The sequence below is a fragment of the Ranitomeya variabilis genome, chromosome 2 (genome assembly GCF_051348905.1).
Source record: "Ranitomeya variabilis isolate aRanVar5 chromosome 2, aRanVar5.hap1, whole genome shotgun sequence".
NCBI lineage: Eukaryota > Metazoa > Chordata > Amphibia > Anura > Dendrobatidae > Ranitomeya > Ranitomeya variabilis.
The window spans coordinates 491541915-491614003 of NC_135233.1; the positions used below are offsets into that span (position 1 = coordinate 491541915).

General features: G+C 46.0%; 1 protein-coding gene across 1 annotated transcript; it reads left to right on the forward strand.

Moving 5' to 3' along the window:
- Positions 1–388: 388 nt before the first annotated feature.
- Positions 389–31113, forward strand: LOC143809651 (microtubule-associated serine/threonine-protein kinase 2-like). The gene is made up of 20 exons (XM_077292704.1): positions 389–640; positions 859–960; positions 3239–3341; positions 3860–3927; positions 5906–5991; positions 7224–7432; positions 8745–8883; positions 8966–9098; positions 9289–9454; positions 9571–9669; positions 9860–9982; positions 10133–10206; positions 10297–10388; positions 10766–10839; positions 11228–11320; positions 28554–28646; positions 28912–29004; positions 29269–29361; positions 30561–30653; positions 30883–31113. Exons 1-20 carry the CDS (start codon positions 416–418, stop codon positions 30978–30980), a joined length of 2256 nt encoding a protein of 751 aa, XP_077148819.1. The 5' UTR covers positions 389–415; the 3' UTR covers positions 30981–31113.
- The last annotated feature ends 40976 nt before the right edge of the window (positions 31114–72089 follow it).

The window sequence follows — 72089 nt, forward strand, 5'->3', positions numbered from 1 at the left end:
GCCTAAAATAAAATCCTGCAAAAATGCAACATGTGAACATACCCTTACATGGGGTGTGTACTAGTTAGAAATAAAATAGAACGGCCATAATAACACAGAGACATAATTCATTCTATGGTTTTCCACTTTCAGAATTACTAGGCAGCATCTATTTGTACAGAGCCGCCCATGTAAGATTCTATCCCAAGATTCCATGATGACATCACTCATGATGGTCGGCCATTATGACATCACCTCATGATGGTCGGCCATTATGACATCACTCATGATGGTCGGCTATTATGACATCACTCATGATGGTCGGCTATTATGACATCACGGAACACTGTGTCTACTTATAGAATCTGCACAGTGTCACGGGTGTCATTGTTTGACTCTATAGCTGGTGGACTGTGCGCACTTGCACTTACTCGCTATGGCTGACTATCTTCTGGATAATCTTCAGGTAGACGCACTATGGGAGATTATTTCCAACAATAACCCCGACATTGCGCTTCTACCACCCGATGGCGTCCTCAGCTTCACTCGCCGGCTGGTGATGGGGCTGGTAACTGACTGCCTGACCAAATACTACCAAGGTCATCTAACCTCAGAGTATCTGAGCGATTTACCTCAGAACATCAAGACATTACTACAGCAGGTAAGTGGCAGATGCTCCACACAAATCTTCTCCATAATAATAGACCATAATAGCGGGATAGACGTTTCTTCTTTCCTCCAATATAAAACACAACGAATCCCCAGATATGGCGTTATTGTATCTGCAGACAGAGGAGCAAATGTCGCATAAAATGGCTGCCTCCTTTGTGCCTTTCTCACCTCAGGATTCTCATTTTTATTTCCTTTCTTTTTTTATAGGCTGAAACAACATTTCAAAATGGCGATTTTTCTTCTATTAAGGAACTCGCCCAAAAAGTCCTGTCTGCACTGGAACGTCCGGCCCGCTCATCGGAACGCCTGGTAAGGACCCGTCTTCTTCTCTATCACACGTCCTTGTTTCTGATCTTCTCCAGATAACCAGTCAGATATTAGAAGATCTGGTGTTAGATCTTACAGGCCTCCCTGTCAGCTCCCTTCAGCACAGCATATTTATGGTCGCTAGTCTCTGCTGCTCTGATGGCAGTCTGTATTCTGCTGTTGTAGTCACAGCTCAGTGTATTTCTGTATTTCTGTATTTCCGCCTCTGTCTAGCGCTATTATCTTCCTGATTGTAAATGCTGCAGCTGAGATAATGGGCGATATTACCGAAATGTTGTGCATACAAGACTCTTATACCGTATATACTTGAGTATAAGCCGAGATTTTCAGCCCATTTTTTTTAGGCTGAAAGTGCCCCTCTCCGCTTATACTCGAGTCATTGTCCCAGGGGGTCGGCGGGGGAGGGGGAGTGGCTGTCACATCATACTCACCCCCACCTGATGCGTCTCTGCATGTCCCTGCTTCTCAGATGGTCTCGGCGCCGGCAGCTTTTCCTGTGTTCAGCAGTCACGTGGTACCGTTCATTAAAGTAATGAATATGGACACGACTCCACTCCCATAGGGCTGGAGCGCATATTCATTACTTTAATGAGCGGTACCATGTGACCGCTGAACACAAGAACAAGCGGCTAGTGCGAGCCAGAGACCACCAGAGAAGCAGGGACTTGCAGAGACTGCGCCAGGAGGGGGTGAGTATGACGGGGGAGGGTGAGCCATGCGATATTCACCTGTCCCCGTTCCACCACCACGCTGTGTCTTCTGCGTCTTCTGGTTGTGACGTTCAGGTCAGAGGGTGCGATGCGATGGTGTTTAGTGCACGCCCTCTGCCTGAACAGTCACTGCAGAGAGCCAGAAGACACAGCGGCACGCGGCAGTGGAACGGGGACGGGTGAATATCGCAAGTGCCGGGGGCCTGAGCCAGCAGCGACTATGGCACCTGGTCCTCAAAGCACGCTGGTGTCCCCGCCTGCTCAGGACCCCGGCACTCGGCGCCCAGCAATGAGAGCAGAGTATGTCATTTTTTAAATTTATTTTTAATCACAGCAACAGCAGCATACGGGGCATATTATTCTATGGAGCATCTTATGGGGCCATCAACCTTTATGGAGCAGCATATGGGGCATATTATGCTATGGAGCATCTTATAGGGCCATCAACCTTTATGGAACAGCATATGGGGCATATTATTCTATGGAGCATCTTATGGGGCCATCAACCTTAATGGGGCAGCATATGGGGCATATTATTCTACGGAGAATCTCATGGGGCCATCAACCTTTATGGAGCAGCATATGGGGCATATTATTCTATGGAGCATATTATGGGTCCATCAACCTTTATGGAGCAGCATATGGGGCATGTGATTATATGGAGCATCTTATAGGGCCATCAACCTTTATGGAGCAGCATATGGGGCATATTATTCTGTGGAGCATCTTATGGGGCCATCAACTTTTATGGAGCATTATATGGGGCATATTATTCTATGGAGCATCTTATGGGGCAATCAACCCTTATGGAGCATTATATGGGGCATATTATTCTATGGAGCATCTTATGGGGCCATCATTAACCTTTGTGCAGCATTATATGGGACATATTTTAATATGAAGCATCTTATGGGGCCATTATTAACCTATATGGGGCGTATTTTGTATGGAGCATCTTATGGGGCCATCATGAACTGTATGGAGCATTATATGCGGCTCCTGATTCAATATGAATATTCAAAAACAATTAACCTACTAATGTCCCAATCAATTTTACTTTTATTGGTATCTATTTTTATTTTTTTTGAATTTACCAGTACCTGCTGCATTTCCAACCCTAGGCTTATACTTGAGTCAATAAGTTTTCCCAGTTTTTTGTGGCAAAATTAGGGGTCTCGGTTTATACTCGGGTCGGCTTATACTCGAGTATATGCGGTAATCTGGATTTGTGGAGAGGAGCTGCAGTGTAAAGCCATTCCCTTTAATACTGTAATGAATGAAGTACCCATGATATAACGAGCGCAGGTAACACGGCTCTGGGATCACGGTGCAGAGGAGTCGAAGTTTACACTGAACATTTGATTTTTCAATCTTAATTTATCTTAATCCACTTAAATGAGAGAATGAGAAAAGTGATCAACATGGCGCATTATCTGTATAGTTACAATTGCTGGATCTGTAAATGCAGGTTTATTGCTTCCTGATTTATGTATTTGGTGATTTAGTGAAATCTTCCACATATTAAATCTATATATTATTATTATTATTAGGAAACAGCAGAAGGCGACATCAAAGATGGGCAAAATCTACACCCGGAAATAATCCCTGACCCTAATACGAGTCAGCGGGAACTGACCAGCGATCTGATCACAGGTAAGCCGATCACCCGACCTTCTAGAAGGAATCTCCAGATATAATAGAGCACAGGGGACAATGGCGGATTTACTCTACACTGTGTGCAGGGAACCTGTCAGCACATGTTACATGTGAAGTGCTGCTCTGACTGTACAGGACATTACCCTCTAATGAAAGGTATCCTTTTGTTTTTAGAAATCCAATATCTCAGTCGTGAGAAATCTAACGTAGAAGCCATACACCAACCTGGATGGAAGTGCACTGGGGGCGTAGAAGAAAACGTCTGAGTGCAGTGACACGCCCCTAGTGCACTTACAGGCTAATTTGCATATGGCTTCTCTGCTTGAGCTCTCCCTTCCCATCCCTCACATGTACAGCGAGGGCGATGACTTCCTCATATTTAGGATCCTCATATAATTAGTAATAATCCCATTTACAGATGTCCCGCCATTTCTCCGTTATATTGCTGTATTGTGTATGTAGGATTGATGTCGTCTAATACATTTTATTTCTTCATCTCTTCATCACTATTTTAGATCCAACTGTGCTAGCGATTCCTGACAGTGGAATCTATGAGATCCCGGAGATCCAAAAACCTGCCGCTGTGAGTATCATAGAGGGAGATATCTGTATATCACCAGATCATGGGGAGTGAATGACACATCCAGTATTATCCCTCATATAACCAAGGGACATCTCTGTTCTAAATGTAGCTGACACTGTTGTGTTAGATAATAGCACTTATACTAAACGGAATCTGGCACCAGGTTTCTGAGAACAGCATGATGTAGGGGCAGAGACCCTGATTCCAGAGAGGTCACCTACTTTACTGGCTGCAGCAGTTGTGATAAAATCACACTTTTCTCTGTTGCAGATCTAGCAGAGCTCTGAATACTGAGCCATGTATAACCCCGCCCACACCACTGATTGGCCGCTTTCTGTGTACAGTACACTCTGAATAGGCAGAAATCTGCTAATCAGTGGTGGGAGCAGGGCTACATAGAGCAATAGGACTACGCGGCACAACACTAGTCCTATAGTGATAATCTCTTGCTGATTAAACTCTGATTTTAATAAGACGACATGCAGCCTAGTAAGTGACATGTTGCTGGAATCAGAATTTCAGCCCCTACGTCATGCTGTTTTTAGATTACATATAAAAAACCTGCTGACAGATTCCCTTTAAGTTTTCATCTTTGATCTCCCATATTATTCAGCACTGTACAATGAATCCGGTGTATGGCGGATCCCCCTTAACCCTTTAAAAACCCTTTAATGCTTTGTCCGTGGCCTCCCCTATCTTTTCCGGCACATATCAGCTCATCTGATCAGCTGTCATGTGATCCTAACAGCCACGGGTGGAATTGTGATCCACCCACGGCTGTTAACATGTTAAATGCTGCTGTCGAACTCCGACAGCGGGATATAACATGGCCGCTTCGTAAGCGCGTCTTAGCTCCGCCCATTGGTGTCTGTGTCACATGACCGCGTGTCGCTGATGGGTTGGCATGACAACCCGAGGTCTGCAGGAGACCCTTTGGTTGTCATTGCTGAAATGCTATTGGCGCCGCCCGGTGGTCGACCCTCATAGCAGATGAGCCTTTTTGCTATGTGTGACACAAGCGATCGGATGATCACAGATTCTCATCTCCCATGGAGACTAGTGAAGCAAGTAAAAAGTACAAAAAAAGTTTCTAAAAATATAAAAGTTCAAATTACCCCCCTTTTGCCCCATTGAAAACAATTTAAAAAAAAAACATATTTGATATTGTAGCATTCGGAATCACCCGATCTGTCAAAGTATAAGAAGAATTATTCCAATCAGTAAATGACGTAACGAGAAAAAAAATCAAAATGCCAGAATTACTCTTTTTTAGTCGCTGCAACATTGCAATAAAATGCAATAATGGACGATCAAAACATCATATCTATCCAAAAATGGTATCAATAAAAATATCAGTTCCGCACTCACAAAATAAGCCCTCACCTAGCCGTAGATCACGAAAAATGAATATGCTACGGGTGTCGTAAAACAGAGTCTTTTTTTTTTTTTTTTTTTGACAAAACTTTGAATGTTTTTTTTTCACCACTTAAATAAAAAAGAACCTAGACATGTTTGGTGTCTGTGAACTCGTAATGATCTGGAGAATCATAATGGCAGGTCAGTTCTAGCATTTAGTGAACCTACCAAAAAAGCCAAACAAAGAACAAGTGTGGGATTGCACTTATCTGCAATTTCACTGCACTTAGAGTTTTTATCCGTTTTTCAGTACAGGTTAAGGTAAAACCAATAGTGTTGTTCAAAAGTACAATTTGTCCCACAAAAAACAACCCTCACATGGCCATATTAACCGAAAATAACAAAGTTATGGCTCTGGGGAGAAGGGGAGCGAAAATCGGAAACGCAAGAACAGAAATACCCCTGGTTATTACGGGGTTAGATTACATCCGTGTCTGCGGAGCGCCCTGCTTGTATCCTCCCTACATTCAATCACTGTAAATCAGCTGGGACATAATATTGGAGGAAGACGGTTTTGTATCTGGAGCTTTTTTATCTGAATATCATTTCTTATTTTTTACAGGGAGAGATCGAATCATTGATCCCAGCGAGAAAACCACATATAAGAGACTTTGAAATATCCAAACTGATCGGCAAAGGATCTTTTGGGTGAGATTTCTGTAGCTATAATCCACATTTCTCAGGGTTCCCTATGACAACACTTCTGCCTCTGTGCTCTGCCATTCAGCACTATCATAGGGAAATGATCTGAGTCCACATCACTGTTCACATCTAATTCTCACTATTCAGCTCATTCATATACAGTGGAGCGTACTGACCTATAACAGGTTACACTGGAAGCACCTGTGCACACATCGCAGACTTGTCGCTTTTTTTTCATGTGTTTTTCTGCTCAGATTTTTTACAAATCCTGAAGGATTTCATGATGCCAGAAAGTAAATGAGATTCCTGAAGTCTCATGCACACGATGCTTATCTTTCCATTTAAATCTGCAGCGTGTCATTTCTTTCCGCAGATTTCACACATAATAATGAGTGTGGAAAAATCTGCAACAAAAATGCAGGTAGAAAAAGTATCAAAAACGCAACAAAAATGTGCCTATTTTGGACATCGTTTTTCATGCTTAGAAATAAAGATACGGTGCAAAAATTTCTACTGCAAATGCTTAAGATGGGCACACACCCTTAAGGAAAGGGATTAAAATAATACAATACATTACACTCACTTGTCCTAGACCCCATCTGTTCTTATGTTGCCGCCTCCACCAGAGCTTCCTCCTCAGCAGAGTTTGGTTTTGTGGGGTTCCATTATGGAGTTGATAAGAGTGATCGGCTACACACGGTCACGGGAGGATTGACATGATATTGACGTCAATGACATCTGCACCCACACCCTCCACCATGACCACGTGAGTCCAATCACTGGCCTCAGGTCCAGAAGGGGGCGCCAGAGCAACCGAAGACTGGAACGGAGGATGGAGACCTGCAGGGATGGACAGGTGGGAGCCTCGGACAGGTGGGCAGAATGTGCTCCATTATTATTTATCTATGGGAGGAGCAGAATAAACTTCTTACAGCAACTGGAGGAATTTCAATTTGGACTAAATTTTACTTGGGCAGAATCGGATCTTCTGGTCAATGATAGAGAATCTGCCCAAGAAGATTCTCTCCTCTCTAATGTGACATGTGAGGGCTCCGACGGACATGGCATTACATAGATCTCCATAGTTGATCTATGTAGTGCTATTTTATTAATTTCTAGAAATGTATTTCCAGTGACGGACGGACTTCAAGAATTAGTACAGAAGATCATATAATGACTTCTATAGATGGACTGATAATAAGGATTGGTTATAAACCACGTATTGTTCTTTTCTCCAGGTCTGTCTACTTGGCGCGCCATAAAGACTTACACCAGATCTTTGCGATGAAGAAAATGGACAAGCGGAGCCTGAATACTCCAAAAAGAGTGGATCGAGCCTTTCAGGAGAGGGACATCTTGACATTCGCTGACTGTTCCTTTGTGGTCTCCATGCTCTGTTCCTTTCCAACTAAATCTCACCTCTGCATGGTCATGGAGTATGTAGAAGGTAGGACATGTGCATTATACTGTATGATAGTCATCCATGTCTGCTTACATCTCATCACCGCACATATAATTAGGATTTGTCCAGGTGGTTGGTTACATCACCACAGAGCATTTACTATAGGTCATATATTACCTAGATGCCCAGGAACCCATTGATGTGTGTGCAGGGGTACTATGGGGCTCATGAGTCGGAGGAGGCCTAGCGCCACTTGGCATTATCATCACAAATTCAGAGTAGCCGCATCCTCAGAATGTGAATATGGCTGAACAGAATGGCCCATGAGGAAGCCGAAAGCTCCCTGATCCACCATTCAGCCTGTGGTTGTGAGACTGTGGTCTGAGGCTCCGTACGCTGCTGGTGCAGAGCAGTCACAGCCTGTAGCGAGGAGTCTCAGTACTCCCACTGTACTGACCAGAGCAGCATGCCGTGGGAATGGGGCGAGGTGAATAGTGCTTTATTAATGCAGGGGCCATAATACTGAATGGGTATCTGTGGGGGACAAAGCACTGTGTGATAGGCTATGGGAGCCTGCTAATGTCCCCATATTGATTTGCTGGCTGTGAATGCCCCTATACTGAGTGGGGTCTGCATACTGAGTGGTGTGCTGTGGGGGACCTTATTCTGTGTGGGAGTCCTCATTCTGTGTTAGGGTCCACATTATGTGTGACTGGCTGAGGGGACCATCATACTGAGTGGAGACATGTGGGGGCCATTATATTGTGTGAGGGTCTGTGTGGGACATTATACCAAGTATAGGCACTGTGGGCGCCATTATACTTAGTGTGGGCATCATACTGACACTGTATATGTGGGGTGATACTGTAGGCAGGAGGATTCACTGTGGGGATACCATACTCAGTGTTTGTGGGTGGGGGCAAGCTTGAGGGCATCATACTTTGAAATGGCCATGAAAAAGTATATTGCTGGTGAGAACACTAAGGGGCTTCTATAGATAGATATCAGATAGATACCGTAGATATCATTTTTAGAGGCCTAATTAGAACTTTTTCTCTGGGGCCCTGTGATTTCTATGTACCCCACTGTCTGTGTGATCCCCCCTGTATGTCCACACTGAGCATGCCAGTATCTCCAGTATCTCCAGCATCTTCAGCTGTAGACAAGATGTGATATGACTTTATGCTATTAGTTACATAGACCACATTTCACCACTACTTTAGTCTAATATTATGTGCACTATTCAATATATCTGTACATATTCTCTCCTGACAAATATCTCTGCTCACTTCTCATTATACATCACGGTGATCTGCTTTATAAACCCCTCACCGATCATATTTCCTTTTTTCTACAGGTGGAGACTGTCAGACCCTATTAAACACCAGGGGTCGTTTACGTGTCCCCTTGGCCCGCTTGTACTTTGCAGAAGCCGTTGTTGCTGTAGAATACTTGCACAGCTACGGTGTGGTGCACAGAGACCTAAAGCCAGATAAGTAAGTGCCCCCTGTAGTATAATAAAGGAAGTTATCAATTATCATATATTCTGTAAGGTTAAAACCATCTTTTCTTTCATAGCCTCCTGATAACATCTGCTGGACACATTAAAGTTACAGATTTTGGACTTTCAAACGTTGGTGTCATGATACCAAAAACCAACACCTACAAGCAATCAGCAGAGAACATCAGCAGAGAGTTTCGGGACCATGAGGTTGGCATCACTTACAGAAGCGCAGCTTGTTCTTTACTAATCTCATCACACTGTTGTTTCTTCTCTGCATTCTTCATTTCTATAGATCTTTTCCGCTGATATTTTATCTTGTGTTATTGTGTTTTTATGGTGAAAACTCGTCATAATAATGGTATGATCAATCTCATCTCTTTCTTCTGTTGGTTTCCAGGTCTGTGGCACCCCATATTACATAGCCCCAGAGGTCATCCTGAAAGAAGGCTATGGAAGACCTGTTGACTGGTGGTCAATGGGGGTCATACTACATAAATTTCTTGTGGGATGTGTACCATTTTATGGGATTTCCCAAACTGAGATTTATAAAAATATTGTTGTTGGTAAGTGAAGTAATCCGATCATTGCTTTGATAGGTTACATTTGTTTACTTAGTTCCTTTGCTCTATCTTACAGTCCAATAAAGATGTTTTATTTTTTGTCATTTTCTATATAACAGGAGGCGTACATTGGGATCATAAGCCCTTTCTTCCCGTTGCTGCTCGGAGCCTCATCACTGATCTGCTCAGAAAGAATCCTGCACAAAGACTTGGGACAGGTAAAAATTTGCTTATTACACATAGGACATATTGCTCATGTCCATGAGAATCAGCTCTTCTCTATCAGCTCATCCATTTATAATTCTTCATAATATGACTGAAATTACATTAGTTCAGATTAAGTTAAATAATTCAGATGTAGAACAGTTTCTGACAATATCCACAACACTTTTGTTTTGTCTTTTCCAGCAGGAGCATTTGAGATCAAGAGTCATCCATTCCTGATAGACTTAGACTTTAACAACCTTCTAAGTCAGAAGCCGATGTACGTTCCTCAGCTTGCGTCAAAAGTGTACACAAGCTTCTCTATCAGTAAGTAGAAGGAGACGTCATCTAGACGAAGCAGCTGTTTGTCTTGTCTACCATAGTTTGAGACAATTGCTTGGCATTAATATTATAGATAAATGGTGACTGTGTTTCATTGACAACCTCTAATAATACTTCATTACCTATGTCTTGTAGATCACTCTGATGGGGAGGACAATGAGAGCTTTAACTACCCAAATTTTACATCGTCTTCTTTATGGCTTTCTAAAGTAAGTATGCAAACATTAGATCCAAAAAATGAAAAAATACCTCTAAAAGGAAAAAAAAGTATTTCATATTTTCTTGTTGTCCGCATTTAGCTCTATACCAACGCTACCAGGAGGATGAACAAGGAGGATCCCAAGTCCCCTCCACCGTGTACCCCAGAATCCAGCATGGACGTCTCAGAAATGTGAGTAGATTATAGGGTCATTACTTGGAGCTTCAGGCTGATATATGTGCACAACCCCAAATGCATGACATAAATACCATAATATCAAATACAGCATCCATCGCCCCATGATTAGCAGTCATTGTGCTTTTGGCTTCAGAAACTGCTGATGGCGACATCCCATAATTGCAGCCAGTCATGCTCTTTTAGTGCTGCCCACACTGTGGTAGAGATATACAACTACATGCCAGCCATTCTTTGTAGTTGTTTTTCGCTGTATTTTCCACACTATAACTCTCATATGTCCTAATAGGCCTTTGGCTGGTGTTACTCTAGTGAGACAACCCCTTTTATACTGCATTTACTTGTGATTTACATGTTTTTCTTCTTCCAAACAGGCAGAAAGAATCTTTTCCTGCATCTATTAAAGACGATGCTTTTACCAGTTTGCCATCCTCGTCCCCATGGTCAGGTATGTACGTCTACAGCACAACAAATGAGAATGTTGTCTTCAAGTCTCAAATATTTCACATGAATTTTCTGTTATTTGTCTCCTATGTTATCTATGTTTCACGGATCCCAATTATGTTGCCCATAGGCCCATACATTTCGCTAATTTTGTACAGTTTTCCCAGATTACCAGATCATTTATGTGGAGCAGATGTTATCTGTCAGTGATGGGATATGTATGATGGCTGACAGTGATCCCTGACCTCTGTATAGATTCCTCTGCCATTCGGCCACAGTGACCGCACAGTAGTATCATGTAATAAGTCGTCGCTTTACTTACATTATAGATACAAAGCAGATCCTATAAGAATATAATGTTACTAAGAGGTTTTTTTTTACTTTCTGCTCAGAATTTCCAGCTCACGAGGAAGGGAAATCTTTGATATATTTGAGTATTGAGCAACAAAGCTCAGAAAATGAAGAAAAGGGGGAAAAGAGACAAGGTAAGTGTGAGGATCGGCTCCACGTTGTGTGCTGTCAGTGAGAACAATTCATGTGGAGAAAATGACATCTGTCATTGATTATATTGTTACATGTTTGATGGCTGACAGTGATCCCTGATCTCTGTGTAAGAGGGGGAAACCAGGAGGGTGGTAGTCGTGGCGAGTTACTTAAAGGCACAGTTCACAAGCAGAGTCCACTAAGGATACAGTCAGTGAGCACTTCTGCCCCTGTTCCGTTTTACATACAATATGGATCTTCTGCAGTTCTTTTCCCTGGAGTTACCTTTCTCCTTTGATCCCAGCCGTCCAGTCGACACAGAATCCACAATAGGCAACAAACTACAATGGGGAAAAACGTTTATTAACAGTAGAGGAATGAAGTAAATGCAAGAGTACAATACTGGTTTTCCTATGCTTTCCCTGTTCTGGTCTCCAACTGCACCCACAGCAATTGCAGTAGTCCAAGTGAGGAGGAATTCCACACGCTGGGCATAGCCCTACAGAAGCGGGGGCCTTTTTGGCAATCCTAAGGCCCTTATTGCAAGTCTGCCTCTGAGTGTTCAGTCCTTAATTCAGAGCAGCAGTTCCCTCCCGTTTTGGAGGCCTGGCAATGCCCTGTATCCATATACAACTGTCCTGTCTGAGGTCCTAGGCAGTTCTCTAGAGAAGACAGCAGCTCCCTGTTCCCTCTCTGCTGCTGCTGGCCCAACCCACAATACTAACTGTTTACTGTCCCTAAACTAGCAACAGTACTTAAAGGGGACACTCAAAATACGATATATCACAATAGGAACAGTACAAACGTAACAGTACTAACACAGCATAACAATACAACAACATGTAGGTGCATCATATGGCGGTATACAAAGTGCATCACATACATTGCAATACTAAACGAAGAACCTCTTTGTATAAAGTGCACGGGAGGTCACAAGGAAGGAGGAGTAGGTGCTACTGAGTGGACCGGCCACCTCCTTGCATCTGTATAGATTCCTCTGCCATTCGGCCACAGTGACCGCACAGTAGTATCATGTAATAAGTAGTGTTGAGCGATACTTTCCGATATCGGAAAGTATCGGTATCGGAAAGTATCGGCCGATACCGTCAAAATATCGGATCCAATCCGATACCGATACCCGATCCCAATGCAAGTCAATGGGACGAAAATATCGGAATTAAAATAAACCCTTTATACACTTGTAGGTTCATTCTACATGAAGGAAAACAACTAAGAATAATGTAGGATGTATTGGGGGACGTGGCGGAGACATTAAAGGCACAGAGGTTTAGCCCAATGTAATAGAATAGCAGGATTTTTTTTTTTTTGGATGACGTTCGGCGTTAGAAAGAATTTGACTATGTTAATTTTTTTTTTTTTTTATGCCACATATTGATGTTTCACTACTTCAACGCCCTTCACCTTCTTTTTTACTTCTCCCACGCTTTCCTCTTCATTATCCTCATCATCAGCTTCTTTGACATCAACTTCTTCACCTTATTCATCTTCTTCTTCATCTTCTACCTATTATTTTTTGGGTTACATTGTTCATATTCTTTTTATTTTACTATTATCTTCATCATATTCTACTTCTTCATCATATTCTTATTTGTGACAGGCATTCCTGTAGTTGTTATCTATAAAAGTTTGAAGATTACACCTTCCGTTCTGCCTGTCACAAAACAGTTACATTTGTCCGTGTTCAGTTTGGCCTGCAGCATCAGGCTTTATCCAGGGGCACCACGAGGAGGAACGGACTCACCCCCATACACTGCTTAGTCTTCTTCTGCTTATAATTTAGATAATATTTTTTGCTCTGATATTTAGTGTTATGCTTAATGTTCTTCTGCTCTTTGTTCTGCAGCCTCTTGTTCTTCTGCTTCTCGGTCTTCCAGGTCGTCGTCGTCTCCAGGGTCGTCGTCTCCGGGGTCGTCGTCATCACGGTGGTCTTCAGGGTCATCGTCTCCAGGGTCGTCGTCATCACGGTGGTTGTCGTCTCTGGTGTCGTCGTCATCTTAGGGGTGTTCTTCCGGGTCATCGTGTTTAGTCTCTTGAACTTGGAAATGTAGCAGAAGGTACAAGAAGGCTGAGAAAATGCCGAGAACCAGCTGATGGAACTGGAACTCGGATGGCTACCCGAAGGTCCAAGAGCCAATGGAACTACCGAGGACCAGCTGACGTTACTGGAACCCGGTTACTAAGCAGGAGGTACCCGTGCCTGAAAGCACTACCAAGGACCACCTGACGTTGGTGGAACTCGGATACCCAGAGGGAGGCACCTAAGCCAAAGGCTCTGCCCGGAACCAGCTGACGGTACTGGAACCAGGATGGGGAGCAGAAGGTACAAGAGCAAAAGACAGTGCCGAGAACCAGCTGACGGTGCTGGAACCCGGATGGGTAGCCGAAGGTCCAAGAGCCAATGGAACTACCGAGGACCAGCTGACGTTACTGGAACCCGGTTACTAAGCAGGAGGTACCCGTGCCTGAAAGCACTACCAAGGACCACCTGACGTTGGTGGAACTCGGATACCCAGAGGGAGGCACCTAAGCCAAAGGCTCTGCCCGGAACCAGCTGACGGTACTGGAACCAGGATGGGGAGCAGAAGGTACAAGAGCAAGTGTCTGCGTGGCTTTTGCAGGACACGATGCCGGCTGCACAGCAGGGGAACAGCTGGCGGTGCTGAACCCCACTGACACATTGGCTGGTGTTTTTCTCTGTGCAGCTAGCAGTACCGGGCCCCAACTGGCGGTGTTGGAGCCCGGGGTCAGCAGGAGGAGGAGAGGGAGCAGAGTGTAGGCCGAAGCCTGCACTGGCGGCAGCTTTGGGTGTGTTGTGTCTGCGTGGCTTTTGCAGGACACGTTGCCGGCTGCACAGCAGGGGAACAGCTGGCGGTGCTGAACCCCACTGACACATTGGCTGGTGTTTTTCTCTGTGCAGCTAGCAGTACCGGGCCCCAACTGGCGGTGTTGGAGCCCGGGGTCAGCAGGAGGAGGAGAGGGAGCAGAGTGTAGGCCGAAGCCTGCACTGGCGGCAGCTTTGGGTGTGTTGTGTCTGCGTGGCTTTTGCAGGACACGTTGCCGGCTGCACAGCAGGGGAACAGCTGGCGGTGCTGAACCCCACTGACACATTGGCTGGTGTTTTTCTCTGTGCAGCTAGCAGTACCGGGCCCCAACTGGCGGTGTTGGAGCCCGGGCTCTGCAGGGGGAGCAGAGTGTAGGCCGAAGCCTAATCGAACCAATTTCAAAGGTAACCTTTAACCCCCCCTCAGGGGTTACAAAGTAGAAGAGCCACAGCTTATGCAGCAGTAGTGGTGCACAAGTCAAAGGTTGCTCTTTTAATTTGGCTCCTTGCACACGCTGAATGGAACACGTATAACATTTAGCCCTTTATACAGTCAAACTGTGTTGGAGGCGCGAGTTCCCTTTGTAATGAGACGCAGCACAGATGTCAAGAATCCCACCTTGGTGCTGGGTGCAGCCTCCTGAGCGTTGTTATTTGCTGTACAGGAGTCTGCGCTGTCGTGTTATCCCCTGGCCTAGCGCTGTTAGCGCTGCCCATCTTCTGACCTCATTTAATGTTGGCTGGTGCGGTTCGCGATGCCCATGAATCACAGCCCCGCAGTGTATTGACATAGTTAAAACACTGCGGGGCTGGGATTCATGGCCTGGCGCAGTACATATGTTCGCCTCTCGCTTGGGTTCTTACACCTGCTTCAGACTATGTGGCGTCAGCTGATCCCTTATCGCATGCCACGGCCATGAAGCCGCACAGTCTGAAGAAGGCGGAAGGAGATGAGGGACAGGCGAACTGATGCACTGCTCATGCCCATCAAATACACCCTCGCAGTCCCAAGAAATAAGACACCGAGGGGCGTTGTGTGGGTCAGGGCGGCCGCAGAGGCGCAGGCAGCCAAACAATGATGCCAGAAGACGGGCAGCGCTACCAAGGGGGTTGCAGCGTGTCATTACAAAGGAAAGTCACACCACCGGGACGGTTAAATGGTCACACAGAGGACACATTTTAGACGTGTTTTCCGTTCCCCATGTGCGAGGAGAATACGTTTATGAGCCACCTTGCACACATGCAGCATTACCGCTGTACAAGGTGGCCTTAAAAACGTACAAACGCCTGGGGGAGGGGGGACAGGTTCCCTTCAATTTCAGTTCTGGTGTCTGCGTGGCTTTTGCAGGACACGATGCCGGCTGCACAGCAGGGGAACAGCTGGCGGTGCTGAACCCCACTGACACATTGGCTGGTGTTTTTCTCTGTGCAGCTAGCAGTACCGGGCCCCAACTGGCGGTGTTGGAGCCCGGGCTCTGCAGGGGGAGCAGAGTGTAGGCCTAAGCCTAATCGAACCAATTTCAAAGGTAACCTTTAACCCCCCCTCAGGGGTTACAAAGTAGAAGAGCCACAGCTTATGCAGCAGTAGTGGTGCACAAGTCAAAGGTTGCTCTTTTAATTTGGCTCCTTGCACACGCTGAATGGAACACGTATAACATTTAGCCCTTTATACAGTCAAACTGTGTTGGAGGCGCGAGTTCCCTTTGTAATGAGACGCAGCACAGATGTCAAGAATCCCACCTTGGTGCTGGGTGCAGCCTCCTGAGCGTTGTTATTTGCTGTACAGGAGTCTGCGCTGTCGTGTTATCCCCTGGCCTAGCGCTGTTAGCGCTGCCCATCTTCTGACCTCATTTAATGTTGGCTGGTGCGGTTCGCGATGCCCATGAATCACAGCCCCGCAGTGTATTGACATAGTTAAAACACTGCGGGGCTGGGATTCATGGCCTGGCGCAGTACATATGTTCGCCTCTCGCTTGGGTTCTTACACCTGCTTCAGACTATGTGGCGTCAGCTGATCCCTTATCGCATGCCACGGCCATGAAGCCGCACAGTCTGAAGAAGGCGGAAGGAGATGAGGGACAGGCGAACTGATGCACTGCTCATGCCCATCAAACACACCCTCGCAGTCCCAAGAAATAAGACACCGAGGGGCGTTGTGTGGGTCAGGGCGGCCGCAGAGGCGCAGGCAGCCAAACAATGATGCCAGAAGACGGGCAGCGCTACCAAGGGGGTTGCAGCGTGTCATTACAAAGGAAAGTCACACCACCGGGACGGTTAAATGGTCACACAGAGGACACATTTTAGACGTGTTTTCCGTTCCACATGTGCGAGGAGAATACGTTTATGAGCCACCTTGCACACATGCAGCATTACCGCTGTACAAGGTGGCCTTAAAAACGTACAAACGCCTGGGGGAGGGGGGACAGGTTCCCTTCAATTTCAGTTCTGGTGTCTGCGTGGCTTTTGCAGGACACGATGCCGGCTGCACAGCAGGGGAACAGCTGGCGGTGCTGAACCCCACTGACACATTGGCTGGTGTTTTTCTCTGTGCAGCTAGCAGTACCGGGCCCCAACTGGCGGTGTTGGAGCCCGGGGTCAGCAGGAGGAGGAGAGGGAGCAGAGTGTAGGCCGAAGCCTGCACTGGCGGCAGCTTTGGGTGTGTTGTGTCTGCGTGGCTTTTGCAGGACACGATGCCGGCTGCACAGCAGGGGAACAGCTGGCGGTGCTGAACCCCACTGACACATTGGCTGGTGTTTTTCTCTGTGCAGCTAGCAGTACCGGGCCCCAACTGGCGGTGTTGGAGCCCGGGGTCAGCAGGAGGAGGAGAGGGAGCAGAGTGTAGGCCGAAGCCTGCACTGGCGGCAGCTTTGGGTCTGTTGTGCCTGCGTGGCTGTTGCAGGACACGTTGCCGGCTGCACAGCAGGGGAACAGCTGGCGGTGCTGAACCCCACTGCCACATTGGCTGGTGTTTTTCTCTGTGCAGCTAGCAGTACCGGGCCCCAACTGGCGGTGTTGGAGCCCGGGGTCAGCAGGAGGAGGAGAGGGAGCAGAGTGTAGGCCGAAGCCTGCACTGGCGGCAGCTTTGGGTGTGTTGTGTCTGCGTGGCTTTTGCAGGACACGTTGCCGGCTGCACAGCAGGGGAACAGCTGGCGGTGCTGAACCCCACTGACACATTGGCTGGTGTTTTTCTCTGTGCAGCTAGCAGTACCGGGCCCCAACTGGCGGTGTTGGAGCCCGGGCTCTGCAGGGGGAGCAGAGTGTAGGCCGAAGCCTAATCGAACCAATTTCAAAGGTAACCTTTAACCCCCCCTCAGGGGTTACAAAGTAGAAGAGCCACAGCTTATGCAGCAGTAGTGGTGCACAAGTCAAAGGTTGCTCTTTTAATTTGGCTCCTTGCACACGCTGAATGGAACACGTATAACATTTAGCCCTTTATACAGTCAAACTGTGTTGGAGGCGCGAGTTCCCTTTGTAATGAGACGCAGCACAGATGTCAAGAATCCCACCTTGGTGCTGGGTGCAGCCTCCTGAGCATTGTTATTTGCTGTACAGGAGTCTGCGCTGTCGTGTTATCCCCTGGCCTAGCGCTGTTAGCGCTGCCCATCTTCTGACCTCATTTAATGTTGGCTGGTGCGGTTCGCGATGCCCATGAATCACAGCCCCGCAGTGTATTGACATAGTTAAAACACTGCGGGGCTGGGATTCATGGCCTGGCGCAGTACATATGTTCGCCTCTCGCTTGGGTTCTTACACCTGCTTCAGACTATGTGGCGTCAGCTGATCCCTTATCGCATGCCACGGCCATGAAGCCGCACAGTCTGAAGAAGGCGGAAGGAGATGAGGGACAGGCGAACTGATGCACTGCTCATGCCCATCAAACACACCCTCGCAGTCCCAAGAAATAAGACACCGAGGGGCGTTGTGTGGGTCAGGGCGGCCGCAGAGGCGCAGGCAGCCAAACAATGATGCCAGAAGACGGGCAGCGCTACCAAGGGGGTTGCAGCGTGTCATTACAAAGGAAAGTCACACCACCGGGACGGTTAAATGGTCACACAGAGGACACATTTTAGACGTGTTTTCCGTTCCACATGTGCGAGGAGAATACGTTTATGAGCCACCTTGCACACATGCAGCATTACCGCTGTACAAGGTGGCCTTAAAAACGTACAAACGCCTGGGGGAGGGGGGACAGGTTCCCTTCAATTTCAGTTCTGGTGTCTGCGTGGCTTTTGCAGGACACGATGCCGGCTGCACAGCAGGGGAACAGCTGGCGGTGCTGAACCCCACTGACACATTGGCTGGTGTTTTTCTCTGTGCAGCTAGCACATCTGGGCCCCAACTGGCGGTGTTAGAGCCCAGGGTCAGCAGGAGGAGCAGGGGGAGCGGAGTGTAGGCCGAAGCCTGCACTGGAGCAAGTTGAAAGGAAACCTTTAACCCCCCCCCCAGGCGTTTGTAGCTGGAAGAGCCATCGTGTACAGCACTAATGCTGGAAAAGGTAAACTTAGCTCTTTTAATTATGGTCCTTGCAGATGCTGAACCTAACACTTATGAAATGTGTCCCCTCACAGCGTTCAACCGTCCGGTAGGTGGAACTTTCCTTTGTCATGTGACGCAGCACAGCCGTCATTTTTACCCCCTTGTCGCCGTGCGCCGCCTCCTCAGCGTTGTTTGAATCTGTCCCGGAGCCTGCGCTGTTAGGTTACCCCTTGGCCATGCACACATTTTGCGCTGCCCGTCTTCTGACATCATTTGCTGTCAGGCTGGCTGCGCCTGTGCGGGTGCGCTGTCCGAGATTCAGCCTCGCGGTGTCGTCTAATGTAATCCCACCGCGGGCCTGGGATCCGTGTCCATGCGCAGTGCATATCCTCGCCTCTCACTCCCCTCCCTACGGCTTCTTAAGACTGTGCGGTGTCACGGCCGTGGCATGCTATTAGGGATCAGCTGACACCGAACAGTCTTTAGAAGCCGTAGGGAGGGGAGTGAGAGGCGAGGATATGCACTGCGCATGGACACGGATCCCAGGCCCGCGGTGGGATTACATTAGACGACACCGCGAGGCTGAATCTCGGACAGCGCACCCGCACAGGCGCAGCCAGCCTGACAGCAAATGATGTCAGAAGACGGGCAGCGCAAAATGTGTGCATGGCCAAGGGGTAACCTAACAGCGCAGGCTCCGGGACAGATTCAAACAACGCTGAGGAGGCGGCGCACGGCGACAAGGGGGTAAAAATGACGGCTGTGCTGCGTCACATGACAAAGGAAAGTTCCACCTACCGGACGGTTGAACGCTGTGAGGGGACACATTTCATAAGTGTTAGGTTCAGCATCTGCAAGGAGCACCACGAAAAGAGGCACTTTTTCCCTTTGCATCATTACTGCTGCACAAGGTGGCTCCTTCAGTAACAAACGCCTGGGGGGGGGGGGACAGGTTCCCTTAAATTTAACTTGTTGTGCCTGCGTGGCGGTCGCAGTACACGTTGCCGTATACACAGCAGGGGAACAGCTGGCGGTGCTGAACCCCACTAACACATTGGCGAGGTGTTTGGCTCTGTGCGTACAGCACTTCTGGACGGCAACTGGCGGTGTTGGAGCCCAGGGACAGGTGGAGGAGGAGGAGGTTGGAGGAGGTAGGAGGGATTGCCACACACACAGCAGGGGAACAGCTGACGTTACTGAACCCCAATAACAGAGGAGGGACTGTTGACTGTGCGTACAGCACTTCTGGACGGCAACTGGCGGTGTTGGAGCCCAGGGACAGGTGGAGGAGGAGGAGGTTGGAGGAGGTAGGAGGGATTGCCACACACACAGCAGGGGAACAGCTGACGTTACTGAACCCCAATAACAGAGGAGCGACTGTTGACTGTGCGTACAGCACTTCTGGAAGGCAACTGGCGGTGTTGGAGCCCAGGGACAGGTGGAGGAGGAGGAGGTTGGAGGAGGTAGGAGGGATTGCCACACACACAGCAGGGGAACAGCTGACGTTACTGAACCCCAATAACAGAGAAGGGACTGTTGACTGTGCGTACAGCACTTCTGGACGGCAACTGGCGGTGTTGGAGCCCAGGGACAGGTGGAGGAGGAGGAGGTTGGAGGAGGTAGGAGGGATTGCCACACACACAGCAGGGGAACAGCTGACGTTACTGAACCCCAATAACAGAGGAGCGACTGTTGACTGTGCGTACAGCACTTCTGGACGGCAACTGGCGGTGTTGGAGCCCAGGGACAGGTGGAGGAGGAGGAGGTTGGAGGAGGTAGGAGGGATTGCCACACACACAGCAGGGGAACAGCTGACGTTACTGAACCCCAATAACAGAGGAGCGACTGTTGACTGTGCGTACAGCACTTCTGGACGGCAACTGGCGGTGTTGGAGCCCAGGGACAGGTGGAGGAGGAGGAGGTTGGAGGAGGTAGGAGGGATTGCCACACACACAGCAGGGGAACAGCTGACGTTACTGAACCCCAATAACAGAGGAGCGACTGTTGACTGTGCGTACAGCACTTCTGGACGGCAACTGGCGGTGTTGGAGCCCAGGGACAGGTGGAGGAGGAGGAGGTTGGAGGAGGTAGGAGGGATTGCCACACACACAGCAGGGGAACAGCTGACGTTACTGAACCCCAATAACAGAGGAGCGACTGTTGACTGTGCGTACAGCACTTCTGGACGGCAACTGGCGGTGTTGGAGCCCAGGGACAGGTGGAGGAGGAGGAGGTTGGAGGAGGTAGGAGGGATTGCCACACACACAGCAGGGGAACAGCTGACGTTACTGAACCCCAATAACAGAGGAGCGACTGTTGACTGTGCGTACAGCACTTCTGGACGGCAACTGGCGGTGTTGGAGCCCAGGGACAGGTGGAGGAGGAGGAGGTTGGAGGAGGTAGGAGGGATTGCCACACACACAGCAGGGGAACAGCTGACGTTACTGAACCCCAATAACAGAGGAGGGACTGTTGACTGTGCGTACAGCACTTCTGGACGGCAACTGGCGGTGTTGGAGCCCAGGGACAGGTGGAGGAGGAGGAGGTTGGAGGAGGTAGGAGGGATTGCCACACACACAGCAGGGGAACAGCTGACGTTACTGAACCCCAATAACAGAGGAGCGACTGTTGACTGTGCGTACAGCACTTCTGGACGGCAACTGGCGGTGTTGGAGCCCAGGGACAGGTGGAGGAGGAGGAGGTTGGAGGAGGTAGGAGGGATTGCCACACACACAGCAGGGGAACAGCTGACGTTACTGAACCCCAATAACAGAGGAGCGACTGTTGACTGTGCGTACAGCACTTCTGGACGGCAACTGGCGGTGTTGGAGCCCAGGGACAGGTGGAGGAGGAGGAGGTTGGAGGAGGTAGGAGGGATTGCCACACACACAGCAGGGGAACAGCTGACGTTACTGAACCCCAATAACAGAGGAGCGACTGTTGACTGTGCGTACAGCACTTCTGGACGGCAACTGGCGGTGTTGGAGCCCAGGGACAGGTGGAGGAGGAGGAGGTTGGAGGAGGTAGGAGGGATTGCCACACACACAGCAGGGGAACAGCTGACGTTACTGAACCCCAATAACAGAGGAGGGACTGTTGACTGTGCGTACAGCACTTCTGGACGGCAACTGGCGGTGTTGGAGCCCAGGGACAGGTGGAAAAGCAAAGGAACACAATGTAGGCCGAAGCCTGAGAAAGTCGAAAGGGAACCTTTAACCCCCCCCCCAAGGCGTTTGTAGCTGAAAGAGCCAGCTTGTGCAGCACAAAAGATGCAAAAGGAAAAGGTGGCTCTTTTCATCATGCTCCTTGCAAACACAGAACTAAACACTTATAAAATGTGTCCCCTGCAACCGTAAAACCGTCCCGGAGGTGGGACTTTCCTTCGTAATGTGACGCAGCCCAGCCGTCATTCCTACCCCCCCAGCGCCGCGCACCGGCTCCTCAGCGTTGTTTTATTCCGTCCCGGAGCCTGCGCTGTTATGTTATCCCGTGGCCAGGCACACTTAGCGCTGCCCGTCTTCTGGCATCATTTGGTGTCTGGATGGCTGCGCCTGTGCGGCCGCGCTGGCAGAGAGCCCGCCTCGCAGTGTCTTCTGATTTAATCCCACTGGGGGCCTGGGATCCATGGACATGCGCAGTGCATATCCTCGCCTCTCACTCCCCTCCCTACGGCTTCTTAAGACTGTGCGGTGTCACGGCCGTGGCATGCTGTTAGGGACCAGCTGACACCGAACAGTCTGAAGAAGCCATAGGGAAATGAGTGAGAGGTGGAGGTTCAGATATGCACTGCGCATGTCCATGGATCCCAGGCCCCCAGTGGGATTAAATCAGAAGACACTGCGAGGCGGGCTCTCTGCCAGCGCGGCCGCACAGGCGCAGCCATCCTGACACCAAATGATGCCAGAAGACGGGCAGCGCTAAGTGTGCCTGGCCACGGGATAACATAACAGCGCAGGCTCCGGGACGGAATAAAACAACGCTGAGGAGCCGGTGCGCGGCGCCGTGGGGGTAGGAATGACGGCTGGGCTGCGTCACATTACGAAGGAAAGTCCCACCTCCGGGACGGTTTTACGGTATCAGTGGACACATTTTATAAGTGTTAAGTTCTGCGTGTGCAAGGAGCTAAACAAAAATAGCTACCTTTTCCTTGTGCAGCATTACTGCTGCACAAGGTGGCTCTTTCAGTAACAAACGCCTTGGGGGGGGGGGGGGGACAGATTCCCTTACATTTCAGTTGTTGTGTCAGCGTGGCGGTCGCATGACACATTGCCGGCTACACAGCTGGGGATCAGCTGACGTTACTGAAACCCAATAACACTGGGTCGTATGTTTTGACTGTGCAGACGGCACTTCTGAGCCTCAACTGGCGGTGTTGGAGCACAGGAATTTAAGTTCAGGTGGTAGAAAGATGAACACAACAGGAGACCTGGATAACGTATACAGTGACCTAATTATTTAATCAGGAGAAGGAGTGGCAAATTCCTGCGAGATCCAGGCCTTGTTCATTTTCAGGAAAGCCGGTCAACGTTATCGGAGGATAGTCGCATGCGACGGTCAGTTAGTACACCACCTGCAGCACTAAAGACACGTTCCGATAACACTGGCCGCAGGGCAAGACAGCACCTCCAATGCATACTGGCTTAGCTCTGGCCATGTATCCAGCTTTGAGACCCAAAACTTGAAAGGGGAAGAGCCGTCTGGGAGTACAGCAAGAGGGCAAGACATGTAGTCTGTCACCATCTGACGGAACCGTTGCCTCCTGCTGACTGGAGCCGTCTGTGATGGTGTAGACTTTTGTGGGGGGCACAGAAAACTGTGCCACAGTTGGGCCATACTGGTCTTGCCTTGGGCAGAGGCACTGCTTCTGCTCCCTCTTTGTGCAGAGCCTCCACCACTGCCTGGACGCACTGAGCTGCTTTGGAATGCACTAGCAGCACTTCTCTCAGTTGGAATGGAGAAGATGATGGAATTGACCAGTGTGTCTTGGTACTCCCGCATTTTTCGCTCCCGGTTCAACGGTGTGATGAGGCTTTCTACGTTGTCCCGGTAGCGAGGATCGAGGAGGGTGAACACCCAATAATCAGACATGTTGAGAATGTGGGCGATGCGGCGGTCGTTTCTCAGGCACTGCAGCATGTAATCCACCATGTGCTGCAGACTGCCAACTGCCCAAGAAACGCTGTCCCCTGCTGGAGGCGTGATCTCTGCCTGCTCGTCATCACCCCACCCTCGCTGTACACACTGAGTACTGGACAATTCGGTAACTCCCTCCTCTGGACGGACGTCTTCCTCCTCCATTGACTCCTCCTCATCCTCCTCACAAACTGTCCCCTGCCTACGCGTTTGTGAGGAACCACGTGGCGCTGACTGTCCAGAAGATGATGGAAATGGTGAATCCTCATCCTCCACCTCTTCCACAACATCATCCCTTAGCGCTTGCAGTGATTTTTCAAGCAGGCAGATAAGGGGGACAGTCATGCTGACTAGTGCATCATCTGCACTCGCCATCCGCGTGGAATAATCAAAGGGACGCAAAACCTGGCAGACGTCATTCATAGTGGCCCACTCTGTGGTTGTGAAGTCTGTACGGCGCTGACTGCGACTTTTTTGCGCCTGAAGCAGCTGGTACTCCATTACAGCTTGCTGCTGCTCACACAACCGCTCCAACATATGTAACGTGGAATTCCACCTGGTAGGTAGGTCACATATGATGCGATGTTCCGGCAGGCGGTGTCGGCGCTGCAGAGCCGCAATGCGCGCTTTTGCCGTGCTGGAACGCCGCAAGTGAGCACACTCTAGGCGGACCTTGTGCAGCAGTGCATCAAGATCCGGATAGTCCCTCAAAAAGCTCTGCACGACCAAATTGAGCACATGTGCCAGACATGGGATGTGAGTGAGGTTGCCGAGGCCCAGAGCTGCCACCAGATTTCGGCCATTATCACACACTACCATGCCTGGCTGGAGATTCACTGGCACGAACCACACATCGCTCTCCTGCTTGATGGCATTCCAGAGCTCCTGCGCTGTGTGGCTACGATTCCCCAAAAAAATTAATTTCAAGACGGCCTGTTGACGTTTGGCCACGGCTGTGCTCATGTCGGTCGTAACAGGTACACGTTCATCACGGGTCCATGTGGAGGTGGACTGTGACGGCTCCTGCAGCGATGATTCTGAGGAACTGGTGTAAGAGGAGGAGTCAATGCGTACAGAATGGATTCCTGCAATCCTTGGAGTGGGCAGGACACGTCCTGCGCCACTCGCACGGTCTGTACCTGGCTCAACGACATTAACCCAATGGGCAGTGAGGGAAAGGTATCGCCCCTGTCCATGTTGACTGGTCCACGCATCGGTGGTGAGGTGGACCTTGCTACTGACGGCGTTCAGTAGCGCGTGTTTTATGTGTCCCTCCACATGCTTGTGCAGGGCAGGGACGGCTTGCCTGCTGAAGTAAAAGCGGCTGGGCACATTGTACTGTGGGACTGCCAATGACATCAAGTCACGGAAGCTGTCAGTCTCCACCAGCCTGAATGACAGCATTTCCAGTGACAGCAGTTTGGCAATGCCTGCAGTCAGAGCCTGTGCTCGTGGGTGGTTTGACGAGAAAGGCCGCCTTTTCTCCCATGCCTGTACTACCGATGGCTGTAGACTGGGCTGGGAGTGTGTGGATGACTGGGAAAGTGGTACTGCGGGTGGAATTACAGCGGGTCTCTGGACAACAGGGCCAGAGGTTCTTCCACGGCGATCCTGGGAGGAAGCCGAACCAGCTGCGTGTGAGCTAGAGGAAGAGGCAACACGAGCTGAAGAGGTGGTAGCTGCCGCTGTTGGTTGGCCTACCTCTTCAGTGTGTTTTTCTAACTCCGCCGGGTGCCTGTTGCGCACATGTTTCCACATGTTGGAGGTATTGAGGTTGCTGACATTTCGACCTCTTTTGACTTTTTGATGACACACGTTGCATCTGACATAGCAAATGTCATCTGCAACTGTGTCAAAAAAGGACCAGGCACTGCAAGTCTTGGGAGCGCCCTTTTTGGCTTTTGGAAGAGACATGCTCCTAACGGGTGCCAAAGCGGAGGCTGCAGGATCCGCAGTCTTCCCCCTCCCTCTCCCTCTTTGGGCCGTACGGGGAATCTCTTCCTCAGAGCTGCTCCCACCACCTTCCTGTCCCTCACGCCAAGATGGGTCGAGGACCTCATCATCTACACTACCCTCTGCCCCCAACTGCTCCTCCTGGGTAGTCTCAGCAGCAGAGCACGCACCAGTAAGTGGCACCTGAGTGTCATCATCAGCTGATGCGGCCTGCGATGTGGTGACCGGAGCCACTGGCCCACCCGCCTCTTCAGAGGAAGACAGAAAAAGCTGTTGGGCATCACTGCACCCTGCCTCTTCTTCCATTTCTCCAATGCTGCTTGGCTGGCCCCCTGTTTCCAAGCCAAGAGATTCAGAGAACAGAAGTAGAGACGGCTCCTGTCCTGGGCTCTCTGTCTGCCTGGGCAATTTGGCAGGTGGTGAAGAGACAGATGGCTGCTCTCCAGTGCTCTGTGTCTGAGAGGATGTGGCACTAATGGAAGTTGATGCATTAGCTGCCATCCATCCGACAACAGCTTCAATTTGGTCTTGACGCAGCAGCGGTGTACGGCGCTCTGACACAAAGCTGCGCATGAACGACTGTTGCCTGGTGAAAGTGGGTGCTGATGAGTCACCGGTGCCCGCAGCAGGCACAGAATCCCCACGTCCCCTCCCTGCTCCGCGCCCACGCCCACGCCCACGTGCCTTACTCACTGCCTTCTTCATCTTGGTTGACTGATAAAGATAAGCAGAAAAGTACTAACGGATTTGTGTGCTTATTCCTGAGCAACTCCTCCTAACAGGTATAAGAAACACTAATTTTCTAAAGTGTGGACTAGACTTTAATATGAGCTAATGTGGCCTACACAAATGTAAAGTGGTGTAACTGGTGTGTTTGGTGAACTTTATTATTTATTTCTTTTTTTGGGGCTGAACTGACAACAGATAGAGCTGCAGTCACACAGAGACCGTGCAGACAGACGTAAACGGCGCTGCAAGGCCCAAAAACCCTCCTCTACTTTATCCTATGTAGTGTTTTTCCACAAATTAGCTGGAGACGGGTGGAAAGACACTAATAGGATTTTTTTAAATTAATTAGCAGCAGACTACACTACTTGAAAAAAAAATAAAATTGATTTGGCGGTATGACGCAGTGAACAACCCTGAGCTGGAGACAACCAGGCTACAGCTGCTCACAGACTACAGAGCGAGCTGCAGTCACACGGAGACCGTGCAGACAGCCGTAAACGGCGCTGCAAGGCCCAAAAACCCTCCTCTACTTTATCCTATGTAGTGTTTTTCCACAAATTAGCTGGAGACGGGTGGAAAGACACTAATAGGATTTTTTTAAATTAATTAGCAGCAGACTACACTACTTGAAAAAAAATTAAAATTGATTTGGCGGTATGACGCAGTGAACAACCCTGAGCTGGAGACAACCAGGCTACGGCTGCTCACAGACTACAGGGCGAGCTGCAGTCACACGGAGACCGTGCAGACAGCCGTAAACGGCGCTGCAAGGCCCAAAAACCCTCCTCTACTTTATCCTATGTAGTGTTTTTCCACAAATTAGCTGGAGACGGGTGGAAAGACACTAATAGGATTTTTTTAAATTAATTAGCAGCAGACTACACTACTTGAAAAAAAATTAAAATTGATTTGGCGGTATGACGCAGTGAACAACCCTGAGCTGGAGACAACCAGGCTACGGCTGCTCACAGACTACAGGGCGAGCTGCAGTCACACGGAGACCGTGCAGACAGCCGTAAACGGCGCTGCAAGGCCCAAAAACCCTCCTCTACTTTATCCTATGTAGTGTTTTTCCACAAATTAGCTGGAGACGGGTGGAAAGACACTAATAGGATTTTTTTAAATTAATTAGCAGCAGACTACACTACTTGAAAAAAAATTAAAATTGATTTGGCGGTATGACGCAGTGAACAACCCTGAGCTGGAGACAACCAGGCTACGGCTGCTCACAGACTACAGGGCGAGCTGCAGTCACACGGAGACCGTGCAGACAGCCGTAAACGGCGCTGCAAGGCCCAAAAACCCTCCTCTACTTTATCCTATGTAGTGTTTTTCCACAAATTAGCTGGAGACGGGTGGAAAGACACTAATAGGATTTTTTTGAATAAATTAGCAGCAGACTACACTACTTGAAAAAAAAAAAAAAAAAAAAAAAAAAAAAGAACAGTATGAGGCAATGAACCACCCTCCCTGAACTGAATACAACCAGCTATGGATGGCCTATGTGGCTGCACTCAGACTAGAGAGTGGGCTGCACTCACACACACACACACACACAGACCTTGCAGATCGCTGTGAAAACAGCGCTACAAGGCAAAAGCAAGGTGAATAGTAGGTGAACACAGCGGTTGCTAAATTAGCCTTTGGAAAGCACAAAGAAGCAAATCGCTATCTCTAAACTGTCCCTCAGTCAGCAAACAGCGTCCTGTCACTAACTGAATTCACAGCAGAGTGATCGCAAAATGGCGCCAGCGAATTTTAAACTGCAGCATGACATCATTTCAGCAGCCAATCACAGCCTTGCCAGTAGTTTCATGCCCTCCATGCTAAACAGGATGTGCCCACACTTGGAATCATTCTCATTGGCTGAATTTCGGAATTTTGAATCTGGGAACTTCCGATTCCGGTATCCGATACGCGGCAAGTATCGGAATCCCGGTATCGGAATTCCGATACCGCAAGTATCGGCCGATACCCGATACTTGCGGTATCGGAATGCTCAACACTAGTAATAAGTCATCACTTTACTTACATTAAAGATACAAAGCAGATCCTATAAGAATATAATGTTACTAAGAGGTTTTTTTTTACTTTCTCCTCAGAATTTCCAGCTCACGAGGAAGAGAAATCTTCTATATATTTCAGTATTGAGCAACAAACATCAGAAAGTGAAGAAAAGGGGGAAAAGAGACAAGGTAAGTGTGAGGATCAGCTCCATGTTGTGTGCTGTCAGTCAGTGAGAATAATTCATGTGGAGCAGATGTTATCTGTCAGTGATGGGATATGTATGATGGCTGACAGTGATCCCTGACCGCTGTATACGATTCCTCTGCAATTCGGCCACAGTGACCGCACAGTAGTATCATGTAATAAGTCGTCACTTTACTTACAGTATAGATACAAAGCAGATCCTATAAGAATATAATGTTACTAAGAGGTTTCTTTTTACTTTTTCCTCAGAATTTCCAGCTCACGAGGAAGAGAAATCTTCTATATATTTCAGTATTGAGCAACAAAAATCAGAACGTGAAGAAAAGGGGGAAAAGAGACAAGGTAAGTGTGAGGATCAGCTCCATGTTGTGTGCTGTCAGTCAGTGAGAATAATTCATGTGGAGCAGATGTTATCTGTCAGTGATGGGATATGTATGATGGCTGACAGTGATCCCTGACCTCTGTATAGATTCCTCTGCTATTTGGCCACAGTGACCGCACAGTAGTATCATGTAATAAGTCGTCACTTTACTTACATTATAGATACAAAGCAGATCCTATAAGAATATAATGTTACTAAGAGGTTTCTTTTTACTTTTTCCTCAGAATTTCCAGCTCACGAGGAAGAGAAATCTTCTATATATTTCAGTATTGAGCAACAAACATCAGAAAGTGAAGAAAAGGTTGAAAAGAGACAAGGTAAGTGTAAGGCCATGTGCACACGTTCAGTATTTTTCACGTTTTTTTCGCGTTTTTTTGCTATAAAAACGTGATAAAAACGCGAAAAAAACGCTAACATATGCCTCCCATTATTTTCAGTGTATTCCGCATTTTTTGTGCAAATGTAGCCTTTTTTTCCGCGAAAAAATCGCATCGCGGAAAAAAAAGCAACATGTTCATTAAAATGCGGAATTGCAGGGGATTCCGCACACCTGAGAGTCCATTGATCTGCTTACTTCCCGCACGGGGCTGTGCACACCATGCGGGAAGTAAGCAGATTATGTGCGGTTGGTACCCAGGGTGGAGGAGAGGAGACTCTCCTCCACGCACTGGGCACCTTATAATTGGTCAAAAAAAAAAAGAATTAAAATAAAAAATAGTCCTATACTCACCTTCGATGTCTTCCCGCCTCTCCACTGCACGCTGTCGCTTCGGTTCCTGTAGCTGGTGAGCGGTGAAGGACCTGCCGATGACGTCACTGTCCTGTGATTGGTTGAGACCGGTCATGTGACCGCTCACTTGACCTTGACGTCACGGAAGGTCCTGTGCGCACACACTAGCTATAGGAAGAGGAACGGACGCCGCTGAGGAGATGTCTGGGTGAGTATAAGCATTTTTTTTTTTTTTTATTATTATTTTTAAACATTCATGCAAAAGCAGCATCTATTGTAACAAGTTGGTCACACTTGTCAAACACTATGTTTGACAAGTGTGACCAACCTGTCAGTCAGTTTTCCAAGCGATGCTACAGATCGCTTGGAAAACTTTAGCATTCTGCAAGCTAATTACGCTTGCAGAATGCTAAAAAAAACGCGAAAAAAACGGAAAAAAAACGCAAAAAAAAAAATGCGGATTTCTTGCAGAAAATTTCCGGTTTTCTTCAGGAAATTTCTGCAAGAAATCCGGACGTGTGCACATACCCTCAGGATCAGCTCCATGTTGTGCGCTGTCAGTCAGTGAGAATAGTTCATGTGGAGTATGTTATCTGTCAGAGATGGGATATGTATGATGGCTGACAGTGATCCCTGACCTCTGTTTGATAAGATTCCTCTGCTATTCGGCCACAGTGACCGCACAGTAGTATCACGTTCCCTCGAGTCCCTTTACTTACATTATAGATAGAAAGCAGATACTATAAGAATATATTGTTACTGATTTTTTTTTTACTTTATCATCAGTATTTCCAGCTCAGGAGGAAAAAATATATGAAAAAAGTCTGAGTATAGACCAGCAAAACTCAAAAAATGAAGAAAAGAAGGGAAAGAAGCGACGTAAGTGTGAGGATCAGCTGCATGTTGTGTGATGTCAGTCAGTGAGAATAATTCATGTGGAGCAGATGGCATCTGTCAGTGATGGGATTGTCACATGTATGATGGCTGACAGTGATCCCTGACCTCTGTGTGATAAGATTTATCTGACGTCCGGCCACAGTGACCGCACATTAGTATCATGTAATATGGAGCCAAGTCACTTACATTATATTTACTTCTTTTCTCATAGGTTCCCGCCTCCGCCGGATCTTATCATCCTGCCGGCGAGGATTACCCAGGGCTGCTCGACTATTTTCATCTTGTCACTGTGCCCCTAGAACCCTCTAAAAGACTGGAAACCTCCACATCTAGCGCCCTGAAGTATAGCAGATTCATCATCACTGCTGGACTGTGTAGAAGGACCTTCACCATGTACCTGTGGCCTTCTGACTGTAACATCATTACCCGGACATGTTTTGCCTCTGACACCAGGCTCCATGGTATCCATACTGCTTGCCAGACTTGGCTTTTACTGATTACCTGGTATCTGACCCCGGCTGTCTTTCTGACTATGATTTCGTCTACTGATAATGTTCCTGGTTTTATTCATCCCTTACCTTTCTTTACTATTATTAATAAAAAAAATAACTAAAAGCCGTTACCATTTCTCTGATTCCATTTGGTCTTGAACTCACAACTAATTGTAAGTCACTAATTGCTTTTTTTGTCACTAAATGCATTTGTCATTATCCTGAATGCAGCAGTCAGGCTTATATTTCTGTCCAGCAGCTACACCGATGCCTCCACTCCGAACCAGTCATTGCACTCTCCCACAAAGCTCTCCACAGTGATGCACTCTCTTACGACTCCTCCCATTTGTAAGTCTACTACCATATCTACACTCCAATGAGCTAAGACTAGCATCATCCATAATCAGGACCTCCCATTCCCACGTCCATGACTAGGGTTGAGCGAAACGGGTCGTTCATTTTTAAAAGTCGCCGACTTTTGGCGAAGTCGGGTTTCATGAAACCCGATCCGACCCCTGTGCGGGGTCGGCCATGCGGTACGCGACTTTCGCGCCAAAGTCGCGTTTCAATGACGCGAAAAGCGCCATTTCTCAGCCAATGAAGGTGAACGCAGAGTGTGGGCAGCGTGATGACATAGGTCCTGGTCCCCACCATCTTAGAGAAGGGCATTGCAGTGATTGGCTTGCTGTCTGCGGCGTCACAGGGGCTATAAAGGGGCGTTCCCGCCGACCGCCATCTCACTGCTGCTGATCTGAGCTTAGGGAGAGGTTGCTGCTGCTTCGTCAGAAGCAGGGAGAGCGTTAGGCAGGGTCCATAAACCACCAAACCGCTTGTGCTGTAGCGATTTCCACTGTCCAACACCACCTTCGGTGTGCAGGGACAGTGGAAGCTACATTTTTTTTTTTTCTCTCAGCGCTGTAGCTCATTGGGCTGCCCTAGAAGGCTCCCTGATAGCTGTATTGCTGTGTGTACGCCACTGTGGAAACCAACTGCTTTTTTCAAAGCACATATCCTCTTGTTCCTTCCTTTCTGCACAGCTATCTTTTTTGTTTGTCCACACTTTTTATTTAATTTGTGCATCAGTCCACTCCTTATTGCTGCCTGCCATACCTGGCTCAGATTACTGCAGGGAGATAGTAATTGTAGGACAGTCCCTGTTTTTTTGTTGTTTTTTTTGTGGGAGATTAAGATTGGCATTTCTGCTAGAGTGCCATCCCTGTGTGTGCCATCTCTCACTGAGTGGGCCATAGAAAGCCTATTTATTTTTTTCCTTGATTTGGGTTCTAAAATCTACCTTAAAAAAAAACACTACATCAATCAGTGGGAGAAAAATATTGGCCTCAGTCAGGGCTTGTGTGCCACTCCTGACTCCTGTGTGTGCCATCTCTCATTCAGTGGGCCATAGAAAGCCTTTTTTTTTTTTTTTTTTTTTTTTTATTATTTGGTTTCTAAAGTCTCCCTGAAAAAAAAATAAATACCGGTAAATAAAAAAACAGTGGGAGATTAATATTGCCCTTTCAGCTTGTGTGCCAGTCTTGACTCCTGGGTGTGCCACCTCTCTCTCTCAAATTGTGGGCCATAGAAAGCCTATTTATTTTTTTCCTTGATTTGGGTTCTAAAATCTACCTTAAAAAAAAACACTACATCAATCAGTGGGAGAAAAATATTGGCCTCAGTCAGGGCTTGTGTGCCACTCCTGACTCCTTTTTGTGTGCCATCTCTCATTCAGTGGGCCACAGAAAGCCTTTTTTTTTTTTTTTTTTTATTATTTGGTTTCTAAAGTCTCCCTGAAAAAAAAATAAATAAATAAAAAAACAGTGGGAGATTAATATTGCCCTTTCAGCTTGTGTGCCAGTCTTGACTCCTGGGTGTGCCACCTCTCTCTCTCAAATTGTGGGCCATAGAAAGCCTATTTATTTTTTTCCTTGATTTGGGTTCTAAAATCTACCTTAAAAAAAAACACTACATCAATCAGTGGGAGAAAAATATTGGCCTCAGTCAGGGCTTGTGTGCCACTCCTGACTCCTGTGTGTGCCATCTCTCACTCAGTGGGCCATAGAAAGCCTATTTATTTTTTTCCTTGATTTGGGTTCTAAAATCTACCTGAAAAAAAAACACTACATCAATCAGTGGGAGAAAAATATTGGCCTCAGTCAGGGCTTGTGTGCCACTCCTGACTCCTGTGTGTGCCATCTCTCACTCAGTGGGCCATAGAAAGCCTATTTATTTTTTTCCTTGATTTGGGTTCTAAAATCTACCTGAAAAAAAAACACTACATCAATCAGTGGGAGAAAAATATTGGCCTCAGTCAGGGCTTGTGTGCCACTCCTGACTCCTGTGTGTGCCATCTCTCATTCAGTGGGCCATAGAAAGCCTTTTTTTTTTTATTATTATTATTATTATTATTTGGTTTCTAAAGTCTCCCTGAAAAAAAAATAAATAAACAAAAAAACAGTGGGAGATTAATATTGCCCTTTCAGCCTGTGTGCCAGTCTTGACTCCTGGGTGTGCCACCTCTCTCTCTCAAATTGTGGGCCATAGAAAGCCTATTTATTTTTTTCCTTGATTTGGGTTCTAAAATCTACCTTAAAAAAAAAACACTACATCAATCAGTGGGAGAAAAATATTGGCCTCAGTCAGGGCTTGTGTGCCACTCCTGACTCCTGTGTGTGCCATCTCTCATTCAGTGGGCCATAGAAAGCCTTTTTTTTATTATTATTATTATTATTTGGTTTCTAAAGTCTCCCTGAAAAAAAAAATAAAAAAATAAAAAAACAGTGGGAGATTAATATTGCCCTTTCAGCTTGTGTGCCAGTCTTGACTCCTGGGTGTGCCACCTCTCTCTCTCAAATTGTGGGCCATAGAAAGCCTATTTATTTTTTTCCTTGATTTGGGTTCTAAAATCTACCTTAAAAAAAACACTACATCAATCAGTGGGAGAAAAATATTGGCCTCAGTCAGGGCTTGTGTGCCACTCCTGACTCCTGTGTGTGCCATCTCTCATTCAGTGGGCCATAGAAAGCCTTTTTTTTTATTATTATTATTTGATTTCTAAAGTCTCCCTGAAAAAAAATAAAAAAATAAAAAAACAGTGGGAGATTAATATTGCCCTTTCAGCTTGTGTGCCAGTCTTGACTCCTGGGTGTGCCACCTCTCTCTCTCAAATTGTGGGCCATAGAAAGCCTATTTATTTTTTTCCTTGATTTGGGTTCTAAAATCTACCTTAAAAAAAAACACTACATCAATCAGTGGGAGAAAAATATTGGCCTCAGTCAGGGCTTGTGTGCCACTCCTGACTCCTGTGTGTGCCATCTCTCATTCAGTGGGCCATAGAAAGCCTTTTTTTTATTATTATTATTATTATTTGGTTTCTAAAGTCTCCCTGAAAAAAAAAATAAAAAAATAAAAAAACAGTGGGAGATTAATATTGCCCTTTCAGCTTGTGTGCCAGTCTTGACTCCTGGGTGTGCCACCTCTCTCTCTCAAATTGTGGGCCATAGAAAGCCTATTTATTTTTTTCCTTGATTTGGGTTCTAAAATCTACCTTAAAAAAAACACTACATCAATCAGTGGGAGAAAAATATTGGCCTCAGTCAGGGCTTGTGTGCCACTCCTGACTCCTGTGTGTGCCATCTCTCATTCAGTGGGCCATAGAAAGCCTTTTTTTTTATTATTATTATTTGATTTCTAAAGTCTCCCTGAAAAAAAATAAAAAAATAAAAAAACAGTGGGAGATTAATATTGCCCTTTCAGCTTGTGTGCCAGTCTTGACTCCTGGGTGTGCCACCTCTCTCTCTCAAATTGTGGGCCATAGAAAGCCTATTTATTTTTTTCCTCGATTTGGGTTCTAAAATCTACCTTAAAAAAAAACACTACATCAATCAGTGGGAGAAAAATATTGGCCTCAGTCAGAGCTTGTGTGCCACTCCTGACTCCTGTGTGTGCCATCTCTCACTCAGTGGGCCATAGAAAGCCTATTTATTTTTTTCCTTGATTTGGGTTCTAAAATCTACCTGAAAAAAAAACACTACATCAATCAGTGGGAGAAAAATATTGGCCTCAGTCAGGGCTTGTGTACCACTCCTGACTCCTGTGTGAGCCATCTCTCACTCAGTGGGCCATAGAAAGCCTATTTATTTTTTTCCTTGATTTGGGTTCTAAAATCTACCTGAAAAAAAAACACTACATCAATCAGTGGGAGAAAAATATTGGCCTCAGTCAGGGCTTGTGTGCCACTCCTGACTCCTGTGTGTGCCATCTCTCACTCAGTGGGCCATAGAAAGCCTATTTTGTTGTGAATTTGGATTCTGGGCTCCCCCGGTGGCCGCTTGTGGAATTGGACTTGTCATCCTCTTTCCTGTTTCACCTGATTCCATCAGTAGTGGGTGTCGCTATTTAAGCTCATTTCTCTGGTGGTTTCTTGCCGGTCAACAATGTTATCTGATGCCTCTCAGTGCTTGTTCCTGCTTCTAGACAACTACTAGATAAGTTGGACTTTTGTCCATGTTTTGTTTTGCCTATTTGTTCCAGTTCACAGCTGAAGTTTTGTTACTGTGTCTGGAAAGCTCTCGTTGATCAGGGATTGCTACTCTGGCGTTATGAGTTAATGCCAGAGTTTAAGGTAATCTCTGGATGGTGTTTTGTTAGTGTTTTTCTGCTGACCATGAAAGTATACTATCTGTCTTCTGCTATCTAGTAAGCGGACCTCAAATTTGCTAAGACTATTTTCCTGCTGCGTTTGTTGTTTCATCTGAACTCACCGTCATTATATGTGGGGGGCTACTGTCTTCTTTGGAATATTTCTCTAGAGGTGAGCCAGGTCTTATATTTCCCTCTGCTAGCTATTTAGGTCTTAGGCCAGAGCTGGGCATCTAGCGATAAATAGGAAATGCTACCTGGCTATTTCTAGTTGCGCGGCAGGCTTAGTTCATGGTCAGTATAGTTCCATCTTCCGAGAGCTTGTCCCTCTATAGGCTTGCTATGATCTCTGCTTGCAGAGATCATGACAGTTTGACCGGCCCATAAAGTGTTAAAGACCCAGGTTGAGAAAGGAGAGTTATAAGAAGTCTGCTGGAATTTTTTTTTTTTTTTTTTTTTTTTTCCTCCAGTCTGCCTTGCTGCAGTCTTTTTTCTCTCTCTCCTCCTAATCTCTGTATGCTCTGTGTGCACCTGACAATAATGGATCTCCAGAGTGTAACTGCGGGTTTGAATAATCTCATCACGAAAGTACAAAATTTACAAGATTTTGTGGTACATGCTCCGGTATCTGAGCCGAGAATTCCTTTGCCGGAGTTCTTCACAGGGAATAGAGCTAGCTTCCAGAATTTCCGAAATAATTGTAAGCTTTATTTGTCCCTGAAGTCTCGTTCAGCTGGAGACCCTGCTCAGCAGGTTAGGATTGTGATTTCCTTGCTCAGGGGTGACCCTCAAGATTGGGCCTTCTCATTGCCAGCAGGGGATCCTGCGTTACGCGATGTGGATGCGTTTTTTCTGGCCTTGGGCTTGCTTTATGAGGAACCTCATTTGGAACTTCAGGCAGAAAGAACTTTGATGGCACTATCTCAGGGGCAAGACGAAGCTGAAGTTTTCTGCCAAAAATTCCGTAAATGGTCTGTGCTTACTCAGTGGAATGAGTGCGCCTTGGCGGCAACTTTCAGAGAAGGTCTCTCTGATGCCGTTAAGGATGTTATGGTGGGGTTCCCTTTGCCTGCAGGTCTGAATGAGTCCATGACAATGGCTGTTCAGATTGATAGGCGTCTGCGGGAGCGCAAACCGGTGCACCATCTGGCGGTGTCTATGGAAAAGACGCCAGAAAGTATGCAGTGTGATAGAATTCTGTCCAGGAGCGAGCGACAGAATTTTAGACGGAAGAATGGATTGTGTTTCTATTGTGGGGATTCTACTCATGTTATATCGGCATGCTCTAGGCGTACAAAGAAGCTTGATAAGTCTGTTTCCATTGGCACCATTCAGTCTAAGTTTATTTTGTCTGTAACCCTGATTTGCTCTTTGTCATCCATTGCCACGGACGCCTATGTTGACTCTGGCGCCGCTCTGAGTCTTATGGATTGGTCCTTTGCCAATCGTTGTGGTTTTGATTTAGAGCCTTTGGAGACTCTTATTCCTCTGAAGGGGATTGACTCCACCCCATTGGCTAATAATAAACCACAATACTGGACACAAGTAACCATGCGTATCAATCCGGATCACCAGGAGATTATTCGTTTCCTGGTGCTGTATAATTTACATGACGATTTGGTACTGGGATTGCCATGGTTGCAGTCTCACAACCCAGTCTTGGACTGGAGAGCAATGTCTGTGTTGAGCTGGGGATGTAAGGGTATTCATGGGGACGTACCTTTGGTTTCTATTTCGTCGTCCATTCCCTCTGAAGTCCCTGAGTTCCTCTCTGATTATCAAGACGTCTTTGACGAACCCAAGCTTGGGTCGTTACCTCCGCACCGTGAGTGCGATTGTGCCATAGATTTGATACCGGGTTGTAAATATCCAAAGGGTCGTTTGTTTAATTTGTCTGTGCCGGAACATGCTGCTATGCGGGAATATATAAAGGAGTCTTTGGAAAAGGGACATATTCGTCCATCTTCTTCTCCCTTGGGAGCTGGGTTTTTCTTTGTCTCAAAAAAAGACGGCTCTTTGAGACCATGTATTGATTATCGGCTTCTGAATAAGATCACTGTTAAGTATCAATACCCATTGCCATTGCTTACTGATTTGTTTGCTCGTATAGAGGGTGCTAAGTGGTTCTCTAAAATTGATCTTCGTGGGGCGTATAATTTGGTGCGGATCAGGCAGGGGGATGAGTGGAAGACCGCATTTAATACGCCCGAGGGCCACTTTGAGTATTTGGTCATGCCTTTTGGTCTTTCTAATGCCCCTTCAGTTTTCCAGTCTTTTATGCATGATATTTTCCGCGATTTTCTGGATAAATTTATGATAATATATCTGGATGATATTCTGATTTTTTCTGATGACTGGGACTCTCATGTCCAGCAGGTCAGGAGAGTTTTTCAGGTTCTGCGGTCTAATTCTTTATGTGTGAAGGGGTCTAAGTGCGTTTTTGGGGTCCAGAAAATTTCCTTTTTGGGGTATATTTTTTCTCCCTCTTCCATTGAGATGGATCCCGTCAAGGTGCAAGCTATTTGTGACTGGACTCAGCCCTCCTCTCTTAAGGGTCTTCAGAGATTTTTGGGCTTTGCCAACTTTTACCGCCGATTTATTGCTGGTTTTTCGGATGTCGTTAAACCACTGACTGATTTGACCAGACAAGGCGCTGATGTTGCTAATTGGTCCCCTCATGCTGTAGAGGCCTTTCAGGAGCTTAAGCGCCGTTTTGCCTCTGCCCCTGTGTTGCGTCAGCCTGATGTGAATCTGCCTTTTCAGGTTGAGGTTGACGCTTCGGAGATCGGAGCTGGGGCAGTGTTGTCGCAGAAAGGTTCCGACTGCTCCGTCATTAGGCCTTGTGCCTTCTTTTCTCGCAAATTTTCGCCCGCAGAGCGGAATTATGATGTTGGGAATCGGGAGCTTTTGGCCATGAAGTGGGCATTTGAGGAGTGGCGCCATTGGCTCGAGGGGGCTAGGCATCAGGTGGTGGTATTGACTGACCACAAAAATTTGATTTATCTTGAGACTGCCAGACGCCTGAATCCTAGACAGGCGCGCTGGTCTTTATTTTTTTTCTCGCTTTAATTTTGTGGTGTCATACCTACCGGGTTCTAAGAATGTTAAGGCAGATGCCCTTTCTAGGAGTTTTGACCCGGACTCTCCTGGTAATTCTGAACCCACAGGTATCCTTAGGGAGGGAGTAATTTTGTCGGCCGTTTCTCCTGATCTGCGGCGGTCCTTGCAAGAGTTTCAGGCGGATAGACCGGATCGTTGTCCGCCTGATAGACTGTTTGTTCCGGATGATTGGACCAGCAGAGTCATCTCTGAGGTACATTCTTCTGCATTGGCAGGTCATCCCGGAATTTTTGGTACCAGGGATTTGGTGGCAAGATCCTTCTGGTGGCCTTCTCTGTCACGAGATGTGCGAGTCTTTGTGCAGTCATGTGACGTTTGTGCTCGGGCCAAGTCTTGTAGTTCTCGGGCTAGCGGACTGCTGTTGCCCTTGCCTATTCCTAAGAGGCCTTGGACACACATCTCGATGGATTTTATTTCAGATCTGCCTGTTTCCCAGAAGATGTCTGTCATCTGGGTGGTCTGTGACCGTTTCTCTAAAATGGTCCATTTGGTTCCTCTGCCCAAGTTGCCTTCTTCTTCTGAGTTGGTTCCTCTGTTTTTTCAGAATGTTGTCCGATTGCACGGTATTCCTGAGAATATTGTTTCTGACAGAGGTACCCAATTTGTGTCTAGATTTTGGCGGGCATTCTGTGCTAGGATGGGCATAGATTTGTCTTTTTCATCTGCTTTTCACCCTCAGACTAATGGCCAGACCGAGCGGACTAATCAGACCCTTGAGACATATCTGAGGTGTTTTGTCTCTGCTGACCAGGATGATTGGGTTGCTTTTTTGCCATTGGCAGAGTTCGCCCTCAATAATCGGGCCAGTTCTTCCACCTTGGTGTCCCCGTTTTTCTGTAATTCGGGGTTTCACCCTCGATTTTCCTCCGGTCAGGTGGAATCCTCGGATTGTCCTGGAGTGGATGCGGTGGTGGAGAGATTGCATCACATCTGGGGGCAGGTTATGGACAATTTGAAGTTGTCCCAGGAGAAGACTCAGCGTTTTGCCAACCGTCATCGTCGTGTTGGTTCTCGGCTTTGTGTTGGAGATTTAGTGTGGTTGTCTTCTCGTTTTGTCCCTATGAGGGTCTCTTCTCCTAAGTTTAAACCTCGGTTCATCGGCCCTTATAGAATATTGGAGATTCTTAATCCTGTTTCTTTCCGTTTGGACCTCCCTGCGTCCTTTTCCATTCATAACGTTTTTCATCGGTCGTTATTGCGCAGGTATGAGGTACCTGTTGTACCTTCAGTTGAGCCTCCTGCTCCGGTGTTGGTTGAGGGTGAGTTGGAGTACGTTGTGGAGAAAATTTTGGACTCTCGTGTTTCCAGACGGAAACTCCAGTATCTGGTCAACTGGAAGGGTTACGGCCAGGAGGATAATTCTTGGGTCAATGCATCTGATGTTCATACTTCTGATCTTGTTCGTGCCTTCCATAGGGCTCATCCTGGTCGCCCTGGTGGATCTGGTGAGGGTTCGGTGCCCCCTCCTTGAGGGGGGGGTACTGTTGTGAATTTGGATTCTGGGCTCCCCCGGTGGCCGCTTGTGGAATTGGACTTGTCATCCTCTTTCCTGTTTCACCTGATTCCATCAGTAGTGGGTGTCGCTATTTAAGCTCATTTCTCTGGTGGTTTCTTGCCGGTCAACAATGTTATCTGATGCCTCTCAGTGCTTGTTCCTGCTTCTAGACAACTACTAGATAAGTTGGACTTTTGTCCATGTTTTGTTTTGCCTATTTGTTCCAGTTCACAGCTGAAGTTTTGTTACTGTGTCTGGAAAGCTCTCGTTGATCAGGGATTGCTACTCTGGCGTTATGAGTTAATGCCAGAGTTTAAGGTAATCTCTGGATGGTGTTTTGTTAGTGTTTTTCTGCTGACCATGAAAGTATACTATCTGTCTTCTGCTATCTAGTAAGCGGACCTCAAATTTGCTAAGACTATTTTCCTGCTGCGTTTGTTGTTTCATCTGAACTCACCGTCATTATATGTGGGGGGCTACTGTCTTCTTTGGAATATTTCTCTAGAGGTGAGCCAGGTCTTATATTTCCCTCTGCTAGCTATTTAGGTCTTAGGCCAGAGCTGGGCATCTAGCGATAAATAGGAAATGCTACCTGGCTATTTCTAGTTGCGCGGCAGGCTTAGTTCATGGTCAGTATAGTTCCATCTTCCGAGAGCTTGTCCCTCTATAGGCTTGCTATGATCTCTGCTTGCAGAGATCATGACACTATTTATTTTTTTCCTTGATTTGGGTTCTAAAATCTACCTGAAAAAAAAAACACTACATCAATCAGTGGGAGAAAAATATTGGCCTCAGTCAGGGCTTGTGTACCACTCCTGACTCCTGTGTGTGCCATCTCTCATTCAGTGGGCCATAGAAAGCCTTTTTTCTTTTTTTTTTTAATTATTTGGTTTCTAAAGTCTCCCTGAAAAAAAAAAAAATAAACAAAAAAACAGTGGGAGATTAATATTGCCCTTTCAGCTTGTGTGCCAGTCTTGACTCCTGGGTGTGCCACCTCTCTCTCTCAAATTGTGGGCCATAGAAAGCCTATTTATTTTTTTCCTTGATTTGGGTTCTAAAATCTACCTTAAAAAAAAACACTACATCAATCAGTGGGAGAAAAATATTGGCCTCAGTCAGGGCTTGTGTGCCACTCCTGACTCCTGTGTGTGCCATCTCTCATTCAGTGGGCCATAGAAAGCCTTTTTTATTATTATTATTATTATTTGGTTTCTAAAGTCTCCCTGAAAAAAAAAAAAAAAAAAACAGTGGGAGATTAATATTGCCCTTTCAGCTTGTGTGCCAGTCTTGACTCCTGGGTGTGCCACCTCTCTCTCTCAAATTGTGGGCCATAGAAAGCCTATTTATTTTTTTCCTTGATTTGGGTTCTAAAATCTACCTTAAAAAAAACACTACATCAATCAGTGGGAGAAAAATATTGGCCTCAGTCAGGGCTTGTGTGCCACTCCTGACTCCTGTGTGTGCCATCTCTCATTCAGTGGGCCATAGAATGCCTTTTTTTTTTTTTTATTATTATTATTATTTGGTTTCTAAAGTCTCCCTGAAAAAAAAAAAAAAAACAGTGGGAGATTAATATTGCCCTTTCAGCTTGTGTGCCAGTCTTGACTCCTGGGTGTGCCACCTCTCTCTCTCAAATTGTGGGCCATAGAAAGCCTATTTATTTTTTTCCTTGATTTGGGTTCTAAAATCTACCTGAAAAAAAAACACTACATCAATCAGTGGGAGAAAAATATTGGCCTCAGTCAGGGCTTGTGTACCACTCCTGACTCCTGTGTGTGCCATCTCTCACTCAGTGGGCCATAGAAAGCCTATTTATTTTTTTCCTTGATTTGGGTTCTAAAATCTACCTGAAAAAAAAACACTACATCAATCAGTGGGAGAAAAATATTGGCCTCAGTCAGGGCTTGTGTACCACTCCTGACTCCTGTGTGTGCCATCTCTCACTCAGTGGGCCATAGAAAGCCTATTTATTTTTTTCCTTGATTTGGGTTCTAAAATCTACCTGAAAAAAAAACACTACATCAATCAGTGGGAGAAAAATATTGGCCTCAGTCAGGGCTTGTGTGCCACTCCTGACTCCTGTGTGTGCCATCTCTCACTCAGTGGGCCATAGAAAGCCTATTTATTTTTTTCCTTGATTTGGGTTCTAAAATCTACCTGAAAAAAAAAACACTACATCAATCAGTGGGAGAAAAATATTGGCCTCAGTCAGGGCTTGTGTACCACTCCTGACTCCTGTGTGTGCCATCTCTCATTCAGTGGGCCATAGAAAGCCTTTTTTCTTTTTTTTTTTTAATTATTTGGTTTCTAAAGTCTCCCTGAAAAAAAAAAAAATAAACAAAAAAACAGTGGGAGATTAATATTGCCCTTTCAGCTTGTGTGCCAGTCCTGACTCCTGTGTGTGCCATCTCTCACTCAGTGGGCCATAGAAAGCCTATTTATTTTTTTCCTTGATTTGGGTTCTAAAATCTACCTGAAAAAAAAACACTACATCAATCAGTGGGAGAAAAATATTGGCCTCAGTCAGGGCTTGTGTGCCACTCCTGACTCCTGTGTGTGCCATCTCTCACTCAGTGGGCCATAGAAAGCCTATTTATTTTTTTCCTTGATTTGGGTTCTAAAATCTTCCTGAAAAAAAAAACACTACATCGATCAGTGGGAGAAAAATATTGGCCTCAGTCAGGGCTTGTGTACCACTCCTGACTCCTGTGTGTGCCATCTCTCATTCAGTGGGCCATAGAAAGCCTTTTTTTTTTATTTTTTTTTTATTATTTGGTTTCTAAAGTCTCCCTGAAAAAAATAAATAAATAAAAAAACAGTGGGAGATTAATATTGCCCTTTCAGCTTGTGTGCCAGTCTTGACTCCTGGGTGTGCCACCTCTCTCTCTCAAATTGTGGGCCATAGAAAACCTATTTATTTTTTTCCTTGATTTGGGTTCTAAAATCTACCTGAAAAAAAAACACTACATCAATCAGTGGGAGAAAAATATTGGCCTCAGTCAGGGCTTGTGTACCACTCCTGACTCCTGTGTGTGCCATCTCTCACTCAGTGGGCCATAGAAAGCCTATTTATTTTTTTCCTTGATTTGGGTTCTAAAATCTACCTGAAAAAAAAACACTACATCAATCAGTGGGAGAAAAATATTGGCCTCAGTCAGGGCTTGTGTACCACTCCTGACTCCTGTGTGTGCCATCTCTCACTCAGTGGGCCATAGAAAGCCTATTTATTTTTTTCCTTGATTTGGGTTCTAAAATCTACCTGAAAAAAAAACACTACATCAATCAGTGGGAGAAAAATATTGGCCTCAGTCAGGGCTTGTGTGCCACTCCTGACTCCTGTGTGTGCCATCTCTCACTCAGTGGGCCATAGAAAGCCTATTTATTTTTTTCCTTGATTTGGGTTCTAAAATCTACCTGAAAAAAAAAACACTACATCAATCAGTGGGAGAAAAATATTGGCCTCAGTCAGGGCTTGTGTACCACTCCTGACTCCTGTGTGTGCCATCTCTCATTCAGTGGGCCATAGAAAGCCTTTTTTCTTTTTTTTTTTTAATTATTTGGTTTCTAAAGTCTCCCTGAAAAAAAAAAAAATAAACAAAAAAACAGTGGGAGATTAATATTGCCCTTTCAGCTTGTGTGCCAGTCTTGACTCCTGGGTGTGCCACCTCTCTCTCTCAAATTGTGGGCCATAGAAAGCCTATTTATTTTTTTCCTTGATTTGGGTTCTAAAATCTACCTTAAAAAAAAACACTACATCAATCAGTGGGAGAAAAATATTGGCCTCAGTCAGGGCTTGTGTGCCACTCCTGACTCCTGTGTGTGCCATCTCTCATTCAGTGGGCCATAGAAAGCCTTTTTTTTATTATTATTTGGTTTCTAAAGTCTCCCTGAAAAAAAAAAAAATAAAATAAAAAAACAGTGGGAGATTAATATTGCCCTTTCAGCTTGTGTGCCAGTCTTGACTCCTGGGTGTGCCACCTCTCTCTCTCAAATTGTGGGCCATAGAAAGCCTATTTATTTTTTTCCTTGATTTGGGTTCTAAAATCTACCTTAAAAAAAACACTACATCAATCAGTGGGAGAAAAATATTGGCCTCAGTCAGGGCTTGTGTGCCACTCCTGACTCCTGTGTGTGCCATCTCTCATTCAGTGGGCCATAGAAAGCCTTTTTTTTTATTATTATTATTTGATTTCTAAAGTCTCCCTGAAAAAAAATAAAAAAATAAAAAAACAGTGGGAGATTAATATTGCCCTTTCAGCTTGTGTGCCAGTCTTGACTCCTGGGTGTGCCACCTCTCTCTCTCAAATTGTGGGCCATAGAAAGCCTATTTATTTTTTTCCTCGATTTGGGTTCTAAAATCTACCTTAAAAAAAAACACTACATCAATCAGTGGGAGAAAAATATTGGCCTCAGTCAGGGCTTGTGTGCCACTCCTGACTCCTGTGTGTGCCATCTCTCACTCAGTGTGCCATAGAAAGCCTATTTATTTTTTTCCTTGATTTGGGTTCTAAAATCTACCTGAAAAAAAAACACTACATCAATCAGTGGGAGAAAAATATTGGCCTCAGTCAGGGCTTGTGTACCACTCCTGACTCCTGTGTGTGCCATCTCTCACTCAGTGGGCCATAGAAAGCCTATTTATTTTTTTCCTTGATTTGGGTTCTAAAATCTACCTGAAAAAAAAACACTACATCAATCAGTGGGAGAAAAATATTGGCCTCAGTCAGGGCTTGTGTACCACTCCTGACTCCTGTGTGTGCCATCTCTCACTCAGTGGGCCATAGAAAGCCTATTTATTTTTTTCCTTGATTTGGGTTCTAAAATCTACCTGAAAAAAAAACACTACATCAATCAGTGGGAGAAAAATATTGGCCTCAGTCAGGGCTTGTGTACCACTCCTGACTCCTGTGTGTGCCATCTCTCACTCAGTGGGCCATAGAAAGCCTATTTATTTTTTTCCTTGATTTGGGTTCTAAAATCTACCTGAAAAAAAAACACTACATCAATCAGTGGGAGAAAAATATTGGCCTCAGTCAGGGCTTGTGTACCACTCCTGACTCCTGTGTGTGCCATCTCTCATTCAGTGGGCCATAGAAAGCCTTTTTTCTTTTTTTTTTTTAATTATTTGGTTTCTAAAGTCTCCCTGAAAAAAAAAAAAAATAAACAAAAAAACAGTGGGAGATTAATATTGCCCTTTCAGCTTGTGTGCCAGTCTTGACTCCTGGGTGTGCCACCTCTCTCTCTCAAATTGTGGGCCATAGAAAGCCTATTTATTTTTTTCCTTGATTTGGGTTCTAAAATCTACCTTAAAAAAAAACACTACATCAATCAGTGGGAGAAAAATATTGGCCTCAGTCAGGGCTTGTGTGCCACTCCTGACTCCTGTGTGTGCCATCTCTCATTCAGTGGGCCATAGAAAGCCTTTTTTTTTATTATTATTATTATTTGGTTTCTAAAGTCTCCCTGAAAAAAAAAAAAAAAAAACAGTGGGAGATTAATATTGCCCTTTCAGCTTGTGTGCCAGTCTTGACTCCTGGGTGTGCCACCTCTCTCTCTCAAATTGTGGGCCATAGAAAGCCTATTTATTTTTTTCCTTGATTTGGGTTCTAAAATCTACCTTAAAAAAAACACTACATCAATCAGTGGGAGAAAAATATTGGCCTCAGTCAGGGCTTGTGTGCCACTCCTGACTCCTGTGTGTGCCATCTCTCATTCAGTGGGCCATAGAATGCCTTTTTTTTTTATTATTATTATTATTATTTGGTTTCTAAAGTCTCCCTGAAAAAAAAAAAAAAAACAGTGGGAGATTAATATTGCCCTTTCAGCTTGTGTGCCAGTCTTGACTCCTGGGTGTGCCACCTCTCTCTCTCAAATTGTGGGCCATAGAAAGCCTATTTATTTTTTTCCTTGATTTGGGTTCTAAAATCTACCTGAAAAAAAAACACTACATCAATCAGTGGGAGAAAAATATTGGCCTCAGTCAGGGCTTGTGTGCCACTCCTGACTCCTGTGTGTGCCATCTCTCACTCAGTGGGCCATAGAAAGCCTATTTTTTTTTTCCTTGATTTGGGTTCTAAAATCTACCTGAAAAAAAAAACACTACATCAATCAGTGGGAGAAAAATATTGGCCTCAGTCAGGGCTTGTGTACCACTCCTGACTCCTGTGTGTGCCATCTCTCACTCAGTGGGCCATAGAAAGCCTATTTATTTTTTTCCTTGATTTGGGTTCTAAAATCTACCTGAAAAAAAAACACTACATCAATCAGTGGGAGAAAAATATTGGCCTCAGTCAGGGCTTGTGTGCCACTCCTGACTCCTGTGTGTGCCATCTCTCACTCAGTGGGCCATAGAAAGCCTATTTATTTTTTTCCTTGATTTGGGTTCTAAAATCTTCCTGAAAAAAAAAACACTACATCGATCAGTGGGAGAAAAATATTGGCCTCAGTCAGGGCTTGTGTACCACTCCTGACTCCTGTGTGTGCCATCTCTCATTCAGTGGGCCATAGAAAGCCTTTTTTTTTTTTTTTTTTTTTTTTTTTTAATTATTTGGTTTCTAAAGTCTCCCTGAAAAAAATAAATAAATAAAAAAACAGTGGGAGATTAATATTGCCCTTTCAGCTTGTGTGCCAGTCTTGACTCCTGGGTGTGCCACCTCTCTCTCTCAAATTGTGGGCCATAGAGAGCCTATTTATTTTTTTCCTTGATTTGGGTTCTAAAATCTACCTTAAAAAAAACACTACATCAATCAGTGGGAGAAAAATATTGGCCTCAGTCAGGGCTTGTGTGCCACTCCTGACTCCTGTGTGTGCCATCTCTCACTCAGTGGGCCATAGAAAGCCTATTTATTTTTTTCCTTGATTTGGGTTCTAAAATCTACCTGAAAAAAAACCACTACATCAATCAGTGGGAGAAAAATATTGGCCTCAGTCAGGGCTTGTGTACCACTCCTGACTCCTGTGTGTGCCATCTCTCATTCAGTGGGCCATAGAAAGCCTTTTTTTTTTTTTTTTATTATTTGGTTTCTAAAGTCTCCCTGAAAAAAATAAATAAATAAAAAAACAGTGGGAGATTAATATTGCCCTTTCAGCTTGTGTGCCAGTCTTGACTCCTGGGTGTGCCACCTCTCTCTCTCAAATTGTGGGCCATAGAGAGCCTATTTATTTTTTTCCTTGATTTGGGTTCTAAAATCTACCTTAAAAAAAACACTACATCAATCAGTGGGAGAAAAATATTGGCCTCAGTCAGGGCTTGTGTGCCACTCCTGACTCCTGTGTGTGCCATCTCTCACTCAGTGGGCCATAGAAAGCCTATTTATTTTTTTCCTTGATTTGGGTTCTAAAATCTACCTGAAAAAAAAACACTACATCAATCAGTGGGAGAAAAATATTGGCCTCAGTCAGGGCTTGTGTACCACTCCTGACTCCTGTGTGTGCCATCTCTCATTCAGTGGGCCATAGAAAGCCTTTTTTCTTTTTTTTTTTTAATTATTTGGTTTCTAAAGTCTCCCTGAAAAAAAAATAAATAAACAAAAAAACAGTGGGAGATTAATATTGCCCTTTCAGCTTGTGTGCCAGTCTTGACTCCTGGGTGTGCCACCTCTCTCTCTCAAATTGTGGGCCATAGAAAGCCTATTTATTTTTTTCCTTGATTTGGGTTCTAAAATCTACCTTAAAAAAAACACTACATCAATCAGTGGGAGAAAAATATTGGCCTCAGTCAGGGCTTGTGTGCCACTCCTGACTCCTGTGTGTGCCATCTCTCATTCAGTGGGCCATAGAATGCCTTTTTTTTTTATTATTATTATTATTTGGTTTCTAAAGTCTCCCTGAAAAAAAAAAAAAAACAGTGGGAGATTAATATTGCCCTTTCAGCTTGTGTGCCAGTCTTGACTCCTGGGTGTGCCACCTCTCTCTCTCAAATTGTGGGCCATAGAAAGCCTATTTATTTTTTTCCTTGATTTGGGTTCTAAAATCTACCTGAAAAAAAAAACACTACATCAATCAGTGGGAGAAAAATATTGGCCTCAGTCAGGGCTTGTGTGCCACTCCTGACTCCTGTGTGTGCCATCTCTCACTCAGTGGGCCATAGAAAGCCTATTTTTTTTTTTCCTTGATTTGGGTTCTAAAATCTACCTGAAAAAAAAACACTACATCAATCAGTGGGAGAAAAATATTGGCCTCAGTCAGGGCTTGTGTACCACTCCTGACTCCTGTGTGTGCCATCTCTCACTCAGTGGGCCATAGAAAGCCTATTTATTTTTTTTCCTTGATTTGGGTTCTAAAATCTACCTGAAAAAAAACACTACATCAATCAGTGGGAGAAAAATATTGGCCTCAGTCAGGGCTTGTGTGCCACTCCTGACTCCTGTGTGTGCCATCTCTCACTCAGTGGGCCATAGAAAGCCTATTTATTTTTTTCCTTGATTTGGGTTCTAAAATCTACCTGAAAAAAAACCACTACATCAATCAGTGGGAGAAAAATATTGGCCTCAGTCAGGGCTTGTGTACCACTCCTGACTCCTGTGTGTGCCATCTCTCATTCAGTGGGCCATAGAAAGCCTTTTTTTTTTTTTTTTATTATTTGGTTTCTAAAGTCTCCCTGAAAAAAATAAATAAATAAAAAAACAGTGGGAGATTAATATTGCCCTTTCAGCTTGTGTGCCAGTCTTGACTCCTGGGTGTGCCACCTCTCTCTCTCAAATTGTGGGCCATAGAGAGCCTATTTATTTTTTTCCTTGATTTGGGTTCTAAAATCTACCTTAAAAAAAACACTACATCAATCAGTGGGAGAAAAATATTGGCCTCAGTCAGGGCTTGTGTGCCACTCCTGACTCCTGTGTGTGCCATCTCTCACTCAGTGGGCCATAGAAAGCCTATTTATTTTTTTCCTTGATTTGGGTTCTAAAATCTACCTGAAAAAAAAACACTACATCAATCAGTGGGAGAAAAATATTGGCCTCAGTCAGGGCTTGTGTACCACTCCTGACTCCTGTGTGTGCCATCTCTCATTCAGTGGGCCATAGAAAGCCTTTTTTCTTTTTTTTTTTTAATTATTTGGTTTCTAAAGTCTCCCTGAAAAAAAAAAAAATAAACAAAAAAACAGTGGGAGATTAATATTGCCCTTTCAGCTTGTGTGCCAGTCTTGACTCCTGGGTGTGCCACCTCTCTCTCTCAAATTGTGGGCCATAGAAAGCCTATTTATTTTTTTCCTTGATTTGGGTTCTAAAATCTACCTTAAAAAAAACACTACATCAATCAGTGGGAGAAAAATATTGGCCTCAGTCAGGGCTTGTGTGCCACTCCTGACTCCTGTGTGTGCCATCTCTCATTCAGTGGGCCATAGAATGCCTTTTTTTTTATTATTATTATTATTTGGTTTCTAAAGTCTCCCTGAAAAAAAAAAAAAAAACAGTGGGAGATTAATATTGCCCTTTCAGCTTGTGTGCCAGTCTTGACTCCTGGGTGTGCCACCTCTCTCTCTCAAATTGTGGGCCATAGAAAGCCTATTTATTTTTTTCCTTGATTTGGGTTCTAAAATCTACCTGAAAAAAAAAAACACTACATCAATCAGTGGGAGAAAAATATTGGCCTCAGTCAGGGCTTGTGTGCCACTCCTGACTCCTGTGTGTGCCATCTCTCACTCAGTGGGCCATAGAAAGCCTATTTTTTTTTTCCTTGATTTGGGTTCTAAAATCTACCTGAAAAAAAAACACTACATCAATCAGTGGGAGAAAAATATTGGCCTCAGTCAGGGCTTGTGTACCACTCCTGACTCCTGTGTGTGCCATCTCTCACTCAGTGGGCCATAGAAAGCCTATTTATTTTTTTTCCTTGATTTGGGTTCTAAAATCTACCTGAAAAAAAACACTACATCAATCAGTGGGAGAAAAATATTGGCCTCAGTCAGGGCTTGTGTGCCACTCCTGACTCCTGTGTGTGCCATCTCTCACTCAGTGTGCCATAGAAAGCCTATTTATTTTTTTCCTTGATTTGGGTTCTAAAATCTACCTGAAAAAAAAACACTACATCAATCAGTGGGAGAAAAATATTGGCCTCAGTCAGGGCTTGTGTACCACTCCTGACTCCTGTGTGTGCCATCTCTCATTCAGTGGGCCATAGAAAGCCTTTTTTTTTTTTTTTTTTTATTATTTGGTTTCTAAAGTCTCCCTGAAAAAAAATAAATAAATAAAAAAACAGTGGGAGATTAATATTGCCCTTTCAGCTTGTGTGCCAGTCTTGACTCCTGGGTGTGCCACCTCTCTCTCTCAAATTGTGGGCCATAGAGAGCCTATTTATTTTTTTCCTTGATTTGGGTTCTAAAATCTACCTTAAAAAAAACACTACATCAATCAGTGGGAGAAAAATATTGGCCTCAGTCAGGGCTTGTGTGCCACTCCTGACTCCTGTGTGTGCCATCTCTCACTCAGTGGGCCATAGAAAGCCTATTTATTTTTTTCCTTGATTTGGGTTCTAAAATCTACCTGAAAAAAAAACACTACATCAATCAGTGGGAGAAAAATATTGGCCTCAGTCAGGGCTTGTGTACCACTCCTGACTCCTGTGTGTGCCATCTCTCATTCAGTGGGCCATAGAAAGCCTTTTTTCTTTTTTTTTTTAATTATTTGGTTTCTAAAGTCTCCCTGAAAAAAAAAAAAATAAACAAAAAAACAGTGGGAGATTAATATTGCCCTTTCAGCTTGTGTGCCAGTCTTGACTCCTGGGTGTGCCACCTCTCTCTCTCAAATTGTGGGCCATAGAAAGCCTATTTATTTTTTTCCTTGATTTGGGTTCTAAAATCTACCTTAAAAAAAACACTACATCAATCAGTGGGAGAAAAATATTGGCCTCAGTCAGGGCTTGTGTGCCACTCCTGACTCCTGTGTGTGCCATCTCTCATTCAGTGGGCCATAGAATGCCTTTTTTTTTTTTTATTATTATTATTATTTGGTTTCTAAAGTCTCCCTGAAAAAAAAAAAAAAAACAGTGGGAGATTAATATTGCCCTTTCAGCTTGTGTGCCAGTCTTGACTCCTGGGTGTGCCACCTCTCTCTCTCAAATTGTGGGCCATAGAAAGCCTATTTATTTTTTTCCTTGATTTGGGTTCTAAAATCTACCTGAAAAAAAAAAACACTACATCAATCAGTGGGAGAAAAATATTGGCCTCAGTCAGGGCTTGTGTGCCACTCCTGACTCCTGTGTGTGCCATCTCTCACTCAGTGGGCCATAGAAAGCCTATTTTTTTTTTCCTTGATTTGGGTTCTAAAATCTACCTGAAAAAAAAACACTACATCAATCAGTGGGAGAAAAATATTGGCCTCAGTCAGGGCTTGTGTACCACTCCTGACTCCTGTGTGTGCCATCTCTCACTCAGTGGGCCATAGAAAGCCTATTTATTTTTTTCCTTGATTTGGGTTCTAAAATCTACCTGAAAAAAAAAACACTACATCAATCAGTGGGAGAAAAATATTGGCCTCAGTCAGGGCTTGTGTGCCACTCCTGACTCCTGTGTGTGCCATCTCTCACTCAGTGGGCCATAGAAAGCCTATTTATTTTTTTCCTTGATTTGGGTTCTAAAATCTACCTGAAAAAAAAAACACTACATCAATCAGTGGGAGAAAAATATTGGCCTCAGTCAGGGCTTGTGTACCACTCCTGACTCCTGTGTGTGCCATCTCTCATTCAGTGGGCCATAGAAAGCCTTTTTTTTTTTTTTTTTTTTTTTTTTTTTATTATTTGGTTTCTAAAGTCTCCCTGAAAAAAATAAATAAATAAAAAAACAGTGGGAGATTAATATTGCCCTTTCAGCTTGTGTGCCAGTCTTGACTCCTGGGTGTGCCACCTCTCTCTCTCAAATTGTGGGCCATAGAGAGCCTATTTATTTTTTTCCTTGATTTGGGTTCTAAAATCTACCTTAAAAAAAACACTACATCAATCAGTGGGAGAAAAATATTGGCCTCAGTCAGGGCTTGTGTGCCACTCCTGACTCCTGTGTGTGCCATCTCTCACTCAGTGGGCCATAGAAAGCCTATTTATTTTTTTCCTTGATTTGGGTTCTAAAATCTACCTGAAAAAAAACCACTACATCAATCAGTGGGAGAAAAATATTGGCCTCAGTCAGGGCTTGTGTACCACTCCTGACTCCTGTGTGTGCCATCTCTCATTCAGTGGGCCATAGAAAGCCTTTTTTTTTTTTTTTTTTATTATTTGGTTTCTAAAGTCTCCCTGAAAAAAAATAAATAAATAAAAAAACAGTGGGAGATTAATATTGCCCTTTCAGCTTGTGTGCCAGTCTTGACTCCTGGGTGTGCCACCTCTCTCTCTCAAATTGTGGGCCATAGAGAGCCTATTTATTTTTTTCCTTGATTTGGGTTCTAAAATCTACCTTAAAAAAAACACTACATCAATCAGTGGGAGAAAAATATTGGCCTCAGTCAGGGCTTGTGTGCCACTCCTGACTCCTGTGTGTGCCATCTCTCACTCAGTGGGCCATAGAAAGCCTATTTATTTTTTTCCTTGATTTGGGTTCTAAAATCTACCTGAAAAAAAAACACTACATCAATCAGTGGGAGAAAAATATTGGCCTCAGTCAGGGCTTGTGTACCACTCCTGACTCCTGTGTGTGCCATCTCTCACTCAGTGGGCCATAGAAAGCCTTTTTTTATTATTATTATTTGGTTTCTAAATTGTCCCTGAAAAAAACATTTTATCTTATTTGGTTTCTAAAGTCTCCCTGAGAAAAAAAAAAAAATAGGTGGGAGATTAATATTGACATTTGTGCTTGAGTGACAGTCCTGCGTGTGTGTCATCTCTGTGATTTGGTGCCACAGAAAACAGAGTGTGTAACATTGTGCCTGATTTTCCTTGTGGTCTCACCAACCTGTTAAGGGATATTGAAATCATACTGAAGTTATAGCTCACCGTGTAAGCTGTTTGACAGCAACAAATAAAGTTACTTTGGTTAAGTTTTTAAAACAATGAGGAAGTCTGGTGCAAGAGGTCGTGGCCGTGGGCGTTCATTGTCAGCTGGTAATGATGGTAGTGGTAGTGGAGCATCAGGTGGTCGTGGGGATAAAAATATTCCACCTAAGTCTGGAGCTGTGGAGCCAGTTTCATCGTCTGGCTACACAAGGCCTCGAAAGCTTTCTTTTCTGGGAGTAGGAAAACCGCTTTTAAAGCCGGAGCAGCAACAGCAAGTTTTGGCTTACATTGCAGACTCAGCCTCTAGCTCTTTTGCCTCCTCTTCTGAAACTGGTAAATGTAAAAGTAGCGCGTCGCTTGTGGATGTTCACGGTCAGGGACAAGTCGCTTCCTTGTCCTCTTCAGCAAAAACAACAACAAGAGAGAAGGATGCAGCAGGCGACACAACGGGTTACTCCATGGAGCTCTTTACACATACCGTCCCTGGCTTAGAAAGTGAAACACTTAACAGGCCATGCCCATTACAAGTAGATTCTGACATGGAGTGCACTGATGCACAGCCACAGCCAGAGTACTGTGCTGCTCCTTTGACTCAGACCACCACATTGCCCTCTCAGGGTACTGATCCACAATCAGACCCTGATGAGACTATGTTGCCCCGCCACGAACGCTATACCACCGACCGACACAGTGACACAGACGAAGTTGCACACGAGCTCGAAGAGGAGGTAATAGATGACCCAGTTGTTGACCCCGATTGGCAGCCATTGGGGGAACAGGGTGCAGGCGGCAGTAGTTCAGAAGCGGAGGTGGAGGAGGGGCCACAGCAGGCATCAACATCGCAACAGGTTCCATCTGCCGGGCCCGTATCTGGCCCAAAACGCGTGTCAAAGCCAAAACCTGTTGGAGGACAGCGTGGCCATCCGGTTAAAGCTCAGTCTGCAATCCCTGAAAAGGGATCCGATGCTAGGAAGAGTGCAGTCTGGCATTTTTTTAAACAACATCCAATTGATCAGCGCAAAGTCATCTGTCAAAAATGTTCAACTAGCTTAAGCAGAGGTCAGAATCTGAAAAGTCTAAATACTAGTTGCATGCATAGACACTTAACCACCATGCATTTTCAAGCCTGGACTAACTACCAAACGTCCCTTAAGGTTGTAGCACCCTCGGCCAATGAAGCTAGTCAGCAACGCAACATCCCTTCCGTCACTGTAAGGCCACCATTTTCCGCACCACCGGCAGTATCTGTGCAGGTTTCTTTGCCAGCCAAAAGCAGTCAGGGTCAGGGAATCACCAGTTTTGTAGGAGGAAATATTGCATCTAGGGCACCGGCGGAAACAATACCGTCTCCAACCGTCTCTCAGTCTGCCATGTCCACCGGCACACCTGAAAGTTCCACGATCTCCAGCTCTCCAGTCCAGCTCACCCTACATGAGACTCTGGTCAGAAAAAGGAAGTACTTATCCTCGCATCCGCGTACACAGGGTTTTAACGCCCACATAGCTAGACTAATCTCGTTAGAGATGATGCCCTACCGGTTAGTTGAAAGCGAAGCTTTCAAAGCCCTGATGGAGTACGCTGAACCACGATACGAGCTACCCAGTCGACACTTTTTTTCTAGAAAAGCCATCCCAGCCCTGCACCAGCATGTTAAACAGCGCATCGTCCATGCACTCAGGCAATCTGTGAGTACAAAGGTGCACCTGACTACAGATGCATGGACCAGTAGGCATGGCCAGGGACGTTATGTGTCCATCACGGCACACTGGGTGAATGTGGTGGATGCAGGGTCCACAGGGGACATAAATTTCGGGACAGTTGTGCCTAGCCCACGGTCTAGGAAACAGTTGGCTGTAGGCGTTCGCACCCCCTCCTCCTCCTCCTCGTCCTCCTGCAGAAGCTACAGCTCTTCCACAGACCGCAGTCGGCCAACCACTCCATCGGCAGATGACACTGTTGCACACCAGTTGTCCCATTATGGGCCAGCTACTGGCAAGCGTCAGCAGGCTGTATTGGCTATGAAGTGTTTGGGAGACAACAGACACACCGCGGAAGTTCTGTCCGAGTTCTTGCAACAAGAAACGCAGTCGTGGCTGGGCACAGTAGATCTTGAGGCAGGCAAGGTAGTGAGTGATAACGGAAGGAATTTCATGGCTGCCATCTCCCTTTCCCAACTGAAACACATTCCTTGCCTGGCTCACACCTTAAACCTGGTGGTGCAGTGCTTATTGAAAACTTATCCTGGGTTCTCCGACCTGCTCCTCAAAGTGCGTGGACTTTGCTCACATATCCGACGTTCGCCTGTACACTCCAGCCGTATGCAGACCTATCAGCGGTCTTTGAACCTTCCCCAGCATCGCCTAATCATAGACGTTGCAACAAGGTGGAACTCAACACTGCACATGCTTCAGAGACTGTGCCAACAGAGGCGGGCTGTTATGTTTTTGTGGGAGGATACACATACACGGGCAGGCAATAGGATGGCAGACATGGAGTTGTCAGGTGTGCAGTGGTCGAAGATACAAGACATGTGTCAAGTCCTTCAGTGTTTTGAGGAATGCACACGGCTGGTTAGTGCAGACAACGCCATAATAAGCATGAGCATCCCCCTAATGCGTCTGCTGATGCAAAGTTTGACGCACATAAAGGATCAGGCGTCTGCACCAGAGGAAGAGGAAAGCCTTGATGACAGTCAGCCATTGTCTGGTCAGGGCAGTGTACAGGACGAGGTAGCGGGCGAAGAGGAGGTGGAGGACGAGGAGGATGATGGGGATGAGTATATTTTTAATGCGGAAGCTTTCCCGGGGGCACTGGAAATTGGTTGCGTGGCAAGGCCGGATTCTGTTTTTTTGAGGGACACAAGTGACGTAGATTTGCCTGAAACTGCCCCTCAACCAATCACAACCGGAGATTTGACAACTGGAACTTTGGCCCACATGGCGGATTATGCCTTACGTATCCTAAAAAGGGACACACGCATTACGAAAATGATGAACGATGACGATTACTGGTTGGCCTGCCTCCTTGATCCACGCTATAAAGGCAAATTGCAAAATATTATGCCACATGAGAACTTGGAACTAATATTAGCAACCAAACAATCAACTCTTGTTGACCGTTTGCTTCAGGCATTCCCAGCACACAGCGCACGTGATAGTTCTCACACGAGCTCCAGGGGGCAGCAGACTAGGAGTGTTAGGGGTGCACACATCAGAAGTGGCGTTGGACAGAGGGGTTTTCTGACCAGGTTGTGGAGTGATTTTGCTATGACCGCAGACAGGACAGGTACTGCTGCATCAATTGAAAGTGACAGGCGACAACATTTGTCCAGTATGGTTACTAACTATTTTTCATCCCTTATCGATGTTATCCCTCAACCGTCATTCCCATTTGATTACTGGGCATCAAAATTAGACACCTGGCCAGAATTGGCAGAATATGCATTGCAGGAGCTTGCTTGCCCGGCAGCAAGTGTCCTATCAGAAAGAGTATTCAGTGCTGCAGGTTCAATATTAACCGAAAAAAGGACTCGTCTGGCTACCCAAAATGTTGACGATCTAACATTCATTAAAATGAACCACAACTGGATTTCGAAATCTTTTGCCCCACCTTGCCCGGCCGACACCTAGCTTTCCTATGAAAAGCTCTTGCCTGTGGACTACTGTGAATTACTTTTCTAATGTCTAATTTTCTGCAGCTGATTGTCCAGCATACGACATGTTTACACCTCCCTAAATGGCCAAACTCCCCACACGGGGCCGTGGTATCGCGACTTGGCGCAAGCACCCGTGAGACTGCTGTTTGTCTGAAGAGGTGGGTGTGCTCGCTTTTGGTCGACGGCATTGCTACTGGGTCCCTCATAGTACAATAAAGTGTCTCTGGCGGTGGTGGTGCGCACCCAACGTCAGACACACTGTTGTAACATGAGGGGCCCTGGGCCTGTACCGCCGGCCACAAGAGAGTTCACCCACCCCCAGGTCAAACATTGCTCTACCACTTCCACAGTTATCTCTCACACTTCCACCAATGTTTAGTCTATGCGCTGACATCCTTCCATACCTGCCACTGACAATACCATTGTGTTGACATGTATGATGGTACTTAACATAGTCAGGGGCAGTGTCCTCTATTTACCACAGTAAATACTTTGCGCTAAATTAGTAGGTCTGAAACAACGCAGAGGATCCCACCCCTGAACCTAATGATTGCACCCTTTAGTGTTTTTGTTTTGTTTTAAAGCGAGACATTCACATTTATTTGTTGTTTTTGACTACTAACTGGCAGACACTCATTACAATCGGCCTCCGTTGACCAGACCACTGTTGCCCGTGTACCCCTGGAACCAATTATAAAGTGCCTACAGCCAGCCCATTTTATTGTGTTAGGCCTTCGAAGCCTGTCTGCGGTCCCTCCTTCCACTAGGCCTCCACTGACCTGACCACTGCTGCCCGTGTACCCCTGGAACCAATTATAAAGTGCCTACAGCCAGCCCATTTTATTGTGTTAGGCCTTCGAAGCCTGTCTGCGGTCCCTCCTTCCACTAGGCCTCCACTGACCTGACCACTGCTGCCCGTGTACCCCTGGAACCAATTATAAAGTGCCTACAGCCAGCCCATTTTATTGTGTTAGGCCTTCGAAGCCTGTCTGCGGTCCCTCCTTCCACTAGGCCTCCACTGACCAGACCACTGCTGCCCGTGTACCCCTGGAACCAATTATAAAGTGCCTACAGCCAGCCCATTTTATTGTGTTAGGCCTTCGAAGCCTGTCTGCGGTCCCTCCTTCCACTAGGCCTCCACTGACCTGACCACTGCTGCCCGTGTACCCCTGGAACCAATGATAAAGTGCCTACAGCCAGCCCATTTTATTGTGTTAGGCCTTCGAAGCCTGTCTGCGGTCCCTCCTTCCACTAGGCCTCCACTGACCTGACCACTGCTGCCCGTGTACCCCTGGAACCAATGATAAAGTGCCTACAGCCAGCCCATTTTATTGTGTTAGGCCTTCGAAGCCTGTCTGCGGTCCCTCCTTCCACTAGGCCTCCACTGACCAGACTACTGCTGCCCGTGTACCCCTGGAACCAATTATAAAGTGCCTACAGCCAGCCCATTTTATTGTGTTAGGCCTTCGAAGCCTGTCTGCGGTCCCTCCTTCCACTAGGCCTCCACTGACCTGACCACTGCTGCCCGTGTACCCCTGGAACCAATTATAAAGTGCCTACAGCCAGCCAATTTTATTGTGTTAGGCCTTCGAAGCCTGTCTGCGGTCCCTCCTTCCACAAGGCCTCCACTGACCAGACCACTGCTGCCCGTGTACCCCTGGAACCTATTTTACAGTGCCTACAGCCAGCCCATTTTATTGTGTTAGGCCTTCGAAGCCTGTCTGCGGTCCCTCCTTCCACTAGGCCTCCACTGACCAGACCACTGCTGCCCGTGTACCCCTGGAACCTATTTTACAGTGCCTACAGCCAGCCCATTTTATTGTGTTAGGCCTTCGAAGCCTGTCTGCGGTCCCTCCTTCCACTAGGCCTCCACCGACCTGACCACTGCTGCCCGTGTACCCCTGGAACCAATGATAAAGTGCCTACAGCCAGCCCATTTTATTGTGTTAGGCCTTCGAAGCCTGTCTGCGGTCCCTCCTTCCACTAGGCCTCCACTGACCAGACCACTGCGGCCCGTGTACCCCTGGAACCAATTATAAAGTGCCTACAGCCAGACCATTTTATTGTGTTAGGCCTTCGAAGCCTGTCTGCGGTCCCTCCTTCCACTAGGCCTCCACTGACCAGACCACTGCTGCCCGTGTACCCCTGGAACCAATTATAAAGTGCCTACAGCCAGCCCATTTTATTGTGTTAGGCCTTCGAAGCCTGTCTGCGGTCCCTCCTTCCACTAGGCCTCCACTGACCTGACCACTGCTGCCCGTGTACCCCTGGAACCAATTATAAAGTGCCTACAGCCAGCCCATTTTATTGTGTTAGGCCTTCGAAGCCTGTCTGCGGTCCCTCCTTCCACTAGGCCTCCACTGACCAGACCACTGCTGCCCGTGTACCCCTGGAACCTATTTTACAGTGCCTACAGCCAGCCCATTTTATTGTGTTAGGCCTTCGAAGCCTGTCTGCGGTCCCTCCTTCCACTAGGCCTCCACTGACCTGACCACTGCTGCCCGTGTACCCCTGGAACCAATTATAAAGTGCATAGAGCCTATTTTTTTATTTTATTTAACATTAATAAAGCCAGGATGGACTACGATGTACCACGCTATGAGCTACCCAGTTGACAATTATTTTGCGAGAAAAGCCATCCCACCCCTCCACCAGCATGTTAAAGACCGCATTGTCCTTGCATTCTGTCAATCTGTGAGTCCAAAGGTACACCTGACAACAGACACATGGACCTGTAGGCATGGCCACGGAAGGTTACGTGTCCTTTGTGGCTCAATGGGTTAATGTATTGGATGCATGGTCCACACAGGTGACAGCCTGCTAAGTCTGTCTGCAGTCCCTAATTCAAGTTGTCCTCAACTGAATAAAGCTGAGCTTCAACCTTCTGGCTCTCATTAAGTGCTGTTTATTTGAAAAAAAAAAATGGTGTTTAGGGCCTAATAACGGTGTCTGCCCCTGCCTGGTGTTGTCCTCAACTGAATAAAGCTGAGCTTCTACCTTCTGGCTCTGATTAACTGCTGTTTTTAAACAAATTGGTGGTTCCGGCCTACTAACAGTGTCTGCCCCTGCCTGGTGTTGTCCTCAACTGAATAAAGCTGACCTTCTACCTTCTGGCTCTGATTAACTGCTGTTTTTAAACAACTTTGTGGTTCCGGCCTACTAACGGTGTCTGCCCCTGCCTGGTGTTGTCCTCAACTGAATAAAGCTGAGCTTCTACCTTCTGGCTCTGATTAACTGCTGTTTTTAAACAAATTGGTGGTTCCGGCCTACTAACGGTGTCTGCCCCTGCCTGGTGTTGTCCTCAACTGAATAAAGCTGAGCTTCTACCTTCTGGCTCTGATTACCTGCTGTTTTTAAACAAATTGGTGGTTCCGGCCTACTAACGGTGTCTGCCCCTGCCTGGTGTTGTCCTCAACTGAATAAAGCTGAGCTTCTACCTTCTGGCTCTGATTAACTGCTGTTTTTAAACAAATTGGTGGTTCCGGCCTACTAACGGTGTCTGCCCCTGCCTGGTGTTGTCCTCAACTGAATAAAGCTGAGCTTCTACCTTCTGGCTCTGATTAACTGCTGTTTTTAAAAAAATTGGTGGTTCTGGCCTACTAACGGTGTCTGCCCCTGCCTGGTGTTGTCCTCAACTGAATAAAGCTGTGCTTCAACCTTTTGGCTATCATTAAGTGCTGTGTTTTTAAAAATTGGTGGTTAGGGCCTACTAATGGTGTCTGCCCCTCCCTGGTGTTGTCCTCAACTGAATAAAGCTGAGCTTCTACCTTCTGGTTCTTATTAAGCTTTTTTTTTTTTTTTAAATTGCTGGATGGGGCCTAATACCTCTGTTTGCTGCTCCCTGGTGTTTGTCCTCAACTGAATACAGCTGAGCTTCTACCTTCTGGCTCTCATTAAGTGCTGTTTATTTAAAAAAAAATGGTGTTTAGGGCCTACTAACGGTGTCTGCCCCTGCCTGGTGTTTTGTTATGACCCCAATGGCAGAGGGTCTCAGAATTAAATACCAAGTCTGCAAACATAAAAAAAAACAGCTCATAGGGCAGTGGTAACTGGGCTGACCATATATCTAATCCTAGCACCACAACTAAACAGTAGCCGGGGAACGTGCCTACGTTGGTTCTAGACGTCTCGCGCCAGCCGGAGAACTAACTAACCCTAGAAGGGAAAAGAAAGACCTTTCTTGCCTCCAGAGAAAAGACCCCAAAAGTTGGATACAAGCCCCCAACAAATAATAACGGTGAGGTAAGAGGAAAAGACAAACATAAGAATGAGCTAGGTATTTAGCAAAGAGAGGCCCACTAGCTAATAGCAGAATATAGTAAGATGACTTATATGGTCAGCAAAAACCCTATTAAAATATCCACGCTGGATATTCAAGAACCCCCGAACCGTCTAACGGCCAGGGGGAGAACACCAGCACCCCTAGAGCTTCCAGCAAGGTCAGAAATACATTTAGTACAAGCTGGACAAAAATAGAAGCAAAGCAAATAACCAAAATAACCAAGATGCAGGCTTAATTTTGCAAAAATCCAGGACCAGCGGACAGGAGCAAACAGAAGGCTCTGATTACAACGATGCCAGGCACTGGACTAAGGATCCAGGAAGTTAATATAGCAACACCCCTGGACTAATGGCCCAGGTGAATGCCAAACAGAAAAAAGACAATCCCAGAGTCAAATCACTAGTGACCACAAGAGGGAGCCAAAAAGACTAATTCACAACAGTACCCCCCCTTAAGGAGGGGTCACCGAACCCTCACCAAGACCACCAGGGCGATCAGGATGAGCAGCGTGAAAGGCACGAACTAAATCGGCCGCATGCACATCAGAGGCAACCACCCAGGAATTATCCTCCTGACCATAGCCCTTCCACTTGACCAGATACTGAAGCCTCCGCCTGGAGAGACGAGAATCCAAGATCTTCTCCACCACGTACTCCAACTCGCCCTCAACCAACACTGGAGCAGGAGGCTCAACAGAAGGAACCACAGGCACAACGTACCGCCGCAACAAAGACCTATGGAACACGTTGTGAATGGCAAATGACACCGGAAGATCCAAGCGAAAGGACACCGGATTAAGGATTTCCAATATCTTGTAAGGACCGATGAAACGAGGCTTAAATTTAGGAGAGGAGACCTTCATAGGAACGAATCGAGAAGACAGCCATACCAAATCCCCAACACGAAGTCGGGGACCCACACCGCGGCGGCGGTTGGCAAAACGCTGAGCCTTCTCCTGTGACAACTTTAAGTTGTCCACCACATGATTCCAGATCCGCTGCAACCTATCCACCATAGAATCTACCCCAGGACAGTCAGAAGGCTCCACATGTCCCGAGGAAAAACGAGGATGGAAGCCAGAGTTGCAGAAAAATGGCGAAACCAATGTAGCGGAACTAGCCCGATTATTAAGGGCAAATTCAGCCAACGGCAAGAAGGTCACCCAATCATCCTGATCCGCAGAAACAAAACACCTCAAATAAGCCTCCAGAGTCTGATTAGTTCTCTCCGTTTGTCCATTAGTCTGAGGATGAAAGGCAGACGAAAACGACAAATCAATGCCCATCCTAGCACAAAAGGATCGCCAGAACCTGGAAACAAACTGGGATCCTCTGTCAGACACAATATTCTCAGGAATGCCGTGTAAACGAACCACATTCTGAAAGAACACAGGAACCAGATCGGAAGAGGAAGGCAGCTTAGGCAAAGGTACCAAATGGACCATCTTAGAAAAGCGATCACATACCACCCAGATGACAGACATGCCCTGAGACACCGGGAGATCCGAAATGAAATCCATGGAAATGTGTGTCCAAGGCCTCTTCGGGACAGGCAAGGGCAAGAGCAACCCGCTGGCACGAGAACAGCAAGGCTTAGCTCGAGCACAAGTCCCACAGGACTGCACAAACGACCGCACATCCCGCGACAAGGAAGGCCACCAAAAGGACCTAGCCACCAGATCTCTGGTGCCAAAAATTCCCGGATGCCCTGCCAACACCGAGGAATGAACCTCGGAAATGACTCTGCTAGTCCACTTATCAGGAACAAACAGTCTGTCAGGTGGACAAGAGTCAGGTCTACCAGCCTGAAATCTCTGCAACACACGTCGCAAATCCGGAGAAATGGCTCACAAGATAACTCCTTCTTTAAGAATCCCAACTGGCTCTGCGACTCCCGGAGAGTCAGGCACAAAGCTCCTTGAAAGAGCATCAGCCTTCACATACTTCGAACCTGGTAAATAAGAGACCACAAAGTCAAAACGGGAGAAAAACAATGACCAGCGGGCCTGTCTAGGATTCAGGCGTTTAGCAGACTCGAGATACATCAAATTTTTGTGATCAGTCAAGACCACCACACGATGCTTAGCACCCTCGAGCCAATGACGCCACTCCTCAAATGCCCACTTCATGGCCAACAACTCCCGATTGCCAACATCATAATTCCGCTCAGCAGGCGAAAACTTCCTAGAGAAAAAGGCACAAGTCTCATCACAGAGCAACCAGGGCCTCTCTGCGACAAAACGGCCCCTGCCCCAATCTCAGAAGCATCCACTTCAACCTGAAAGGGAAGTGAGACATCAGGCTGGCACAAAACTGGCGCCGAAGTAAACCGGCGCTTCAACTCCTGGAAAGCCTCCACGGCTGCAGGAGCCCAGTTAGCAACATCAGAACCTTTCTTGATCATATCCGTCAAAGGTTTACCAATGCTAGAAAAATTAGCAATAAAACGACGGTAGAAGTTAGCAAAACCCAAGAACTTCTGAAGACTCTTAACTGACGTGGGCTGAGTCCAATCATAAATAGCTCGGACCTTGACTGGGTCCATCTCCACCGCAGAAGGGGAAAAAATAAACCCCAAAAAGGGAACCTTCTGTACTCCAAAGAGACACTTTGAGCCCTTAACAAACAAAGCATTCTCACGCAAAACCTGAAACACCATCCTGACCTGCTCTACATGTGAGTCCCAGTCATCAGAAAAAACCAGAATATCGTCCAGATAAACGATCATAAATTTATCCAGATACTTCCGGAAAATATCATGCATAAAGGACTGAAACACTGAAGGAGCATTAGAGAGCCCAAAAGGCATTACCAAGTACTCAAAATGACCTTCGGGCGTATTAAACGCGATTTTCCATTCATCTCCTCGCTTAATGCGCACAAGGTTGTACGCACCACGAAGATCTATCTTGGTGAACCACTTGGCACCTTTAATTCGGGCAAACAAGTCTGACAACAGAGGCAAAGGATACTGAAATTTAACAGTGATTTTATTCAAAAGCCGATAGTCAATACAAGGTCTCAAAGATCCGTCCTTCTTGGCCACAAAAAAGAATCCCGCACCAAGAGGGGAAGAGGATGGACGGATATGCCCCTTCTCCAGAGATTCCTTGATATACGAACGCATTGCGGTGTGCTCAGGTACAGACAGATTAAATAGTCTTCCCTTAGGAAATTTGCTACCTGGAATCAAATCTATGGCACAGTCACAGTCCCTATGAGGAGGCAAAGCACTGGACCTGGACTCGCTGAACACATCCTGATAATCAGACAAATACTCAGGAACTTCCGAAGGAGTAGAGGAAGCAATAGACACCGGGGGGGAATCACCATGAATACCCTGACAGCCCCAACTTGACACAGACATTGCCCACCAATCCAAGACTGGATTATGAGTCTGCAACCATGGCAAACCCAAAACGACCAAATCATGCATTTTATGTAGAACAAGAAAACGAATCACCTCCCGATGCTCAGGAGTCATGCACATGGTAACCTGTGTCCAAAACTGCGGTTTATTTTCCGCCAATGGCGTAGCATCAATACCCCTCAGAGGGATAGGATTTACCAACGGCTCAAGAACAAAACCACAGCGCTTGGCGAATGACAGATCCATAAGACTCAGGGCAGCACCTGAATCCACAAATGCCATAACAGGGTAAGAGGACAATGAGCAAATTAAAGTCACAGACAAAATAAATTTAGGTTGCAAATTACCAATGGCGACAGGACTAACAACCCTTGTTAGGCGTTTAGAGCATGCTGATATAACATGTGTAGAATCACCACAGTAAAAACACAACCCATTCTGACGTCTATGATTTTTCCGCTCATTTCTGGTCTGAATACTATCACATTGCATCAAATCAGGTGCTTGTTCAGACAACACCACCCGAGGATTAGCGGTTTTGCGCTCCCGCAAACGCCGGTCAATTTGAATAGCCAGCGCCATGGAATCATTCAGACTTGTAGGAATGGGGAAACCCACCATCACATTCTTAATAGATTCAGAAAGGCCATTTCTGAAATTTGCGGCCAGAGCACACTCATTCCACTGAGTAAGCACAGACCACTTCCGAAATTTTTGGCAATAAACTTCAGCATCATCCTGGCCCTGAGAAATAGCCAGCAAGGCTTTTTCTGCCTGAACCTCAAGATTGGGTTCCTCATAAAGCAATCCGAGCGCCAGAAAAAGCGCATCAATATTTGCCAATGCCGGATCTCCTGGCGCTAGCGAGAAGGCCCAATCCTGAGGGTCGCCCCGTAAAAAAGAGATAACAATTTTAACTTGCTGAGCTGGGTCTCCAGATGAACGGGGTCTCAGAGATAGAAACAATTTACAATTATTCCTGAAATTCCTAAACTTAAATCGGTCTCCAGAAAACAGTTCAGGAATAGGTATTTTAGGTTCAGACATAGGACTCCTGGTAACAAAATCTTGAATGCCTTGCACACGAGCAGTAAGCTGGTCTACATTTGTAATCAAGGTCTGGACATTCATGTCTGCAGCAAGCTCAAGCCACTCAGAGGTAAAGGGGAGGAAGAGAGGAAAAAAAAAAAAAAAACAACTCAGAATTTCCTTTCTTATAATCCCACTTCTGCAATGCATTAAACATTCAACGTTGGCCTGGCATACTGTTATGACCCCAATGGCAGAGGGTCTCAGAATTAAATACCAAGTCTGCAAACATAAAAAAAACCAGCTCATAGGGCAGTGGTAACTGGGCTGACCATATATCTAATCCTAGCACCACAACTAAACAGTAGCCGGGGAACGTGCCTACGTTGGTTCTAGACGTCTCGCGCCAGACGGAGAACTAACTAACCCTAGAAGGGAAAAGAAAGACCTTTCTTGCCTCCAGAGAAAAGACCCCAAAAGTTGGATACAAGCCCCCAACAAATAATAACGGTGAGGTAAGAGGAAAAGACAAACATAAGAATGAGCTAGGTATTTAGCAAAGAGAGGCCCACTAGCTAATAGCAGAATATAGTAAGATGACTTATATGGTCAGCAAAAACCCTATTAAAATATCCACGCTGGATATTCAAGAACCCCCGAACCGTCTAACGGCCGGGGGGAGAACACCAGCACCCCTAGAGCTTCCAGCAAGGTCAGAAATACATTTAGTACAAGCTGGACAAAAATAGAAGCAAAGCAAATAACCAAAATAACCAAGATGCAGGACTTAGCTTAATTTTGCAAAATCCAGGACCAGCGGACAGGAGCAAACAGAAGGCTCTGATTACAACGATGCCAGGCACTGGACTAAGGATCCAGGAAGTTAATATAGCAACACCCCTGGACTAACGGCCCAGGTGAATGCCAAACAGAAAAAAGACAATCCCAGAGTCAAATCACTGGTGACCACAAGAGGGAGCCAAAAAGTCTAATTCACAACAGTGTTTGTCCTCAACTGAATACAGCTGAGCTTCTACCTTCTGGCTCTCATTAAGTGCTGTGTTTTTAAAAAATGGTGTTTAGGGCCTACTAACGGTGTCTGCCCCTGCCTGGTGTTTGTCCTCAACTGAATACAGCTGAGCTTCAACCTTCTGGCTCTCATTAAGTGCTGTTTATTTGAAAAAAAAAAATGGTGTTTAGGGCCTACTAACGGTGTCTGCCCCTGCCTGGTGTTGTCCTCAACTGAATAAAGCTGAGCTTCTACCTTCTGGCTCTGATTAACTGCTGTTTTTAAACAAATTGGTGGTTCCGGCCTACTAACGGTGTCTGCCCCTGCCTGGTGTTGTCCTCAACTGAATAAAGCTGAGCTTCTACCTTCTGGCTCTGATTAACTGCTGTTTTTAAACAAATTGGTGGTTCCGGCCTACTAACGGTGTCTGCCCCTGCCTGGTGTTGTCCTCAACTGAATAAAGCTGAGCTTCTACCTTCTGGCTCTGATTAACTGCTGTTTTTAAACAAATTGGTGGTTCCGGCCTACTAACGGTGTCTGCCCCTGCCTGGTGTTGTCCTCAACTGAATAAAGCTGAGCTTCTATCTTCTGGCTCTGATTAACTGCTGTTTTTTTAAAAATTGTGGGTTCCGGCCTACTAACGGTGTCTGCCCCTGCCTGGTGTTGTCCTCAACTGAATAAAGCTGTGCTTCAACCTTTTGGCTATCATTAAGTGCTGTGTTTTTAAAAATTGGTGGTTAGGGCCTACTAACGGTGTCTGCCCCTCCCTGGTGTTGTCCTCAACTGAATAAAGCTGAGCTTCTACCTTCTGGTTCTTATTAAGCTTTTTTTTTTTTTTTTTTATTGCTGGATGGGGCCTAATACCTCTGTTTGCTGCTCCCTGGTGTTTGTCCTCAACTGAATACAGCTGAGCTTCTACCTTCTGGCTCTCATTAAGTGCTGTTTATTTTAAAAAGAATGGTGTTTATTGCCTACTAACGGTGTCTGCCCCTGCCTGGTGTTTGTCCTCAACTGAATACAGCTGAGCTTCAACCTTCTGGCTCTCATTAAGTGCTGTTTATTTGAAAAAAAAATGGTGTTTAGGGCCTACTAACGGTGTCTGCCCCTGCCTGGTGTTTGTCCTCAACTGAATACAGCTGAGCTTCTACCTTCTGGCTCTCATTAAGTGCTGTGTTTTTAAAAAATGGTGTTTAGGGCCTACTAACGGTGTCTGCCCCTGCCTGGTGTTTGTCCTCAACTGAATACAGCTGAGCTTCAACCTTCTGGCTCTCATTAAGTGCTGTTTATTTGAAAAAAAAATGGTGTTTAGGGCCTACTAACGGTGTCTGCCCCTGCCTGGTGTTTGTCCTCAACTGAATACAGCTGAGCTTCTACCTTCTGGCTCTCATTAAGTGCTGTGTTTTTAAAAAATGGTGTTTAGGGCCTACTAACGGTGTCTGCCCCTGCCTGGTGTTTGTCCTCAACTGAATACAGCTGTGCTTCTACCTTCTGGCTTTTGGCCTATAGTATCAGATATTAAACTGCATTTGGCCTACTGGTGTGGTTGGGCCCTTGAAAAAGTGTTTGCTGCTCTTGGGTTTGCTACTCCACTGAACAAAGCAATGCCGCCTGTTTAGTCCTGTTACCAATTTTGAACTGCATTTAGCCTAATTTATTCTTTGGCCCTATATCTGTTTCCTCCTCATCCTGCCCATTGCCCAGCCACTGCTAGATGAGTCTGCTGGTACATTGACCTAGACCACTACATTCCCCTTGCACTCTACACAGCCAGAATCTGACCCTGCTGAAAGTAAGGTTCCCCTTCCCGCATGTTATACCACCTTACACAGGGACAAAGAGGAAGGTGCAGATGAAAGTGCAGGTTCCTTCATCAGGTGGGGGGGAGCATACTCGTTGGCGACATCACTGGCACAGGGCCCCTCAGAGTACGCAAAAGTGTCGCTGCTGGTGGGAGGCGCCCCCGCCATGCAAACACACCGCCATACTTTGAGGGGCCCTGTGCCAGTGCCAATGCGAACGAGTGGGCCCCCCCTGCTTGCTCAGGATCACAGCACTTGCAACGTTGAAATACTTACCTCTCCCTGCTCCACCGCCGTGATGTAGTCCACGTTTCCTGGGCCCATTAAAACCTTGAACCAGCCCTACCCCCAACAACTTTTGCCAAATGACCCCCAAGTTCCAATGCCCAACTATTATTATAAAGTTAATTAAGATTGACAAGCTTCAGAAACAAGAATGGATGTTTTTGGCATTAAAATGGGCACTGTAGGTGTTTTCCTGGCCTCCACTCACTGCCGACTATGCTTCCCCATTGACTTGCATTGGGTTTCGTGTTTCGGTCGATCCCCGACTTTTAGCGACAATCGGCCGACTGCACTCGACTCGACTCTGGACAAAGTCGGGTTTCACAAAACCCGACTCGATCTTAAAAAAATGAAAGTCGCTCAACCCTATCCATGACTTTTTCTGTGCTGCACCAGCTCTCAGGAGTGCACTACTCCAGACAATCAGGTTCATTCCCACTGTCTATGGATTTGAGTGTGCACTAGAAACAAATAATTTTCAGCAGGACTATTCCATCATCTCACTAATCTAAGTTTTGCCCACTGCACTCAGCAGCACTTAATATCTGTACATATACAGATATTGGCTGGTGACCTGTTTATGCAGTCTTAGCTCCTCGAAGATATGAAAACAAAACATGTTTAATATGGTGTGACAAAGTTACTGGCAAAGTACTGGAGGGGAAATATGTATCACTGTGGTTGTTAGCTTCAGTGATATGAAGCTAGATAAATGCTCCAGCACCCGAAGTGCTGACAGGGGTTAATCAGCCATGTTTATTGCTAGGGTGAGTCAACAGCTGTAGAGTGGGTGGAGTGTTGGCAGATATGCAACAGATAGAGACTTATTTGTGTGCAGGAGGAGTTTACACTTTTCTGACAGTAGATGGCGATATTGTTACTGTTATATGCTTAGTTGAATGTAATGCATATACTTGTTGTACTTTGGTTTCACTTTCTCTCTGGTTAAAGATCCTTAATACTTCCTGTTATGCTGTATTAAGAAGCTGATGCATGTACCTCATGTTCTGTGAAGATAAAAGTTAAATTACCCCATATAATCTACTCTCTAATGTTTCTTCGACAACCAAACTATGCAACATGGAGTCCAGAGGATAAATGCACAGCATTCTGCTCATTCAGTGTTGGGTGTACCTGGAGGTGCAAGCTCCACAGCTGTACTTTCATGATAAGGAAGGCTGATATTTTTTTTTTGTTATTTATTCCGGAGCGGGCAGATCCCCGCAGCAACACGGACTGTGCCATATGTTATGTTTTTGTTTTCCCATTAGGCCAGATACGCTGTGTTTGTTTTGCTAATGCTGCACTGGTTTACTCAGTACCTTTAATAAAATAGTGGAAGATTTAAGAAACAGCAATCCTGTGTCCACCTCCACATGCGGCTGAGTGAGCCGATAAACCACAATGGCCAAATCATCCTTAATCATTGCAGAAAAACTTTACTTTAAGTTCCCACAATGAGTATTTGGCTCGTTTTTATGCTGTTTTTTAACTGCACAAAGAAAGCGCCTTACAGGTCCAAGAAATCTCAATATGCTGATGCCTTGTATAGTAGTTTTCAGTAATACCATTCATTTTATCATATAATTAGTGATGAACGAGCACTGAAATGCTCGTCTACTCTTACTCGTAACAAGCTTTCCATAATGCTCGAGTGTTCGTCTGGAGTAACGAGTATAATTGAAGTCAATGGGAAACTCGAGAATTTTTCCAGCAGACCTTCCCAGCAGGTCTAGGTGGCATTTAATTTGCTGAAATAGAAGGAAAAAGTGGTCAAATGGAATGAGAACAGCATGGGTAAGATGCCTGTGCACAGCATCGAACTAGATCACCTTGGGCCCACCAGGGGCCCACTATGTAGCTACATAGAAATAAATACAAGATCACCAATTGTATGGTAAAACACGCTAATATTAGAGTATAATATAAGGTAGTACACATCTTAATACAGCAGGGGTTGGGGTATCCCCTTATAGAATATAATGCAGCCCCCTCATAGAATCTAATGCAGCCCTCCAAGGCCGGATTAAAGAGGTGGGTGGCCCGGGGCCCATTTTGGAGGGAGGCCCATTTTTCAAGGTGCTGCAATATGTAATGCAAAAGCACAAAATGAAACGAACGCAAGTTTATTTACAAAAATCATTTACGCAGAGTAATTTAACCCCTTAATCCCATATGACGTACTATCCCATCAAGGTGACCTGGGACTTAATTCCCAGTGACGGGATAGTACGTCATATGCGATCGGCCACGCTCACGAGGGGAGCGCGGCCGATCGCGGCCGGGTGTCAGCTGACTATCGCAGCTGATATCCGGCACTATGTGCCAGGAGCAGTCACGGACCGCCCCCGGCACATTAACCCCCGGCATACTGCGATCAAACATGATCGCAGTGTACCGGCGGTACAGGGAAGCATCGCGCAGGGAGGGGGCTTCCTGCGTGCTTCCCTGAGACGATCGGTACAAGGCGATGTACTCACCTTGTACCGAGCGTCTCCTCCCTGCAGTCCCCGGATCCAAAATGGCCGCGGGGCTGCATCCGGGTACTGCAGGGAGTACTTCCGGGTCCACAGCAGGCGCTGGTAAGCCTGCAGCCCTGTCAGTCAGATTGCTGATCTGACAGAGTGCTATGCAAACTGTCAGATCAGCGATCTGTGATGTAACCCCCTGGGACAAAGTAAAAAAGTTAAAAAAAAAAATTCCACATGTGTAAAAAAAAATAAAATAATAATTCCTAAATAAAGAAAAAAATATATATATTATTCCCATAAATACATTTCTTTATCTAAATAAAAAAAAAACAATAAAAGTACACATATTTAGTATTGCCGCGTCCGTAACGACCCAACCTATAAAACTGTCCCACTAGTTAACCCCTTCAGTGAACACCATATGAAAAAAAAAAAAACGAGCCAAAAAACAACGCTTTATTATCATACCGCTGAACAAAAAGTGGAATAACACGCGATCAAAAAGATGGATATAAATAACCATGGTACCGATGAAAACGTCATCTTGTCCCGCAAAAAACAAGCTGCCAGACAGCATCATAAGCAAAAAAATAAAAAAGTTATAGTCCTCATAATAAAGCGATGCCAAAATAATTATTTTTTCTATAAAATAGCTTTTATCGTATAAAAGCGCCAATACATAAAAAAATGATATAAATGACATATCGCTGTAATCGTACTGACTCAACGAATAAAACAGCTTTATCAATTTTACCAAACATGGAATGGTATGAACGCCTCCCCCAAAAGAAATTCATGAATAGCTGGTTTTTGGTCATTCTGCCTCACAAAAATCGGAATAAAAAGCAACCAAAAAA

Excerpts from the sequence above, each read along its gene's own strand:
- LOC143809651 (XM_077292704.1), top strand. The coding sequence starts at position 416 with ATGGCTGACTATCTTCTGGATAATCTTCAGGTAGACGCACTATGGGAG. Across the intron at positions 10,207-10,296 it reads CTTCTTTATGGCTTTCTAAA|CTCTATACCAACGCTACCAG; the intron begins GTAAGTATGCAA and ends GTCCGCATTTAG. Across the intron at positions 10,389-10,765 it reads AGCATGGACGTCTCAGAAAT|GCAGAAAGAATCTTTTCCTG; the intron begins GTGAGTAGATTA and ends TCTTCCAAACAG.